Source organism: Salvelinus namaycush, chromosome 35 (assembly GCF_016432855.1).
Source record: "Salvelinus namaycush isolate Seneca chromosome 35, SaNama_1.0, whole genome shotgun sequence".
In the NCBI taxonomy this organism is placed as follows: Eukaryota; Metazoa; Chordata; class Actinopteri; order Salmoniformes; family Salmonidae; genus Salvelinus; species Salvelinus namaycush.
Genome location: NC_052341.1, coordinates 26,798,477 through 26,864,347, shown reverse-complemented (window position 1 = coordinate 26,864,347; position 65,871 = coordinate 26,798,477). Strand labels below are relative to the sequence as shown.

At 44.1% G+C, this 65,871-nt stretch overlaps 1 protein-coding gene across 1 annotated transcript; it reads left to right on the top strand.

Moving 5' to 3' along the window:
* The first annotated feature begins 8,341 nt into the window (after positions 1–8,341).
* Positions 8,342–64,984, top strand: nrxn1a (neurexin 1a). Its single transcript, XM_038975184.1, has 25 exons — positions 8,342–9,065; positions 14,575–14,604; positions 23,598–23,899; positions 24,527–24,571; positions 28,188–28,349; positions 29,862–29,933; positions 30,094–30,318; positions 30,482–30,629; positions 33,547–33,677; positions 33,760–33,944; positions 34,697–34,764; positions 36,213–36,416; positions 38,087–38,143; positions 40,147–40,269; positions 40,559–40,708; positions 47,067–47,298; positions 47,532–47,722; positions 47,900–48,073; positions 49,108–49,227; positions 49,327–49,508; positions 49,697–49,868; positions 50,842–50,931; positions 53,486–53,796; positions 57,882–57,960; positions 62,119–64,984. Exons 1-25 carry the CDS (start codon positions 8,342–8,344, stop codon positions 62,418–62,420), a joined length of 4,479 nt encoding a protein of 1,492 aa, XP_038831112.1. The 3' UTR covers positions 62,421–64,984.
* Positions 64,985–65,871: the final 887 nt, after the last annotated feature.

The window sequence follows — 65,871 nt, the reverse complement described above, 5'->3', positions numbered from 1 at the left end:
GGACAGCAGATATGAGTAATCAACGTATTTTACTCAAAAAGACAAATTTACAAAGTAACATCACGAGCCCACAAAGACAGACCGAATTACAATAAACAATCACTCACAAACACAACATGGGGAACAGAGGGTTAAATAATAAACAAGTAATTGGTTGAGTGAAACCAGGTGTGTAAGACAAAGACAGAACAAATGGAAAATGAAAAGTGGATCGGCGGTGGCTAGAAAGCCGGTGACGTCGACCGCCGAACGTCGCCTGAACAAGGGGAGGGACCGACTTCTGCAGAAGTCGTGACAGGTGCCTTATTGCAAATAGGATGCATGTTTTGGTATGTTTTTATTCTTCTTTTCACTCTGTCAATTAGGTTTGTATTGTGGAGTAACTACAAAATTGTTGATCCATCCACAGTTTTCTCCTATGACAGCCATTGAACTCTGTAACTGTTTTCAACTCACCATTGGCCACTGTTTCCTTTCTCTCCGTCAACTGAGTTAGGAAGGATACCTGTATCTTTGTAATGACTCGGTGTATTGATGCACCATCCAAAGTCTAATTAATAACTTCACCATGCTCATAGGTATGTTCAATGTCTGATATTCAATGTCTACCAATAGGTGCCCTTCTTTGCGAGGCATTGGAAAACCTCCCAGGTCTATGCGGTTTAATCTATGTTGGAAATTCACTGCTCCACTGAGGGACCTTACAGATAATTGTATATGTGGGGTTGTTATTCAAAAATCATGTTGAACACTATTATTGCACAGAGTGAGTCCATGCAATTTATTATGTGACTTGTTAAGCACATTTTTACTCCTGGACTTGTTTACGCTTGCCATAAGAAAAGGGTTGATATTTCAGCTTTTTATTTTTTATTAATTAGTAAACATTTCGAAAAACATCATTCCACTTTGAAATTATGAGATACTGTGTGTAAGTGAGTTGTAAAACAACACAATTTCTTATCCATTTTAAATTCAGGCTGTAACAGAACAAAATGTGGAAAAAGTCAAGGGGTGTGAATACTTTCTGAAGGCTCTGTATAGAGTATATATACAGTCAGGTCCAAAATTATTGGCACCCTTGATAAAGATAAGGAAAAAATACTATCAAATAAAAAATACAAATACTGAGCTATATTGTATGCAATTAACCATTAATGTGTGCTTGGGGTTATTGTCTAGTTGGAAGATCCACTTGTGGCCAAGTTTCAGCCTCTTGGCAGAGGCACCCAGGTTTTTGGCTAAAATGACCTGGTACTGGGTAATGTTCTAAAAGCTTGGCCTAAAATAGTGTATGAGATCATACAAAATATTTTTCTGTGACTCTTATGTGTATGCAACCAATATTTTTTGGTCTGATGTGATTAATAAGGAGCATCCAGATGCTGCACTTGACTTCCAATTATTAATAAACATGCACCTGTTAAGAAACGGACTGTTAGAACTGTTAAGGCTCCATGTATTGATGAGGAATTGAAAGAGATGGGGCAAAGGGAGTGGCTAATAAGTCCGTCTGCACATCTGACTGGCTGACTTACTGATATTGAGAAATGATGTGACTAAACTCAACAAAAAGAAGAAGAAACTGTATTATAAAGCCAAGATCAATAATACATAATTATACATTAATCTACTATGTTTGAGGCTATCAATATACACTATATATACAAAAGTATATAATTAGTGGATTCAGCTATTACAACCACACCTGTTGCTGACGTGTATAAAATCGAGCACACCGCCATGCAATCTCCATAGACAAACATTGGCAGTAGAATAGCCTTACTGAAGAGGTCAGTGACTTTCAACATGGCACCGTCATAGGATGCCACCTTTCCAACAAGTCAGTGTGTCAAATTTCTGCCCTGGTCAACTGTAAGTGCTGTTATTGTGAAGTGGAAACATCTAGGAGCAACAATGGCTCAGCCGTGAAGTGGTAGACCACACAAGCTCACAGAATGGTAACGACCAGTGCTGAAGCGCGTAGTGCGTTAAAAAAAAGTCTGTCCTCAGGTGCAACACTCACTACCGAGTTCTAAACTGCCTCTGGAAGCAACGTCAACACAATAACTGTTTCTCGGGAGCTTCATGAAATGAGTTACCATGGCTGAGCAGCCACACAAGCCTAAGATCACCATGCGCAATGCCAAGCGTTGGCCAGAGTGGTGTAGTGCTCTGGAGCAGTGAAAATGTGTTCTTTGGAGGGATGAACCACGCTTTACCATCTGGCAGTCCGACGGACAAATCTGGGTTTGGCCGATGCCAGGAGAACGCTACCTGCCCCAGTGCATAGTGCCAACTGTAAAGTTTGGTGGAGGAGGAATAATGGTCTGGGACTGTTTTTCATGGTTCGGGCTAGGCCCCTTAGTACCAGTGTAGGGAAATATTAACGCTACAGCATACAATGACACTCTAGACGATTCTGTGCTTCCAACTTTGTGGCAACAGTTTGGGGAAGGCCCTTTCCTGTTTCAGCATGACAAGGCCCCTGTGCACAAAGTGAGGTCCATACAGAAATGGTGTGTCGATTGGTGTGAAAGAACTTGAATGGCCTGCACAGAGCCCTGACCTCAACCCCATCGAAAACCTTTTGGATAAATTGGAACGTTGACTGCGAGCCAGGCCTAATCTCCCAACATCAGTGCCCGACCTCACTAATTCTCTTGTGGCTGAATGGAAGCAAGTCCCTGCAGCAATGTTCCAACATCTAGTGGAAAGCCTTCCCGGAAGAGTGGAGGCTGTTATAGCAGCAAACGGGGGACCAACTCCATATTAATGCTCATGATTTTGGAATGCGATGTTCGATGAGCAGGTGTCCACAAGTGTATAAAGAATGATGGCAAAAAAACGTATTTAAATTAAATTATGGGCAGAAAGACATTCAACTCCATCTTTCATCGAATCAGATGGTCTATTCATCACAAAACCATTTGATGTTGCCAATTATTTTAATTATTACTTCATAGGCAAATTAGGTACACTTAGGCAGGGAATGCCAACAACTAACAGTGAGCCATCGTATTCATGCATAGAAAAAACTAATAATGAAAGAAAAGCATTGGAAGTTTGAATTTTGTAAAGTTAGTGTAGCAGAGGTGTAATTTTTTTTATTATCGATCAATAATGACAAACCTCCTGGCATTGACAACTTAGATGGAAAGCTACTGAGGATGGTAGCTGACTCAATAGCCACTCCTATCTGTAATATCTTTAATCTGAGCCTAGAGGAAAGTCTTTGTCCTCAGGCCTGGAGGGAAGCCAAATTCATTCCACTACCCAAGAGTGGTAAAGCGGCATTTACTGGTTCCAACAGCAGAACTATCAGCTTGCTGCCAGCTCTTAGTAGAATGTTGGAAAAAATTGTGTTTGACCAAATACAATGCTATTTCTCTGATAACAAATTAACAACATACTTTCAGCATGCTTATAGAGAAGGGCACTCGACATGTACTACACTGACACAAATGACTGATGATTGGTTGAAATAAATTGATAATAAGAAGATAGTGGGAGCTGTACTGTTAGATTTCATTGCAGCCTTTGATATGATTGACCATAACCTGTTGTTGAGAACGTATGTGTTATGGCTTTTCAACCTTTGCCATATCGTGGATTCAGAGCTATCTATCTTATAGAACTCAAAGCGTTTTCTTTAATGGAAGCTTCTCTAACGTCAAGCATGTAAAGTGCTGTGTGCTGCAGGGTAGCTCTCTAGCCCATCTACTCGTTTCTATTTCTACCAATGAGCTGCCACTGGCATTAAACAAAGCATGTGTGTCGATGTATGCTGATGATTCAACCCTATACGTGTCAGCAACCACAGCTAATGAAGCCACTGAAACCCTTAACAAAGAGTTGCAGTCAGTTTTGGAATGGGTGGCCAGTAATAAACTGGGCCTGAACATTTCTAAAACTAAGAGCATTGTTTTTGGTACAAATCATTCCCTAAGTTCTAGACCTCAGCTGAATCTGGTAATGAATGGTGTGGCTGTTGAGGAGAATTAATGACTTGGCGTTACCTTAGATTGTAAACTGTCATGGTCAAAACATATAGATTCAATGATTGTAAAGATGGGGAGAGGTCTGTCAATAAAAAAGAGATGCTCTGCTTTTTTGACACCACACCCAAAAATACAACATGCCATGAAAAGGCATGGGGACGAAGCCCAAAACAAACACGTAAACAAAAACACAGGGATGTAACCCAAACAAAAGAGCGAGGATAAACCTCTAATAAATACAAGGGACGAGGCCCAACACTTGTTGTGTGTATGTACTGACATGTACTGTATGCGCAACTGATAGATGCACACACACACACACACACACACACACTACATGTTAATGTTTTTAAATGTATGTAAATAAAAAAATATGATGTTTTGTCTGTAATGTATTTTTCGTTATGTGTCGGACCCCAGGAAGACTAGCTGTCGTTGTTGGTGTCGGCTAATGGGGATCCTAATAAATCAAATCAAATTTACCTGCAGGCGCCTAAGTGGCCTGAGGAAGGTTATAATGAACTATAGATCTATAGTCTTTCCGTTAGGATACACCGACACACACGCACATACACAGGTCTCTCTGCTCTGCTGTCAGTCTCTATCTGTTGGTCAGGTGATCAATACTAATATCTGTAGAAGGTTGTAATGAACTATAGATCTATACCTAACATACTGTCTGTGTGTGTGTGTGTGTGTGTGTGTGTGTGTGTGTGTGTGTGTGTGTGTGTGTGTGTGTGTGTGTGTGTGTGTGTGTGTGTGTGTGTGTGTGTGGTTGCGCATGTAGGTGTACACGTTAATGTTATTTGCGTCTAGAACTTGCAGTCATTCGATAATGTCGCCGATAGTATCATTATAAATGAGAGTTTGGCAGAAGAAGGGTGACCTCCACTACCACACACACACACTCAACACACACAGGTGCACACATAGCTGTTTGCACTATTGGCAAGTGGAATGAGTGAATATATGAGCAACACAAAAACTCATTACAACACGATTAGAAGCAAACCTCAAATCTAATCTCATTTACAGAGGGCTGTTTGCCTGTCAGACACACACACACAGGGGCGGACTGGGATCAGAAATCGGCCCATTATTTTCCTTGAGGCCCCCATTATTAGCCAGATAAATATCTAAGTTAGGCCCACTGAGCTAAAAATGGGCCAGCTCATCTGGCATTTGCCCAAAATGCCAGATGGCCAGTCCACCCTTGCACAAACACACACACAACACACACCTCCCTCTCTGTCTCTCACTCTCTTTCTCTCTCGCTCTCTCTCCATCTCTTTGTGACCACCCATTGAGTCTCATTGAGAGTGGGTGTATCTGTCTGACCCATATAGACCTGTGCACCGCTAAACACCTGCATATGGCATTTACACACAGACACACACACACACACACACACACACATACTGGCACTCACTCTGTATGCTGACAGCTGAGGTTTTATTTTTGGCTGTATTTTCTCTCTGCCGGCAATTCACATAAACACACACACGCACATACACACAGACACACACACAATAACACATACACAAACAGTGTGCCCTGACCTTCTCTCTGCTGAGTGGGCAAAGAGTCAGGGGTCACTGCTCACTGTCAGCCTGTCAGAGAGAAGGAGGGAGGGAGGGGATGGAGGGAGAGGAAGAGGGGTGGAGGAAGGGAAGGAGGGAGCGGCAGGGCCAGGGAGAGAGGGGAAGGAGAGGTAGAGAATGTTAAGCCAGTGCAAAGCCAGTGTTGATGCTGAAATGTAGGAGCTTATAAAAGGCTGTGGCCACATAGACATTTAATTACCTGTCAAAAGCGCTTTTCCACTTCCTGTCCCACAAGCTTACCGGGAGTTCTCGTATCAAAATGGCCGTAGGGTGATGGCGTGCATACTGCATCAATAGGAACACATAATTAGATACTTCCAAGCACAATCAGTCATCGTGTGTGTGCAGCTGTGCATGCAGCTCAAAAGAGTGGGCAGCAGCTGGGGTATGGTACCCAGAGAGACCGTTCTGATGGACAAGATTCAGCTGGGACTCCCTCTCTGGAACAGATAGGCCTACACAGATTAATCCGAAATGCACACCTCACTGTAATAAACAAGTTGGAGATATAGTTGGAGGTGTGTGTGTGTGTGTGTGTGTGTGTGTGTGTGTGTGTGTGTGTGTGTGTGTGTGTGTGTGTGTGTGTGTGTGTGTGTGTGTGTGTGTGTGTGTGTGTGTGTGTGTGTGTGTGTGTGTGTGTGTGTGTGTGTGTGTGTGATGGGGAGAAAAATAAGAGAGAGCGAGATAATTGACGGCAGGAGCAGAAGGGAGAACGCCGCTTGAGCGTGACGTGCAAACACCACTGTTGTTTTTCTCCCGCAGTTTTCTGTCTCGAGCCATGAATGTTCTCTCTGTTCAGAAGTCTCTCTTGATCAATCAGTGATTACTTCATGACTGACGATTAATCACCTTAGATTCTCTGCAAATACTTTATCACACCGACAGTCATTATCATAGCAAATTGGGTAATGACTCGGATGTTGCCGCCGTATTCCGTGAGTCCTCTCCGGTATTCAGACAGTGAGCGCGCGCTGTCCAAGGTGCCGCAGCAGAGCGGCCCCGCCCATCCTCTCCTCCTCTTCTACCCCCTTCATCATCCACGTGATGCACGGAGCAGCAGACTGCACCTTCGCCTCCTCGGTAGAGAGAGAGAGAGAGAGATGCGTTTGGTTCCACTCGTCTGTTTGATCGAGAAGAGGCTGTGATTGTTTCGGTAGGCCTATCTAACAGGTATTTACCGGGAAAGATTTGGCTGCACTCAGCATCTCCCCTCACAACGCGGTGATTGTTATCAGATGACAAGGAGAAAATCGATGAGTAGCCACAACACCGACCAGAAGATGTGTGTAAGGTAGGCTGAGACGTTTTTATCTCGGTGTGTGTGTGTATTGTATTAGGTCTTTGCTGTAGGCTATATATACCTATTTTATTAGAGTGGCCTAATATGGGCGTTTTCTTGCAGCAGTGTTTTTGGTGTATGGATTCTTACGCACAGGTGAGGTAGATGGAAACTCGGAGTAGCGGGTGAGTTCGAGCTCACAGGAGGAGAGGAATAGCCTACGCACGCACACACACACACACACGGAGACTCTTAGGAGGGGGAGAGGAGTTAGGAATGGCCTTTGATCGATAATCGATATTTAAACCTGCTCTCATCTCACCGCGTCTTTCAATACTGTGATTTGGAACCCTAATCTCAACCACATCACTAGAGAGACAGACGCCGGAGAGGTGTGAGGCGCCTTTTTCCCATGGTGCGAAAAGGGGGATAATTCGATAAACAAGGTGCATTTGAGTCATCCTCCGCATCGCACGAGAAACCGTTCTTTGTGGCGCTTCCGAGTCCCTTGCGGAGGCACGAGGTGGGCATGTTGGAATGTCTTTTGCCGTCAGTGAGGTAAAACGTAAAGAACGTTGTAGACATTAAGGTAATGAGTCGAGCTAAAATTATACCCTTCTACCTGACTGACAATAAGTTCTATACAACACATGAAATGCATCTGAATATTCTGTATCTTTCTGAAAAGACTCACTGGTATATCACATGGTGGTGGTGATAGGAGAACTGTCTGGAAAGACTCTGTGTGTGTGAGAGAGAGAGAGAGAGAGAGAGAGAGAGAGATAGAGAGAGAGAGAGAGTGTGTGTGTGTGTTTCCATGTATGTATCTGACCCAGGGTGATAGTGCTGTCTCTTCCCTCTGTAGGTCACCGGAAAGAAAAGAGTGATGGCGCGACAGTGAGGGACACACTCACAGTGCTCAACCCACAAGCCCCGCTGATAGCGACAAGAAAGAGGGGGAGATGCTCTGATAGTCTCTCTCTGTTTACGGTGTGTGACAGTGTATGACCATATTCTCCCTCTCTCTCTGAGGGGAACAGGCACTAACGAAGACACCGATATGGTTCTCACACTACACCCCTCATTTCTCTAACACACACACACACACCATTGAAGGAAGACAGCGGAGGAGGAACGAGGAGAGACAGAGACGAGAAGATAGAAGACTAACATTGGGAACACTTGGACCTCTATAAGGAGCCAGTTCCCTCACTTGACTGGCAGACAGAGGAACACCTATGGAGGGTGTAGGGTGCTACTAACGGGGCTAAGAAGAAGACTGCAGGGTGCTAGGAAGGGCCCTAGGAAGACTGTAGGGTGCTACAAAGGGCCCTAAGAAGACTTAAGGGTGCTCTCAAGGATGTTTGCGCCATGAGCTGTAGAGTAGTTCGTGCTGCCCAGCTCTAGCCTTTGTGTCTGCGTGTGTGTGCGTTGTGTGTATGTGTTTGCGCGTGTGTGTGATGGCGGTGTGTGTGTGGGCCGCGGCCCCCCTGCTGTGTGTCTGGCTGTGCCTCTGTAGCCTTGGGGGATCCAGAGGGGAGGTGCTAGAGTTTGGGGGGGTGTCGGGACAGTGGGGGCGGTTCCCGGTGTGGAACGCGTGCTGCGAGAGCATCCTGTCGTTCAACGTTAGAACTCACAGTGAGGACGGACTGCTGCTTTACCTTGACGACGAAGGATTCTGCGACTTCCTGGAACTATTGTTGCTACGTGGGAAACTCCGCCTACGATTCTCCATCTTCTGCGCCGAGCCGGCTGAGGTGAGTTCCGGGGTCGCCGTGAGCGACGGAAACTGGCATGTAGTTCGTGTGAAACGGGACTGGAGGAACACAAGTCTTGAGGTGGATGGAAGGATGGAGGGATGGGCGGAGGTGAAGAGCAAACGGAGAGACATGACAGTGTTTAGCCACACCTTTATGGGCGGGGTTTCCCCAGAGCTCCACGCCTCCCCTCTCCGCCTCACTTCCCCTGGCGTCAGAGACCACGCCCCCTTTTCTGGCTGGCTCACTGCGGTGACCATCAATGGATCGGCAGTTGTAATGGAAGGATCGGATGGCGTTACCGTGGGGGGAGACGGGTGTGGGCCGGACCACGTGTGTCAGAATGGAGGGGTGTGTTCTGTCGTCGAGCGGAAGAACGTTTGCGACTGTACCGACACCGGCTACAAAGGCAACGACTGCAGCGAAGGTAAGGCCTTACCCAAACCCTACCTTGAAACATTGTGATTTCATCTCGCACACACATTTAAAAACACACACACAGGGCCGGCTCTAGCCTTTTGGGGGCCCTAAGCGATATTTGGTTGGGTGGTGCCCTACCAAGTGGAAAACAAAATAATTGTGTTCCCCCTCTTGATGCGAAAAATGTTGCAGTTTTAAAGCAAGTTTTCTGCAGTTCTACACATTTTATCATGGGACGGAGAGAACATTTAGCAATTCTATAACACATTTCATGCAATTCTGGTTATTTTGCCATGGGGCAGAGAGACATTTTTGCAGTTTGAAAGAGAATTTTCTGCAATTCTACACATTTTGCCATGACTTATGCCATGTAAATGATATCTGAGTGAGAGTGACTAACAAAATCAATGGGGGCCCCCTGGAGGTCAGGGTCCCTGGGCAAGTGCCTGACGTGCCTGATCGGTATTCAGACATGATTCCTACAAGTTCAGATAACTGGCTAGACTAACTTACCAATCTAAAAATTGTTAGCTGACATGGCTAAAAATTGCTGATGCACAACCAAATTTCCAACCTTGTGTATTCTACTATTCTAACTCTCAATATTAAGTTGAGACCCCGACGGAGGCCCTAAGCGACCGCTTATGTCGCTTATGCCATGAGCCAGCCCTGCGCACACATACACACAGACCTCCCCCACACACAGGTTTAAACTACTGGTGTCCTCTGTTATTTGTAGTATATAGTGTAGAACATTGAAACGAATATCTTTAATATGACTGTTACATAGTGAATCACAGCACCAGCCATTCTCCCTTTCCTATACAGTGGTGGTTAGTAGATCCTAGTGGTGGTCAGTAGATCCTAGTGGTGGTCAGTAGATCCTAGTGGTGGTCAGTAGATCCTAGTGGTGGTTAGTAGATCCTAGTGGTGGTCAGTAGATCCTAGTGGTGGTCAGTAGATCCTAGTGGTGGTTAGTAGATCCTAGTGGTGGTCAGTAGATCCTAGTGGTGGTCAGTAGATCCTAGTGGTGGTCAGTAGATCCTAGTGGTGGTTAGTAGATCCTAGTGGTGGTCAGTAGATCCTAGTGGTGGTCAGTAGATCCTAGTGGTGGTTATTAGATCCTAGTGGTGGTCAGTAGATCCTAGTGGTGGTTAGTAGATCCTAGTGGTGGTCAGTAGATCCTAGTGGTGGTTAGTAGATCCTAGTGGTGGTCAGTAGATCCTAGTGGTGGTCAGTAGATCCTAGTGGTGGTTAGTAGATCCTAGTGCTGGTTAGTAGATCCTAGTGGTGGTCAGTAGATCCTAGTGGTGGTCAGTAGATCCTAGTGGTGGTTAGTAGATCCTAGTGGTGGTCAGTAGATCCTAGTGGTGGTTAGTAGATCCTAGTGGTGGTCAGTAGATCCTGATGGTCAGAAGATCCTAGTGGTGGTCAGTAGATCCTAGTGGTGGTGGGTTGATCCCAGTGGTGGTTAGTAGATCCTAGTGGTGGTTAGTAGATCCTAGTGGTGGTTAGTAGATCCTAGTGGTGGTCAGTAGATCCGAGTGGTGGTTAGTAGATCCTAGTGGTGGTCAGTACATCCTAGTGGTGGTTAGTAGATCCTAGTGGTGGTCAGTAGATCCTAGTGGTGGTTAGTAGATCCTAGTCGTGGTCAGTAGATCCTAGTGGTGGTTAGTAGATCCTAGTGGTGGTCAGTAGATCCTAGTGGTGGTTAGTAGATCCTAGTGGTGGTCAGTAGATCCTGATGGTCAGAAGATCCTAGTGGTGGTCAGTAGATCCTAGTGGTGGTGGGTTGATCCTAGTGGTGATGGGTTGATCCTAGTGGTGGTCAGTAGATCCTAGTGGTGGTCAGTAGATCCTAGTGGTGGTGGGTTGATCCTTGTGGTGGTCAGTAGATCCTAGTGGTGGTTAGTAGATCCTAGTGGTGGTCAGTAGATCCTAGTGGTGATGGGTTGATCCTAGTGGTGGTCAGTAGATCCTAGTGGTGGTCAGTAGATCCTAGTGGTGGTGGGTTGATCCTTGTGGTGGTTAGTAGATCCTAGTGGTGGTTAGTAGATCCTAGTGGTGGTCAGTAGATTCTAGTGGTGGTTAGTAGATCCTAGTGGTGGTCAGTAGATCCTAGTGGTGGTTAGTAGATCCTAGTGGTGGTCAGTAGATCCTAGTGGTGGTCAGTAGATCCTAGTGGTGGTCAGTAGATCCTAGTGGTGGTTAGTAGATCCTAGTGGTGGTCAGTAGATCCTAGTGGTGGTCAGTAGATCCTTGTGGTGGTGAGTTGCGTTCAGAAACAAGCCTGTTTGTGTTCATCAGCTCCCTGTGTGTTTGTGTTTGTGTGTGTGTGTGTGTGTGTGCGCGCGCGTGCGTCTTTAGTCTGAGATCTAGGCCCCTCCTTTGTCTCCATAGCAACCCTGTCCCCTTTCTGCTGAACAAGTTACCATGGAGACAGCAGGGCTCTGAAAGAGAGACTCAGTTACATATGCTGCCCTATGCCTCCATCCCTCTACCTATTTACCTATCACACCCTCGATGTATCCCTCTTTACAGTTGAATCCTTCTCTAATAGGGTGGTCAATCGATCAAAAAATTGTTGATTCATTTGGATTAATTGGTTGGTAAATCTCGGTTGGAAACGTAGTATGTTGTCATAAGAACGTGAAATATGTGGCGAGTGTAGTGTGTTGATTAGTGTGTTGGGTGTTGGAAAGAAGGCAAGTGACATATGTTGGCGCGACAATTGTTTTGACAATACTGCAGCGCGGAGCACATTTTCGAACACCGGGACTGAAGGTGAAATTGATGTCACATTGCTTAAACCTATCCAATTATTTCAGATCGACGGGTAGGGACTGTACCAGGCCTTTAATTAGTCCAACTATTAGCTTTCCCTTTCACTAATTAAAGGCACAGTGCAGTCAAAAACGTTTTTTTTTCCTGTGATATCTATATTTCCACAGTATGAGGTTGGAATAATATTGTGAAAGTGTGAAAATGATGATCTTTGAAAAGACCACCTGAAATTTCATCTCGTTGTGGTGGGATGGAGTTTTGACCTGCCTGGTGACATCACCAGTTAATAGTTCTAAACCCCTCTGCCAATAACAGCTAGTTTTCAGTTTTCCCTTCCCCCCACTCCCAGACAGTCCGAGCAAAATTATTGCTTGAGAAAATACGCTTTACTAAGAAGCTATTTCTTTTCTTTTTGACCATATTAATTGAAAACAATCACAGTAAGGTACTTAAATGTTACCCTGAAATGATTCAATTTTGAGATAAAAAGGGCTGCATTGGACCGTTAATAAGGGACAGAGGAAAGGGACATTTGGTTCCGAAGACACACACACACTCCAGTACTGACCCCAGCATGTTTCCCCCCTGCACTGCTGTTTTCTATCATCAGTTACCCGTTATCCATTGATCTATTCATTTACTGCAATGGTCAATGTGTGTGTGTGTCTGAGTGTGAGCGTGAGTGTGAGTATGTGTGTGTGTGTGTGTGTGTGTGTGTGTGTGTGTGTGTGTGTGTGTGTGTGTGTGTGTGTGTGTGTGTGTGTGTGTGTGTGTGTGTGTGTGTGTGTGTGTGTGTGTGTGTGTGTGTGTGTGTGTGTGTGTGTGAGAGAGAACATGTGCGTGTATTCTATGCTCTGGTACAGGAGGCTGTAAGGTAAGTTCTGGGTGAATAAATGTTCCAGATTCCAAACACACAGGTAGGAGCGTCCGCTTTCATCCACCCTAGCCACTGTGTGTGTGCGCGTGCCTGTGTGCGTGCGTGCGCTTGGTTTGGGGCAATTCAGTCGATTCAGTGTATTGAAATTCAAGTAATGTATTGAAAATCGACTATTGTGGAAGATTTTTCAATTAACTGAATTTCGATTAACTTCCCGAATTGAATAAATTGGCCGCAACCCTGACGTGTGTGTGTGTGTGTGTGTGTGTGTGTGTGTGTGTGTTGTGGGGAAGAATGTAAGGCTATCAGTGCCACATGGTATCATGGTGATGTCTGGGTGGATCTGCATGTGTGTAACCAAGGTAATGGTGTGGGTGTGCATCTGTGTACCCGTGGTAACAGACGGCTGTGCATGGCGTGTTAATGAATGTCTGTCTCTCTCTCTCCTTCGTCTGGACGCTCCCAGAACACTACAACCCAGGTGGGTCTCTCTCACTCGCTTTCTCTCATCCCCCTCTCTTCTTCTTTACACCTATCCCATTCCTTCTTCCATGTCTGATTTGGGCACCGAAAGGTGTGTGGGTTTGTGTGTGTGGGAGTGGTGTGTGTGTAGGTTGTGTGTGTGCTGTATGTGGGTTGCAGTCAGACGGTAAGTAGACTCCCTTCATGGACAAATAAGTAGATCCATTCATGGACATATACCGGAGGTTTCAAGTGGCTCTCCACTCAAAGATAGAAACGGGCAGTGTAATAATAAGGTTTGATAAGAGGTTAGAGACTGACAGAGTAATAATAATAATACATTTGATTTGATACCCTAGGACAATTACAAGATACCCCAGGACAATTACAATATACCTAGGACAATTACAAGATACCCTAGGACAATTACAAAGTATAAATGTGATAAAATAGCAAATATAAACATGATATTACTAATGTCAAAGTGCAAAAAAGCAGCATGGCACCAAAGAATAAACAAACAATTCAGGGGATAAAAAGAAAGGTCATCGGAAGGCAGTTGAAATAACGAGGCTGACTAACTCAGCACCCCCTTCGCGAATGATAGATACAATATTTTTGTTTTTTAAACGGATAACAGAGCAAGACCAGTGTACATAGTGTGTGTGTGTGTGTGTGTGTGTGTGTGTGTGTGTGTGTGTGTGTGTGTGCGTGCGTGCGTGCGTGCGTGCGTGCGTGCGTGCGTGCGTGCGTGCGTGCGTGCGTGCGTGCGTGTGTGTATGATTCCGCAGTTATTTGATATATGTAGAAGCTACACACACATATACACCAACATGAGCAGACAACAAGTTTAAACATGGTGTGTGTCTTAGACGTGTGGGTGGTAGGGTTTGTTGTAGAACCCCCTCTACCAGCTGTTGGTGCTCCACACAGATCAAGAGTGCGTTCAAAAAGACTTTCATTTGCAGTGAACTCTCAGCTTGTAACAGTTACAGTTGAACGATTTGAATGAACGTACCCACATTTTACAGGAATGCGTCACTAGGTAAGGATAACTCTGGTAGTGTCTGCAATTTATTTGTCTACAATTTCCAAATTGTAATTTATGTCTACAATTTAAGTATCTACAAACTGAGAATCACTGTGCTATTCTAACTATATACAGTATTTAATAGAAAGACTACATTTTAATCTTATGTTCACTGCACACTAGCATCACTGTGAGCAAATGTTAGCAACGGTCGCTATCATGATTGTGTGTGAGTGTGTGTCTACGTGTGTATGTTTGAGCGGGTGTGTGTGGGCACATGTGTGTGTGTATGTATGTGTGTGTGTGGACAAAATCACGTCATGCTCCTCTGCTGTGCTGACTGTGCTCTTGTCTTCCTTTAAGGTCTGGCTCACCTGATGATCGGCGACCAAGGTACGACCTATTACATCACTATGACATCACTTCCCGTTCCTGCTGCTCCCCATCACCTCCCCACCCCCACCACACCCCTCACCCCAAACCTCATCATTGCCGGACCCTAGACGCTGATCCAAGGTCAGGTTTGATTTTTTGTCTATATTGGGTTATTTTGGGTATATTAGGATATGGAGAGGCTTAACTGATCCCAGATGTGTGGTTAAGGTGAGGATATGGGTTTAGTGTTAGGATATGAACTGATCCTAGATCAAGGTCGGGTTCCGTGGATGGTTTGTTGTGTGTGCGTGTGCGCATGTGTGTGTGTTAGTGATGCGTGGGTTGACTCATAACCCACAGTCCCCCTGGTTATATCTGCGGGTTTAGGGTCTTGAAATATTGTATGGATGAAGGGCGGGTTGAATAAAGAGAAAATAATACATTGAAATGTCATAAATGTATAAATCTTGTCCAGTTCATATCTATAGGCTACATTGAGGTTTTTATTTCATTATTTTGATTTGCCTTTAGTGCGTAACCTAAGCCTAAGCTTTAGGGCCTAACAGTACGCTCGCCAAATACACAGCAATTGCCAAATGGTTTCTGGAACTTGGGCAGAAAAAGTTAACGTCGATCCACTGAGGCAAATAGGACAATGTCTGAGTTGAATTCAATAAGAGAAAAGCTGCGAAATGTAGAGTTGAAAATAAATAGAAGGAGGGTCAGAACAGTAGCATGATGTCTGGGGAAGATTTGGTGAAGTGGTGAAAGAGGATGATTGCAGTGGGTTAAATGGAATAGTAACTGAAATCTGGACACTGACTGTAGTTCTATAACCTCTCACATAGCCTAATGTAATATTAACTCCTGCAGAATTATGCATTTCTTGCAGTAAAATGATACACCAAATGTACATTTTGACTCGGGAACAGGAGTGGAGAAATATGATTTCTTTCAGCATCTTGAGAGAATGACTGCACGGTTAGGGACCGTCTGTAAAAGTGCTATTGTTATCAGCATCATAAAAGCTGGTAGTATTTCAACCATAAAATATGCATCCAAACCGAACTGAATTCTTATTAGGAACATGTTGGGTAGTTTTCACAGCTTTTAATTTCCTTAAAACCGGTCAAAGGGAAAATCGTTCAATTTTCTTTGTTATTGAATTTTCTCCCCGGTCTCTAAATGTCTTTGCTGCATGAGAGAAGCAGAGATGAAAGAAAAAATGTTACCGATGTCAACTAGATTCAAGGCTTCATTCTATCGATTTATGACATTATTCTGGTGAGCGAAGGTTTATTTTGTATTCTAGGGCAACAAGTAATGACAGAAGAAAAGCTGCATGTATTTAATTACAAACAAGTTGACTAACAAATAGCAAATAAAATGTCTTAAATTAAAAGCAGGAACATAGCTTATCTAAAAGGCCTGTCAGAGAATTGCTCCGCCATCTCTGTACAGCGCATTTTCTATTTTTTTGCGGCTTAGGGTCGGGTTCGGACCTCAGATTTTCACTCTGTCACATATAGTCGGGCGGTTGCGGATGGGTTATTAGCAATTGCGGGAGGGTGTGAATGAACAAACAGCTTACCCGCGCATCACTAGTGTGTGTGTGTTGTTGTGCCTTGTATGTCTGTTGCAGGTTTTTGGTGCCTCATCCTAACCCCTCCCTGCAGCAATCCCTTCCCCTCCCATTGCCTGCCTCCTGCACATGGGAACTCCCCTCTTATTGGCCAGTTCTCTGTTCATGTCATTTTTAACAGTGTACTAAAATAAACAAAAGTGTATAAAAGCAGTGCTGTCAAACACACCACTGTAGCTCCTCCCTATCTGTAAAGGCACATGACAACTACACAAACACACCACTACTACTTTTATTACTTATACTACTATTACCACTGCTCACTTTAGTGGTACTGTACTGTACTGCAACACACCACTTCAGACTCAGAGGTAAATCAACCACAGTTTGGAATGCATCGGTGACAGAATTGAGTAGTTTGTCTCTTACATTCTAAACCTTCATACAGCATACTGTAGTTGGTGGTGGGAGTGCTACTTACCACTGCTACGTGCAGTGTGGTACGCATAGAGATATATATAATACAATACGGTGTAATAGTGTTCTTAAAAACTCGTATTCTGCTCCGTTGGGAGTATTTTGGTCTTGTTTGACGCCAGTGCTGCTTTTCTATCTTTTCAAAATGGTTCCCCTTTGCTTTCTTAGTTTCACACAAACAACTTACTCTCTCCCTCCTTCCCTCTTCCCTCTTTCCCTTTCTCTCTTCAATATCTGACTGTAGGAAAGATCAGAGGTATACGATTCCTTCTTGCTTATGGCTATGTATGGCTATGAGCTCGAATGTATGGCGGTGAGCTATACTGAATGGCTACACACTGTAATAATGTAAGATGCTGTATGTGTGTAGAATTGGAATGTTTCTTTGTCCATGTAGCTGCTGTACATGCAGGTGGCGTGTGTGTGTGTGTGTGTGTGTGTGTGTGTGTGTGTGTGTGTGTGTGTGTGTGTGTGTGTGTGTGTGTGTGTGTGTGTGTGTGTGCGTGCGTGCGTGCGTGCGTGCGTGCGTGCGTGCGTGCGTGCGTGCGTGCGTGCGTGCGTGCACGCAGAAATGTAAAAGCAGTCAGAGGGGGCTGAAGTGGTCGTCGGCTCAGAGTAAAGAAGCTTTCAGAAGCTGACTATCTGAAATGTGTTTCTCTGAAGAAGCGGGGAAGGGGGGGGTTGTCTGTGGGTGTGAGAGAGGGGAGGGCTAGATAAAGAGCGAGAGAAGAAGTGAGAGAGGAAGGGAGAGAGAGAGAGAGAGAGAGAGAGAGAGAGAGAGAGAGAGAGAAATGTTAAGTCCTTAGATGTCTAGGGTCTGTATCTCCAAAGTGCCAGTCAGTCAGTCCTGCTCCAGTCAAACTCACTCTGACATCAGTGTGTGCGTGCATGCATTCGGGCATGTGACTGGTGTCTGTCTCATCGGTCCCAAGGAAATGAAGTGTTTTGGATGTTGTTTAGAAGACTACTCTCGTGTCATGATGCACAACTCAAGTGTGTAATTACATTCAGCTATCTAGACAGCATATCAAACACAAGCAAGACACAAACACACAGTCTAATTAGCGATTTGATGTTATTTTTGAATAAACATTGCGAACATTGGCTAAGCAGGAGGCAGACATGCAGTCAAAGTAGTAGTGGCTAGTAGCTACGATACGGCAGCAACTCCAACGATTAGCTGACATCATCACACGAAATGCAATGTGTAAGGGCTGTGAAATATCCGTTACAACAGACAGAGAAGGTTTATTTCAGCTGTATGAGACAGAAATACAAACCCCATCTCCCCTCAATGAATTTCATTCCTTCATTCATTCATTACGATTACAGGAACATTGACTTTTTACAGTATGTACAGCCAATTTTATGGTATTGTACTGTTTCCTTGCACAGTACTTGCTTTGATACTGTGTTTAGATTACAGTAGGTGTACTGCAATATGTTATAGAGTAACTTACCACTAGCTGCCTGTAAGTTACTCTATTTCATGGCAACCCCTTTACAGTGTGGCTGTGGTTAGCTAGTATAGGTGTGTGTGTGTGTGTGTGTGTGCTACAGAGAGGACAAACCAAACCATATCATCACACAACAAGCGTTCTCTAAACATGACCTTTGAGACACACACACACACATGCTCACAGACACACACACAAATAACCTTTATCGAGTGCCTTCTTTCTGTGTGTGTTGTGTGTAAATATGAGTAAGGCTGCCTGCGCATTCTCCTCACGGTATGTGTGTGCATGCATACATGCATATGTGTGTGTGTATGTGTGTGTGTGGGGGGGAGGGGTGGGGGGTGGGGGTTATGCACTGCAGGCGCGTGAGTCGGTATGTGTTAAGAGGGAGGTGGATTGTGACTCATCACTTTTGACTCATAAAGCGTTGGCAATCAAAGGAACTCATTTTACACACACACACTCACTCACTCACACACACACACTACTAACCCTCACAACTACCTAGACCATACACACACCAGACCGACAGAGAGAGGGCAATGGAGAAAGGGGAAAAGGAAAGAGGGGGGGATGTATAGGGAAGTGTTTCAGAGGAGTAGAAAGAAAAAATAATGCAATTGGGAGATGAGAGGGAGAGGGAAGGTCAGAGATAGAAAATAAATGGGCAGAGCCCTGATGTACCTGAGAAAGACAGAACAGACTTCTGATACGGGGGGGGGGGAGAGAGAGAGAGAGAGAGAGAGAGAGGGGATAGACAAGGTACAGTATTTATCTGGGCAGAGATAGTCTACACCAGTCTATACACCATAGAATAACAGGCTTGGCTGTCCTATTTGGCTGTCCTCCCAAACACACACAGACACAAACACAAACATGCACTGCACTTATGCTGCATCCACATAGGCAATTCATGGCGGCAAGACGAAACTGGATGTCATTGTTTTCAATTAAACATCGACAGCGAATTCAACCGAGGCAGGTGGAAACAATAAAACAATAAACGTGTGACTGATGTTTTACTGTCAGGTTAAGTTTAGTAGAGCTTTCAGGTTGATAACACAACAGGTTTTCTTATCTTTTCCCAGTCAATGAATCTGTGCATGGAATTTAGAAATACTGTGTTATACCATTCATCTGTCATCTGGCTATAGTTACTACCTACTGGCAGCTTCATCTTCCATGTGGTTTCCCTTACTTCCTTTGTGCTAGCTAAATAGCTAGTTACTGGGCATAATCAGCCACCAAAGGTAAAGTTCTGTTTCATGGCTGACATAGCTAGCCCCCAACTAACTCACAACTTTATTGTAATCTAGAATATTAGCAAGGTTCAATTTGGGCCAAGTGCCTAACCAATAGACCTTATTCAAACAGGGGATTGCATTTTTGAAAACAACAACATTGTTGCCTATGCGGGTGCACCATCCTTCATTGCACTTGTCAGTTGTAACTAGGCCAGCTGAAGTAGCCAGACCATTAATTATAAACCCATTCTGTTATTGATGCCCATTCCGAAGCTGTTTCTGACTTTATCATCATTTCTTAATGACCTGCGTTAAGGGGTTTGTGTGTGTGTGTGTGTGTGTGTGTGTGTGTGTGTGTGTGTGTGTGTGTGTGTGTGTGTGTGTGTGTGTGTGTGTGTGTGTGTGTGTGTGTGTGTGTGTGTGTGTGTGTGTGTGAGTCTTGGGATAAAACTGATCTTATCTAGCTTAAGACAAAATACTGGGCTCTAACTGGAGAGATTGTCATGGCAACAGAGAGAGAGAGAGAGAGAGAGAGGTAGGGGGGGTTTGAGACTAGGGGTAAAGAGAAAGGCTATAGGTAACAGAGACCAGTCTGTAGGTGTTAAATAGTGCTAGAAACTAGTGTGCACTATATATTTGAAGGGTTTTAGTTTCAGGGTGGCAGGTAGCCTAGCGGTTAGAGTGTTGGGCCAGTAACTGAAAGGTCGCTGGTTTGAATAACCGAGCCGACAAGGTGAAAAATCTTTTGATGTGCCCTTGAGCAAGGCATTTAACCCTAATTTGCTCCAGGGACGCCGTACTACTATGGCTGACTCTGTAAAACAACAAATTTCATTGCACACCGGTCATTTGTTTTTCAACAGGACAATGACCCAACACACCTCCAGGCTGTGTAAGGGCTATTTTACCAAGAAGGAGAGTCATGGAGTGCTGCATCAGATGACCTGGCCTCCACAATCACCCGACCTCAACCAAATTGAGATGGTTTGGGAAGAGTCAGGCCACAGAGTGAAGGAAAAGCAGCCAACAAGTGCTCAGCATATGTGGGAACTCCTTCAAGACTGTTGGAAAAGCATTGCAGTTGAAGATGGTTGAGAGAATGCTAAGAGTGTGCAAAGCTGTCATTAAGGCAAAGGGTGGCTATTTGAAGAATCTCAAATATATTTTGATTAACACTTTTTTGGTTACTACATGATTCCATATGTGTTATTTCATAGTTTTGATGTCTTCACTATTATTCTACAATGTAGAAAATAGTAAAAATAAAGAAAACTCCTTGAATGAGTAGGTGTTCTAAAACTTTTGACTGGTAGTGTATATATTTTTTTTTAAGAGGCGATTTGCCTGGCTACCCATCCACATCGCTCCGGCTAACTGATGTTTCGTCCCCACGATGAGTCTGGATTTGCCGCCCTCTCTAACGATTTCTAGAATATGAACACAGTTTTACCATTCTGATTGGTCCCAGAAACCGATGGGTTGGACCTGCCTTCATGATGATGCCATCAACTTTGATACTCTGATTAGTTATATACTGTATATTAGAGACCATCCAATCGCTGATGAATTTGTTTTACACAATGCCCCTCATTTTGAAGTCAAACAAACGACTTCTAGGATGACTGTTTCAGACTGAATGTATGTAGCTATCGATAGAGCAGTGGAAATAAATTCAGGGTGATTCGTCAGGCAACTAGGCCCTATGGTGTACGTGTTAAGGGGATAGGATATAAGTGTAAAGGGTTTAAGGTGTAACTGGGCTGTATGTACCAGACTGAAGGTTAATATCTGGAGTCTGCATGTATTAGCATACATTAGCATCACAGGCGGCTGGTGGCACATTATTAATTGGGGAGGACAGGCTCATTGTAATGGCTGGAATGGAATAAATGGAATGGTATCGAACACATGGTTTCCTTGTGTTTGATACCATTCCATTCAGTCATTATTATGAGCCGTCCTCCCCTCACTAGCCTCCTGTGGTTAACATACATTCTAGAGCTGGACATCCATTTGTATGTGTGGGCGAGTGTCTCAACAAATGCGTGTGCTAGTATGTACACATGGTGTATGTACGACGTGTGGACTTGTATGTGTGTGTGCAGGCTGGAAGGAGCTGAATATAATAAGTGCATGGTTAGCTGAAATGAGGTGCAGGGTGTTATCTCCACGGCTACAGGACTACTACTGTGGATTTAGATACACCAGCATATGTCTCTCTCTCTCGCTCTCTCAGGTAGTGTTGTCAGCCTGCTGTTTCTCTATCCGCCATTTTGATTCAGTACAGCTGTCCCTGATAATGTACTGTTCACTCAATCACCCTCTCTCACAAACCCACGCACGCACGCACGCACGCACGCACGCACGCACGCACGCACGCACGCACGCACGCACGCACGCACGCACGCACGCACGCACGCAGGCACGCACGCACGCACGCACACACACACACACACACACAGCTGTAGCCCTATTGCACAGGGTTACCATGGAAATGGCAAATGACTATGTGAGAGGCTGAGAAGGAGAGAAGAGCCACTACATCAACTGCAGTGGGTGTGTGTGTTTGTGTATGTGTGTGTACGTGTGTGATAGAATAGTGAACTGGCCCACAGATCGATGTAGAGATGTTTTATGTCCTGCTGTCTGATCTAATGACATGACTGTAAATAAGAGCCAAAATGGCAGAATGGTTGCCTGAAATCGAATGGCATGACTGTAAATTAGATCTAGAATGGTGGTGGAAGGGTCTGTGTTTTCTTCATTGTGAGAAGTTGTCTCCTCTCACACTCAGCCCTGTCATGTGTGTGTGCGTACGTGTGTTTCCTGCTCACTCTCGCTCTCCCTCCACGGTAAAGACTCGCTGCAGGCTCTGAGTTGGTAATAGCTTTCCTGACTCAAATACACCAATATTTATACACACACACACACACACACACACTCTGGGAGGGAGGTAATTATACCCAGAACACGGTCACACCCATGATGACATGCTGGCAAAGACATTTCTGTTCCCACTTACATCCTGGCACACAGACTGGCATACAATTGATTTCATTATGCTAAATTATAATCTATATAAGAATGTTCAATTATATTCGATATAAGAATGTTCAATTATATTCGATATAAGAATGTTCAATTATATTCTTATCGCTACATTTTATTGTATTGTATTACATTGTAGATCGTTACATTCTATTGTAGTCAGTGGTGACGTGTAGAGGATGCTGCCAGTGCCAGAGGCTCAGGGGGTTGCCTTAGATACTGCTGGAAGGAGGACAGGAGAGGAGGGAGGTGTGAGAGATAACAGAGAGAGTGATGGAGGAAGCGGGGAAGGATGACTCGGAGAGGGGAATTGGTGTGAAAGGAAGATAGATAATGTTGCCTCACTCATCTCTTCCCGGTGTGTCTGTGTGTGGTTGTGTGGGATGTGTGTCTGCCTGCATGAGTGTGTATGCAATGAGATAGTCTAGTGTCCTTGAGGGTCAGTAAAGGTGGACATGGTAAGTAGCTATATTGGCTTGAAGCTGTCTGAGCTGTGGTTGGCTGTTCTGGCTGTCTGCGCTACTGGGCTGGCATGGCTAGTTGCTGATAGGTGCTTAAGAACACATCACTTCACAGCATTCCTCTGTTAACAAGATGACAGATTTCATTTTTTATTTATATATATTTTTAGTTAACCTTTATTTAACTAGGAAAGTCTGTTAAGAACAAATTCTTATTTTCAATGACCCCGGCCAAACCCTCCCCTAACCCGGAAGACGCTGGGCCAATTGTGCGCCGCCCTATGGGACTCCCGAACACGGCCGGTATACAGCCTGGGATCGAACCAGGGTCTGCAGTGATGCCTCTAGCACTGTGATGCAGTGCCTTAGACCGCTGCGCCACTCGGGAGGCCAAATGACTGTTGAATGCATAATGACTGCTGAATTCATCAGAAAGTGAAGTATCACGACAGATCCATATGGTTCAATGTCAACTCACTCATGAACGATGCAGTCAACTCATTCCAGACTACTGGATGAGCAACCAAAAAGTTAGATGTAGAAATGCCTCCGGTTATTACGTTTCCGTTTGTCACTAACATTGCTGTTCACACATTCAAAATGGGGCTCTTGATATTATATTATAAATATTATTACACATTAAAAACAAACATGGAATGTTTTCTGTTTCTCTTTCTCTCCACTTCTCTCCCAATCCCTCCCTCCCTCCCTCCCTCCCTCCCTCCCTCCCTCCCTCCAGCCCGTGAGGACTTCTTAGCAACATTTAAGGGATCAGAGTATTTCTGCTATGACCTGTCTCCCAGCCCCATCCAGTCCTCCAGCGATGAGATCACCCTGAGCTTTAAGACCCTGCAGAGGAACGGCCTGATGCTCCATACAGGAAAGTCGGCTGACTACGTCAACCTGGCCTTAAAGAACGGAGCCGTGTCACTGGTCATCAACCTGGGGTCCGGGGCTTTCGAGGCCCTGGTGGAGCCGGTTAACGGGAAGTTTAACGATAACGCATGGCACGATGTCAAGGTCACGCGCAACCTGAGACAGGTAACCTGGCAACAGCAGGGGAGGGGGATGTGGGAAGGAAGCGGGAGAGGGGAAGGGAGAGGGGGTTATAGAGAAAGGGAGGAAGAGAAAGGGATAAAGAGGGTGAGAGGGAAAGACAGGCTGAGAGAAAGAGGGTGTGTGTGTGTGAGAGATCGAGAGAGAGAGAGAGAGAGAGAAAGAGTGAAAGAGGGCATATCTTCGCTAAACTCACTGTATGTATGTACAGTATGCATGCATGTGTGTGTGTGTGTGTGTGTGTGTGTGTGTGTGTGTGTGTGTGTGTGTGTGTGTGTGTGTGTGTGTGTGTGTGTGTGTGTGTGTGTGTGTGTGTGTGTGTGTGTGTGTGTGCACTTGCGTGTGTCTTTAGCGCCAAGGCTGGGGGTACTATGGTGCTGCTAACTGTAGTCTTCTGCTGTTTGCCTGTGTGTGTGTACCAACTACTAACTACTAACTGTACTTACTAACCTGCTAGTAATACTAACTAACCTCCATTCATGGAATGTGTCATACTACTAACCTGTTGCCTTCTCCACTCCTCTCTAACCTCCACTGGCCTTCTACCTTTTCTTTTCTGGAAGTTGTTCTGTTCACACTTTTTGCTTTCCTTTCTCCCCGTCTCCCACAAAGCACTCAGGCATTGGACACGCTATGGTAAACAAACTCCATTGTTCGGTAGATACCATTCTAATCGTTTCTTCGTTTGGGTTTGTCTATTTTCTTTTTCTGAGCCGTAGAACAACTAAAACTATACTAGAACAGGATGACGGCGGTTGGTACTCTACGCTTATCACTCCCCTCCTAGCCACACAATTTTTTTATACCTTTCCTTTGACCTTTTTCCAACATTCACCCCATCTCCCTGTGGTTGATATGTAGGCGTGTCCTGATTGGCTCATCCCTCACTTGCACGCGACTGGCCGCTTCCCATGCATGGTACAACTTCATGGTGCCTCTCTGATTGGTCCATTAGACACAGAGAAAGGCCAACCCCCCCCCCTTTTTTTTTTTTTCCTAATCTCTCTCCATTCCTCCTCTGTATGCTGTCCATCCTGCTGCTGAGCCCAGGCCCTTCTGTTGTCATTCGTTTTCTCGTTCCTGTCTTCCTCCTGCTGTTGACTGCATGCAGAGAGAGGAGGCTGCATGTGTGTGGAATGACATGACTAACCCATCTAACGCTCTGCGTGTCCGTGTGTGAGTCAGTATGTGTGTCACATCATTCAGACCTGCTGATCTGACTAACTCCCCACTCCACACACTCACATACGCACCCACAATCTAACCCATCACCCCTACCCGCTCACACACTGTAACCCCCAACACCATCATCACTACTAACATCTTGTTTCTCACTAAACTCAACACAACTAACCCCAATGACACCATTTACTAACACACTACAAACTACTATTCTACTAACCTGGAACTGACTACTAACTACTAGCTAACACACTAACAGCTGCACGCTAACTAACACACTAACTGACTGTGGCTGCTGAGCCTCTGTTGAGGCCTTACGAACACTTGCCTGATTTACCTGGTTAGCTACTGATGCTAATGCTATTTAGTCAGGGTAATCATTGTTAGTTACTGATGCTAGTGCTATATAGCCAGGGTAGTCCTGGTTAGCTACTGATGCTAATGCTACCTATAGCCATGGTAATCCTGGTTAGATACTAATGCTAATGCTCGCTATAGCCTGAGCTAGCTACAGTACACATGTTACTCTAAACTACCCGGTGGGTTAGCCGTTGTTGCTAATCAACAACAAGCTTGTTTGCGTTTTATAGAACCAATGTTCATCATTTGGTTGTACTCACGGCAGATCGATTACAATTGGTTGTGGCAAAAAGGTCAAGAGGTGTTGTGGAATCACTGACAAAGAAGACTGAGTGCTGCTTTTCTTTAGCATCAACGTTGCCATAAGAAGTTAAAACTCGCCACATATCTTATTACTGCTTGAACTGGAGCCTGAAAATGATTGAAAATAGCATTTATTGGGTGACTAGATTCCCTAATGCACAATAGGGGACATTGATTTGGGGCAAATTCCGCCATCCCGTTGAGCTCAATCCACCCACTAGGGTTGGGTGGTATCCAGATTTTCATACCGTCATTCAGTTTCTGTATCATATCGGAGTATTTGCTATTACCGTAAGTGCACACACTATACACACTTTTTTATTTACAATTTAGTGCAACGGGGATCTTGATCCAGGAGTGGATTGAATGCTTCTAATCTGGGTACCAGTCTTTTTAGCTAACATTCCACTCCTTGCCACTCCATGTCATTGCCAAAGATACTGGCCTTTCGGCAATCTCAACGTTCAATATGTAGCTGGATTAACGGCGGAGTTGCTCATTGGTTGTTTGAAATAACATGAATATTTTCCATGACAACATGCCGAGCCTCAAAAATCGAAATAAAAATTATAACAAAATCAAAAACAAACATTTAGCTGTTAGCTAGGCAAGTTGTTGTATTTTGAGGCTTAAAATCAAAGCAAATAGGTTTTGTGGTTGGAATTTCAGTAGCCTATATATTTAGTTTGAGGATTTAGACTACTTTTGACAGACTAGTTTCATCTGGACAAACAGAAAATGGTTGCTTAGCAACCGTATACCAACGTGTTCCATGGAGAATAAAGTGACCAATATTTGGATAATCATTGTGATTGGAGGATAGCTGTGAGAGCTATCAATTAGGATCAGGATCAACTCCTCTATTCTCCTTGAGCTCATTAATGATAGAATGTTCATATTTGAGAATTGCAGAAAGGCCAGTCTCTTTGGCAATGGCAAGGAGTGGAATGTTAGCTAAAGAGACTGGTAGTCAGGCTAGAATGTCCTGCTGTGACCAAGAAGCTTGTTCTTGACATCTAGCCACTTAGCTAGCAAGTTAGCAAACCAAATGCAAAGCTGGATACCTGAGCTGAACATAATTTATTTGACACATCTTAGTTTTCTTAAAGGTATACTTATAGTTTTACGCACCGGTGTAGCACACACTCCCGCTGGGGTACCTCCAACTGTATTGAAAATCGTACCGTCGATATTTCGAATTACCCCGGTATATGGTATAAAGGGTTATTGCTTAAGCCTAACACCTACTCTCTTGCCTTGTGCTCGTGGTGATATTTAGGCAGAACAGCGGAGAAGTCATGCTTTTTGCGTTATTCAGAGTGGAGATACAGAATTGAGGCAATGAATCTACAAGAAACACTTCCCCCAATTCGTCAACCCACCATTGTCTGTGGATGAAATGGGGAGTTCCCCATTTCCTCCATGCAATGCTCCACGCAAGAAGTATAAATTGCCTATTAGTCAGCTAATTTTAACTAGGGGGCAAGCAATGCTAAGCTAATACCATAGCTGGCAAAATAATGAACATAGATAGCTAGCATGTACCTAAATATTGGAACTGACTGTTAAGATGCATATTGCCATGAGGAACTAAATGTATGGGTGAAGGTCACCCCCAGGGCAGAATTGATATGCATAGCATCTTGTCCATGATGCCCTGAGGGCAAATGACTTCAAGCACAAATTAGTAAAATGCTTTTAGGGCAGTTTTATGTAATAATCGAGTCCAGGACTCTACGATTTCCATGACTTGGAGCTTCACTCAGACTTGGCCATTGTTGACTTGAACTTGGACTCTGACTCAAAGACTTGTGACTTTGTCAGGTAAAGTCCCTCCCTATCATTACATGTATATCCAGTACAACATCTTAGCTACAACAGCAAATGTTAGGTAGCTACAGTATTAGCAAAATATTTAAAATGATAAACTTCTCTTGAAAGTTTTTTGGACCACAGCCTGTAGCACTAACAAGGGAATTGTAACTCGACTACAGCTTGAGTATAAAGGACACAGACTTGGACTCAGATTTGCATTTGTTCTACCTCCATGACAGATCTGCCCTGAGAACGGAATTGGTTCCATAATACTCTAACGAGCCCAAACCACCTCATGACACAGACAGGAAACATGTCCCTTCACTGCTAAACCAATGACATCACAGAATAAACACAGTTAGACCAATCAAATCACACAAACCAAACACAGCTAGACCAATGAAATCACAGACCAGTCCCAAACAACTGACCAACCAATCCAATCCAGCTGACCAACCAATCCACTGACCAACCAACCACAGCCAAGACCAGACCAGACCACCTCCCCAGACCCTACCAAGCCAGAAAGGGGCAGACTAATTCGGCTGGCTAGCGCGTAGCGCTGCATTTGGTGTGAGTATAGCGTGTCCTTTCCCTGTGCTTTGTTGCATAGGTGACCATCTCTGTGGACGGCATTCTGACCACTACGGGCTACACCCAGGAAGACTACACCATGTTGGGCTCAGACGATTTCTTCTATGTGGGAGGAAGTCCCAGTACTGCCGACCTCCCTGGATCTCCTGTTAGCAACAACTTCATGGGCTGCCTCAAAGAGGTGGGGAGCACACACGTACACACTAACACACTTGTACACATCTACACATCATACACATGAATACACACATCTACATATGCAAATATCATTCATATACAGAGCTAGGCCTACAGGCTAATCTACACACTCATGATCTCATACTGTATACAGTAGTAAGGGACAGCGAGATACACACACATTTGGCTGCGACACACAAACACACACACACACACACACACACACACATTTGGCAGAGGCACACACACCCACCCTCCCTTGTGCAGGCTGCAGCATCAGAGAGAATCAGAGATGAGTGTTGCTGAGGGAGCAGATGCAGCGCTAAGCGCTAACATGCTAATTAGCTCTGCCACCGAGACCCTCTATCCATCCGCTCTGCTCCAAAAAAGGGCCAACAGCACACACACACGTACACACATAAACACGGACATATGCACAAAAATGCATGTGCACACACACAAGTAAACAGACATATAAAAACTCACAAACAAACTGACAGATGATGTGCCAACAGAGTGGCATCAGTATTATTAGCGTGTGGGGGGGGGGGGGACACACCTAAAATCCCCACAGTTCACCACAACGATAGTAAAACAAGGAAAATGCTCCCTAGTGAGGACATTTCCCACATCCTCACGAGGAAAAAGGATATTTTTAGGGTTAGCATTAGGGTTATGGTTAGAATTAGGGTTAAGGTAAGGGTAAGGGGTTAGGAGTTAAGGTTAGGGTTAAGGTTAGGGAAAATAAGATTTTGAATGGAAATCGTAGGTCCCCACGAGGATAGAAGAACATAACGTGTGCATGTGGTTGATTGGAACTGATGTGTTGTAGGCAGGCTGCTGTCAGAGACACATTTACATATCTAATGTGATCATATGCTAATCCATGGGAAATAATTAAGATGTACGACTGAACACACTCGCATGACTGATCATCAGCCCTGTACAACATTTCATGCACACCAACACCAACACCCAAACCCATGCACATACACACACGTATATACACACAAACACATTCTTTCTCTCCCTCACACACACACACACACACACACACACACACATAAAAGGGTATTTCAGTGATGCGTTTAGCTGAGTTCTGCACAGTTCACAGACAAAGGTCTGATGTATGAAAGCAGAATGTGTGTGTGTGTGAGTGACATTGCAGCCATGAAAATGCTGCTCACACACTTGGAGACAAAGATGGAGAGAGAAAGCGGTTCTATATTGAACCCTAATGAACTGAAGCCTTTTGCACTGCACCTCATAAGTTCTTCCTCTCCTCGTCTCCTCTCCTCGTCTCCTCTCTTTTATCTAGACTGGTATGACAACACAAGTTTGGAGGAAGCAACATGAGAGGGCTACCTGAGGTTTCGCTTCTTCTGTCCAACTAGCTCTGAACATTGTGACTGAAGGAGAAGAGACAAGGAGAGGGATATACCAGACTATTGATTGCTCTCTTCCCTTAACGTCTTACCCATGACCCTTGCCCTGACCCCTCAACCCTGACCTCTAGGTGGTGTATAAGAACAATGATGTACGGTTGGAGCTGTCTCGGCTGGCTAAGCAGGGAGATGCTAAGATGAAGGTAAGACACCATAGTTCCTTATTCACTGGTCTCAAATCACATCCTAAACCTTCAGGAGTCTATTGCCGCACAGCTCTATTCCTCGCTGTTTCACTTTATTTTGTTGCGTCTATTTGATGTAAAATTTGTTGCATTTTAAATGCACTTCCCCATCCATCAGGTGAGCGGTATGGTGGCGTTTAAGTGTGAGAGTGTGGCGACCCTCGATCCTGTGACCTTTGACACCCCGGAGTCGTTTGTGGCATTAAGCAAGTGGAGCGCCAAGAAGGCGGGGTCAATCTCCTTTGACTTCAGAACGACAGAACCCAACGGACTGATGCTCTTCAGCCACGGGAAACCACGGCAGCAGCAGCGCAAAGACCCCCGCACACCCCCCACCCTAAAGGTAAGGACACACACACATTAACCACACACCGACCCTCGCACCTAACGCACCGTAAAGGTAATGACACACACACACATTCATATCATATTGATCTTTATACTGTTGTTGGTGTTGATGTTTATATTGTACTGTTTTTTTTCTATTGTTGCCGTTACTGTTGCAGGTGGATTTCTTTGCCATCGAGATGCTGGATGGTCACCTGTACTTGCTGCTGGACATGGGCTCAGGAACCACCAAGACCAAGGCCATCGACAGGAAGGTCAATGATGGGGAGTGGTACCATGTCGACTTCCAGAGGGACGGGCGCTCAGGTATCTGATTTATTTATTTTATGTAACCAGGTCTAGGTGCCGTTTATCATGTTTTGTGTTATGTTTATTTCATCCCTATATCTACCTATACTTACATTATATATAGAAAAGTATGTGGACACCCTTTTCAAAATGTGTTGTTTCGGGCTATTTCAGCCACACCCGTTGCTGACAGGTGTATAAAAATCGAGCACACAGCCATGCAATTTCCATAGACAAACATGGGCAAACTGTGACTTTCAACGTGGATCACAAGATGCAACCTTTCCAACAAGACAGTTTGTCAAATTTCTGCCCTGCTAGAGCTGCCCCGGTCAAGTGCTGTTATTGTGAAGTGGAAACATCTAGGAGCAACAGCGGCTCAACTGCGAAGTGGTAGGCCGCACAAGCTAACAGAATGGGACCGGCGAGTGCTGAAACGCGCCGCGCTTAAGAAAATTCTGTCCTCAGTTGCAACACTCACTACCGAGTTCCAAACTGCCTCTGGAAGCAACATCAGCACAATAACTGTTCTTCGGGAGCTTCATGAAATAGGTTTCCATTGCCTAGCAGCCGCACACAAGCCTAAGATCACCATGCACAATACCAAACGTCGGCTGGAGTGGTGTAAAGCTCGCCGCCATTGGACTCTGGAGCAGTGGAAAAGCGTTCTCTGGAGTGATGAATCACACTTCACCATCTGGCAGTCCGACGGACGAATCTGGGTTTGGTGGATGCCAGGAGAACGCTACCTGCCACAATGCATAGTGCCAACTGTCAAGTTTGGTGGAAGAGGAATAATGGTCTGGGGCTGTTTTTCATGTTTCGGGCTAGGACCCTTAGTTCCAGTGAAGGGAAATCTTAACGCTACAGCATACAATGACATTCTAGATGATTCTGTGCTTCCAACTTTGTGGCAACAGTTTAGGGAAGGCCCTTTCCTGTTTCAGCATGACAATGCCTCCGTGCACAAATCGAGGTCCATACAGCAATGGTTTGTCGAGATCGGTGTGTAGAAGAACTTGACTGGCCTGCACAGAGCCCTGACCTCAACCCCACCGAACACATTTGGGATTAATTGGAACGCCGACTGTGAGCCAGGTCTAATCGCCCAACATCAGTGCCGACCTCACTAATGCTCTTGTGGCTGAATGGAAGCAAGTCTCAGCAGCAATGTTCCAACATCTAGTGGAAAGCCTTCCCAGAAGAGTGGAGGCTGTTATAGCAGCAAATGGGGGCCCAACTCCATTTTAATACCCGTGATTTTGGAATGAGATGTTCATGTAGTGTACCTGTTTAGCATCTGATTTGTCCTCATTGATTATATCTTGCTGCCAAGTGATTGTGTGGGTGGGAATTAGTCTGCCTGGGAACATAGACCATTTTTAACCGTATCTTACTCTTTTTGTTTATGACAATGACAGAAAAAGAGAAGGGAAATAAATGGACTAAACTTATTCTTGGATTTCTCTCTTGTATTCGATTGTGTGTTGGAATTATCCCCAGGTCACTACCCAGCAAGCACATTTCATGGGTGTTGTGGGAACATACGTTTTTTGTGTCTGATTTGTTCTGGGAACGAATGCATACGTTTCCTGATCGGTAAATCCGTTTTTTAAACGTTCTGAGAACAGAAGTGAACATTTAGCCTGTTCTGGGAACATTCATTTTTAGGTTGCAGGGAGGTTCTGAGAACGTTTTACTCTGGTTCCTTGAAAGTTTTCCTGGGAGGTTTTATTAACTCCCTGAGAATGGAAATTATAGGCTAGTTGGAGGTTTTTGAATAACTTCCTTAAAACTTTCACTGAATGTTTCAATAAGATTTTTAATAAAACTGCTAACTCCAAGCACAGATAGGACACATGGAAATTCCTTTCCTTAGGCATTAATCATGTAAACACATTTATTTTTTATTTTGATACGGCATCAGTGAGATTCAAACCAATAATCTTCTGTTCTTTATAGATGGAATTAGTTCATTGCGCCACCAGGATGGAGCTAGCATGCCATGTTTTTTCACGCATACAAAACTTTTCATGTTATTCTATTCAAACAGACCCCATTTCAAAGGAAACAAGCACTCATTAAGATCAGTTGTGGACAATTCTCTGAAATAATTTTCTTGTGGTTTTTATGGAATGTTTTCTTAACCTTCTCAGAACAATTTGAGAACGTGACATTTAAAAGAACCACGAGGAAACCTGTAGGAAACATGCTGACGTACTGAAATTCCCACAAAAGAACATTGTTTCTTAACGTTCTCGGAACTATTTGAGAACATTCCCAATGTCTAACCAGTCCAACATTTTAAATTAAATGTATCCATGTTTGAACTTTTAGGAAACATTAAAGTGCCTCGTCACTTTAACCCTACCTATATGTACATCGCTACCTCATTTATCGACTGGGATGTAATGCAATACTCATTATTGTTATTCGTTATTCACTGTGTATTTATTCCTTGTGTCACTATTTCTGTTATTTTACTTAAATTATCTTTAACTCTGCATTGTTGAAAAAGGACCCGTAAGTAAGCATTTCACTGTTAGTCTACATCTGTTCCCAGAAAGTTGTGGGAAGGTTGTATGCAAAATAATCATTGGACAACCACGCTCTCACCAAGCTCTAAGAAACATATGGTTCTCAGAATGTTATGTGCTAGCTGGGTAGTAAGTGGCATCATAACCTTTTTGGTATTTGCCATTACACAAGGCAAGTAAATTTAAGAACAATTCTTTATTTACAATGACGGTCTGGCAAGTGGCGAGGGGCAGAGGGGAAAGGTCTCTTAACATTTACATTTGAGCCATTTACCAGACTCACAACTTACAGTCAGTGCACCCTAATCATTGACCTCCCTTCACCCTAACCTGCGTGTGTGTGTGTGTGTGTGTGTGTGTGTGTGTGTGTGTGTGTGTGTGTGTGTGTGTGTGTGTAGGTACTATCTCTGTGAACTCACAGCGTACAGCGTACACGGCTCCAGGGGACAGTGAGATTCTAGACCTGGATGATACTCTGTACCTAGGAGGATTACCAGAGGATCGCCAAGGACTCATCTTCCCTACTGAGGTGTGTATGTGTGTGTGTTCGCACACTTGAGTGTATCGTGTGTGTGTGTGTGTAATCTGTCTGTCTCTCCTCCTCTATGTAGGTGTGGACAGCGTTATTGAACTACGGCTATGTCGGCTGCGTGAGAGACCTGTTTGTGGACGGTCAGAGTAAGGACATCCGTCGTCTGGCTGAGGTTCAGAGGGCTGTAGGGGTTAAACCCTCTTGCTCCAGAGAGCCTCCTAAACAGTGTCTGTCCAACCCCTGCCAACACAGCGCCACCTGCAGGTACTACTGTACTACTTCATCGCCACTTACTCAAGTCAAGTCTACTGTCTACTGTACTATTTTGCCGTCTGCCTGACTGTTTCTAAAGGACTGCCTGCACGTTTAACTGAGTTTTAGGCAGAAAGAACACATTATCTAGACATATTTACCGAATGTATAAAAAAAAATTATAACAAAAATGTTTTATTGTCACATACACCGGATAGGTGCAGTGAAATGTGTTGTTTTACATGGTAGTATGCGACCCTGGAGCAAATGAGGGTAATTAGGGTTAAGTGCCCTGCTCGACAGATTTTACACCTTGTCGACTCAAGTATTCGAACCAGCGACCTTTCGCTTACTGGCCCAACCGCTAGGCTACCTGCTGCCCCGTTGTCAATAAAGCACCTTGAATTTATATATTTAATTTAGCAGACAGTTTTATCCATATCGACTTACAGTCATGTGTGCATATATTTTACGTATGGATGGCCCTGGAAATCAAAACAACCGTGGCGGTGAAAGTGCCATGCTCGACCAACTCGACCAACAGGACCCTTCGCTACACCCCCGCCCCAGAACTTTGGCCAACCAATCACAGCGCTCCATTGGATAACAACTGTCGCTAACCAAGCTCGAGTACGGCGCCTAAGACAAGCTTTAGTGAAGGGTGAATTGAGGAATTCCAGTGTATGTAGTCTGTAGACTGATCTACTCTGGCATGACCCTTGACTTGACCCTTGACCTTTAACCCTAACCTCTGATCTCTGCAGGGAGGGCTGGAACAGATACGTGTGTGACTGCTCTGGGACCGGATACCTGGGACGGGCCTGTGAGAGAGGTGAGCGGATGGGGAGAGACGGAGAGAGGGGGTAGGAGGTGGTGTTGTTTAGTCTCTGGTTTATTAAAGCATTGTCTACTGTATAGTTACTTCCCCTGAACAGCCATACTGAACCAATAAAACATATACAAAGAGACAGACCGAGAGAGATGGAAGAAGGTAGAGTGAGTGAGTGATGGATGAAGTGAATCCCTTAGAGACTTATTGGAAAGATGAAGTGAGAGACAGATGGAGAAAAGAAAGATGAGTCAGAGAGGGAGGAGAGCGAGCATGTTGTCATGGTGAAGCAGCTGATTCTGTTACCATGGTAATTCATTTTCTTGCCAATGTCTAACAAACACACACACCTCAGATCTGTCCATAATAGGGAGATTAAATTGAAAAGAGAGAGAGAGAGAGAGAGAGAGAGAGAGGGAGAGAGAGAGAGAGAGAGAGAGAGAGAGAGAGAGAGAGAGAGAGACTCAGTAACTGGTGGTTCTGTGGATTAAAGGATGGACAGATGGAGAAACAGATGGAGAGAGTGATTTGCCATGTTTACTCCTACCTGCGGTTCTACCTCTTTCTTTCTCTCTATCCCTCTCGCTCACTCTCTCCATTTCCCTCACTCTCTCTCATCTCTCTCTCTCTCTCTGTTCCCAATATTCTCACAGATCTGTTTGTTTCTTCAGTTTTATTCCAGAGCAGTCGTCACAAGGACTCGTTCAGACATACTGCCTTCATTATCATCCCTCCTTCTCCATCTCCCTCTTTCTACCCCCCTCCTCAGTCAGGTGCTCTGCTGAAGTGCCATTTTAGCGTTTCAATTAGTCAGCTGTTTAGAAATTACTCAGGTGTGTGTGTATGTGCACTTGTATGTGTTAGTTAGTTATGTTTTCGTGATGTAACAGGCTAACCTCCAGTTAATGAGGATTCATTTGCATTTTAGCCAAAAGCTTTTCTCCCGCTCTTCCACTCTCTTCCTCTCTCGCCTTCTCCCTATCGCTCCTTTGCTCTATCCTTCCTCGCTTTACTGAACACTCCTCTGTTCCCTCTGAAATTCACTCCCTTATTCACATTCACACACACACAAACACACACTGAGCTCATTAGTATTCATGAGGCCTCTCTCTTCCTGTTCTCTTGTTTTCGCCTCCAACGGTCTTCCACGGAAACAGAGATAGGAGGAGTGAGAGAGAGAGATGAACGAAGGATCAGAGAGAGGTAGAAACAGAGAAAAAGGATAGAACCATCTCTCTCAGCCGTCTCACGGAAAATAAGCAGCTTTCAATTTGATTTATTTTCTGGCATTTAAATCAAACTGGAGACACTGGTTTGATTTGGTCTCATCTGGACTGGTCTGGACTAGTCTGGACTTGTCTTTTCTTGTCACTGGCAGATATTCATGTCTTCTTCTGGTTCCCTCCTTTCTTCCCTCTTTTCTTCCCTCCCTCCCTCCCTCCCTCCTCTAGATGCGACCATCCTGTCCTATGATGGTAGTAAGTTTATGAAGGTCCAGTTGCCCGTAGCGATGCACACCGAGGCGGAGGACGTGTCGCTACGGTTTCGCTCCCAGCGGGCCTACGGTGTTCTCATGGCAACAACATCCCGGAACTCAGCCGACACGCTCCGACTGGAGCTGGATGGGGGCCGTGTCCGTCTCACTGTCAACCTAGGTACAAACACACATACACTGTCAACCTAGGTACACACACACACCTACACTGTCAACCTAGGTACACACACATACACTGTCAACCTAGGTACAAACACACACATACACTGTCAACCTAGGTACAAACACACACATATACTGTCAACCTAAGTACACACACACATACTGTCAACCTAGGTAAACACACACATACTGTCAACCTAGGTACAAACACACATACACTGTCAACCTAGGTACACACACACATACACTGTCAACCTAGGTACAAACACACATACACTGTCAACCTAGGTACACACACACATACTGTCAACCTAGGTACAAACACACCTACACTGTCAACCTAGGTACAAACACACCTACACTGTCAACCTAGGTACAAACACACACATACACTGTCAACCTAGGTACAAACACACACTGTCAACCTAGGTACACACACATATACTGTCAACCTAGGTACAAACACACATACACTGTCAACCTAGGTACACACACACATACACTGTCAACCTAGGTACACACACACATACACTGTCAACCTAGGTACAAACACACATACACTGTCAACCTAGGTACACACACATACACTGTCAACCTAGGTACAAACACACATACACTGTCAACCTAGGTACACACACACATACTGTCAACCTAGGTACAAACACACATACACTGTCAACCTAGGTACAAACACACATACACTGTCAACCTAGGTACAAACACACATACACTGTCAACCTAGGTACACACACACATACACTGTCAACCTAGGTACACACACACATTCACTGTCAACCTAGGTACACACACATATACTGTCAACCTAGGTACACACACACATACTGTTAACCTCAGTATACACATACACACACTTTTAATCAAAGCACATACACACATATTGTTAGCCTAGATGCACACAGACACTGTCAACCTAAGTACACACACATAATCTGAGAACAGGGTGCACATATACATTTACACCAAAATCTGATATTACACAAACACTCACATCCACACTATTGTGCTGTACTGTACTGTCTGTCTGTCTGTCTGTGTATTGTTGAACAGAGGGTTGGTCCTCACGGTCCGAGGCTGCGTTCCCTGCTTACTCCCAGATGACCACTGCACCCCTAAGATCACACACACACACATGCAGGGGTGTGTGTTGGTCTCTGGCTGTAGCATCTGCGTCTCTGCTGTGGTTGACGACACCCGACACACTGAGGTATTAGGGGAACCATGACCTCTGACCTCCCATTAGCCTCTGCTCCACCAGGGGCGGGATTTGGTACTCTGTTGCTAGGTGATGGAAATATGGGGCCACGCCGACCTCAGTGTCCTGATGTTATGGATGTCATGGTCACTGAGGCCATCACTCTGACCAGAGTAGCCAATGACACACTGTTTATACTGAAACCTCTCACTCTCCCTCAGCCAATTACAGAGCAAGCCAATTCAGAGATCAACTAATCTTATCTGCTGGATTCACTGTGCTGTTATGCCATTTGCTCAGAGCAGATTGCAGAACGCCATATCCTCTGCTCTGATTGGCCCATAACCCCCTCCCAGCTTGCCCCCAGGAGGTGGGGAGAGTGTGTGTTCTCAGTGAGGTGTGTAGCGTGTGTTGGTGTGTTGGTCCCCAGCGCGTGGTATTGTGTGTTTGTGCAGCGTTAACCCTCTGCTCTGCTCTCCCTCCAGACTGTATCAGGATTAACTGTACCGCCAGTAAGTCACACCCCATCTCACACTACCTCTCAGTACGGGTGTGTTTGTGAGCGCGTGTGTGTTAGTGAGCGCGTGTGTTTGAATGCGTGTGTGTGTTCGTGGATGTGGGACTGTATGCTTCTTCTAGAATCCAGGGTTACTAAGGCAGCCATTTTAGAGAAAAGGCAAGAGAGAAGAGCGAGAGAGGAAAGAGGGGGGTGGGGGGTGTTAGTGAAGGAGGCAAGGGGGGAACAGGAAAAAGAGGTACAGAGGGAAGACAGATGAGCCAAGGGAAAAGAGTGCGTGAGAGAGAGATGTACAGAGGAGTGTGAAGGTGTGGAGTTCCATCACGGGGATTGACTGGAAGCTTCTTAGGGCTTCTGGGTAATTATGTCTCCTTCACGCTGGAAACAAAAGACTCTATCCCTCCATCCCTTTACATCCCTCCATCCATCCCTTCCTCTCTCCCTCTGTCTGAGGGCTTGGTTTGTCTGGATGTTGTTTTCGTGACTTGAGCTCTATGTGTGCGTGTGTGTGTGTGTGTGTGTGTGTGTGTGTGTGTGTGTGTGTGTGTGTGTGTGTGTGTGTGTGTGTGTGTGTGTGTGTGTGTGTGTGTGTGTGTGTGTGTCCTTTCACCACGGAAGACGACTCTATGACGGTATCCTGGTACTCTCAAAGGGAGAAGGTGTTGCCATAGGAACAATACTAGCCGACTTTCTTATCTCCATCTGCAGTATGTAACATAATGCTTTTTATAAGCATATAAACCTTCAAATGGATTATGATTTTCTAATGATCCTGAGTTATCAGCCATTTTGAGTCTAAAATACTGCCATAGAAAGAACTTAATATTCTGAGTTGATTATAAAACATAACAAGAGTTCATACCATTCAATAACTCAATGATAATGTCACCATTGAGTCTATGGGCGTGCAAAAGGACAATCAATTATATTACATACATTTGATTTGTATAAGTTCCATAGACATTGGTTCCGCAATTAGCCTCTCTTCCATGACCATATTTCATGGTCCTGTGAGTGTGTGTGAGTGAGTGTGTGTCCTGGCTGTTCTCGAGTTGACATGGATCACTGCCTCATACTCACATAAGCCCATTCACCCCATCTCATACACACACGCACACACACACACACACACACACACACACACACACACACACACACACACACACACACACACACACACACACACACACACACACACACACACACACACACACACACACACACACTCAGGCAGTGATCCATGGTAACAGGATGAGATGCTCATGCCCAGAGCACAGCTGAGACTCCTCAGGGGAGCCCTCTGTCCTCTCCTGAAAACTAATCACACCTAACACACCTCACACACACACTCACACATGCATGTACACACAGAGAGAGACCTCACACATGCAGCAATATGCTATGTGTATGTGTGTGTGTTTGTGTCTGTGTGTGTCATGGTGCTGACATTTCCCACAGCAGAATCTGTCAGGCTGTTTACCTCTCGCCTTATCATCACTCCTATATGTCAGACCCCCCAACCCCCCCCCCCCCCCCACACACACACACACACTGACATGCTGGTCTAGCCTGGCGAGTTTTCACTATTTGAGAGAGAGAGAGAGAGAGAAGAAAGACTGACAGGGGGAGACAGAAAATGAGGAGAGATGTACAGAGACGGAGAATGAGAGGGGGGATGAAAGGACTGACAGAGAGAGAGAGAGAAACAGAGAGAGAGATGGACAGTGAGACAAAGAGGGAGAGAAGAGGGGAGGGAAAAAGAGAGCGATGGATGGAGAATTTTCCTCCTGCTGTATGCCAGCTCTCCATCAAGCCCTTCTAGCTACAGGGCTGAATATCTAGTGCCACCATGTGGCTGAAACAGTAGGACTCAATGGCAGGAGACATGGGTGTGTGTGCCTACCTACCTGTGTGCCTGTGTGTGTGTGTGAAAGTATGTCTAAGGTGTTTGTCTGTGTACAGGTATGTGTGTGTATTAACTAACTGGAATGTGTGTAGGTAAGGGTCCAGAGACCATCTTTGCGGGGGTGGGGCTGAATGATAATGAGTGGCACACGGTCAGAGTGGTGCGTCGTGGGAAAAGCCTCAAACTCACCGTCGACGACCTGCAACCTGTAGAAGGTAACCATAGCATCCCCCCAACACTGTCAACCCTGACTTTTCAGCCCTAACCTTAACCACTGTCCTCAAACCCATAACCTGCAGACCTGGCTCAAATACATACAAACACTTGAAGTGCCTTGTATTTAGCTTACCTGGTCCAATGTAACCAATGGAATATTCCCAAAAGTGCAAACTCCACTCACCAGAGACTCTGTTCAAGCTTAATCAAGCGCACCTCAAGTGTTTGAATGTATTTGACCCCGGTCTGCTAATCTCTCCCCTGACCCCTGACCTCTAACCCCTCCAGGTCAGATGGCAGGCGACCACACCCAGCTGGAGTTCCACAACGTGGAGACAGGCATTGTGACGGAGAAGCGCTTCATGCCCGCTGTGCCCTCCAACTTCATAGGGCACCTGCAGGGCCTCACCCTCAACGGGATGCCTTACATAGACCTCTGTAAGGACAGAGTACACACCTACACACGCCTTACACCAGGGGTGTCAAACATACAGCCCGCAGGCCGGTGGTTTGAGTAAGAAATAATAATAAATATATATGTGTACAAATACAAAACATTAAGGACACCTGGTCTTTCCATGACATAAACTGACCAGGTGAATCCAGGTGAAAGATGAAAGCTATGATTGCGTATTGATGTCACTTGTTAAATCCACTTCAATCCATGTAGATGAAGGGTAGGAGACAGGTTAAAGAAGGATTTTTAAACCTAAAGACAATTAAGACGTGGATTGTGTATGTGTGCCATTCAGGGGGTGAATGGGCAAGACAAAAAATGTAAGTACATTTGAACAGGGTATGGTAGTAGGTGCCAGGAGCACCAGTTTGGGTCAAGGACTGCAACGCTGTAGAGTTTTTCACACTCAACAGTTTCCCTTAATGGCCATATGGTATTAAGTATTCACCCCCTTGGCATTTTTCCTATTTTGTTGCCTTACAACCTGTAATTAAAATGTATTTTGGGGGGGGTTGTATCATTTGATTTACACAACATCCCTACCACTTTGAAGATGCAAAATATTTTTTAGAGTGAAACAAGAAATAAGACAAAAAAACAGAAAACTTGAGCGTGCATAACTATTCACCCCCCCCCCCCCCTTCCCCCCAAAGTCAATACTTTGTAGAGCCACCTTTTGCAGCAATTACAGCTGAAAGTCTCTTGGGGTATGTCTCTATAAGCTTGGCACATCTAGCCACTGGGTTTTTGCTCATTCTTCAAGGTAAAACTGTTCCAGCTCCTTCCAGTTGGATGGGTTCCGCTGGTGTACAGCAATCTTTAAGTCATACCACAGATTCTCAATTGGATTGAGGTCTGGGCTTTGACTAGGCCATTCCAAGACATTTAAATGTTTCCCCTTAAACCACTCGAGTGTTGCTTTAGCAGTATGCTTAGGGTCATTGTCCTGCTGGTAGGTGAACCTCCGTCCCAGTCTCAAATCTCTGGAAGACAGAAACAGTTTTTCCTCTAGAATTTCCCTGTATTTAGCGCCATCCATCATTCCTTCAAATCTGACCAGTTTCCCAGTCCCTGCTGATGAAAAACATCCTCACAGTGAAACATGGTGGTGGCAGCATCATGCTGTGAGGATGGTGTCCTCGGGTGATGAGAGGGGTTGGGTTTGCGCCAGACATAGCATTTTCCTTGATGGCCAAAAAGCGCAATTTTAGTCTCATCTGACCGGAGTACCTTCTTCCATATGTTTGGGGAGTCTCCCACATGCCTTTTGGCGAACACCAAACATGTTTGCTTATTTTTTTCTTTAAGCAATGGCTTTTTTTTCTGGACGCTCTTCCGTAAAGCCCAGCTCTGTGGAGTGTACAGCTTAAAGTGGCCCTATGGACAGATACGGCAATCTCCGCTGTGGAGCTTTGCAGCTCCTTCAGGGTTATCTTTGGTCTCTTTGTTGCCTCTCTGATTAATGCCCTCCTTGCCTTGTCCGTGAGTTTTGGTGGGCGGCCCTCTCTTGGCAGGTTTGTTAGGGTGCCATATTCTTTCCATTTTTTAATAATGGATTTAATGGTGCTCCGTGGGATGTTCAAAGTTCCGTATATTTTTTTATAACCCAACCCTGATCTGTACTTCTCCACAACTTTGTCCCTGACCTGTTTGGGGAGCTCCTTGGTGTTCATGGTGCCACTTGCTTGGTGATGCCTCTTGCTTAGTGGTGTTGCAGTCTCTGGGGCCTTTCAGAGCAGATGTGTATATATATATATATATATATATATATATATATATATATATATATATATATATATATATATACTGAGATCATGTGACAGATCATGTGACACTTAGATTGCACACAGGTGGACTTTGTTTAATTAATTATGTGACTTCAGAAGGTAATTGGTTGCACCAGATCTTATTTAGGGACTTCATAGCAAAGGGGTTGAATACATATGTACACACCGCTTTTCAGTTTTAAATCTTTTAAAGAAAAATGTAACAAGTTATTTTTTTCATTTCACTTCACCAATTTGGACTATTTTGTGTATGTCCATTACATGAAATCCAAATAAAAATCCATTTAAATCACAGGTTGTAATGCAACAAAATAGGAGAAATGCCAAGGGGGATGAATACTTTTGCAAGGCACTGTATAATCTCCACCAGCACAGCCAGAAGAGGACTGGCCACCCCTCAGAGCCTGGTTCATCTCTATGTTTCATCCTAGGTTCCTGCCTTTCTAGGGAGTTTTTCCTAGCCACTGTACTTCTACATCTGCATTGCTCTTTGGGGTTTTAGGCTGGGTTTCTATATAAGCACTTTGTGACATCTGCTGATGTAAAAAGGGCTTTATAAATACATTTGATTGATTGATTGATATCCCATGTGTATCAAGAATGGTCCAACCCCAAAGGACATCCAGCCAACTTGAGTCAACATGGGCCAGCATCCCTGTAGAACGCTTTCAACACCTTGTAGAGTTCATGCCCCGACAAATTGAGGCTGTTCTGAAGGCAAAAGGGGGGAGGGTTGCAACTGAATATTAGGAAGGTGTTCTTAATGTTTTATACACTCAGTGGGGGAAAACAACTCAAATACTTTACAATGACTAAAACCAAATCGAAACTGTGTAGGAAGGATAATGGACCTATTATATATTCATACTGTTTATTGACTGCGTCCAGCTTGCTAATAATCACCTAAATGAAAGCTAGACAGTCAGGGAGCATCGGAAATTCCCTAAACGATGGATAGAGGACTATTTTCTGAAAATGTTCACAGCGAGGAAATATAGCCAATTTTTTGTGCAGCCCTCCGGACCTTGTTGAAGGCTGAATGCGGCCCCCGGGTCAAAATGAGTTTGACACCCCTGCTTTACACACACCTCACCCTCAACGGCATGCCCCAGACCTCTGTAAGAACAGAGTATTCAACTACCAACACTACTTATACCCACACACCTTCAACATACACAACTGCACTTACGCTGAATGACACGCCATACATAGGCCGCTGTAAAACCAGAGTACAGACACACCTTACATGCACCTCAAGCTGGTAAGCATTCCCTATAGACCTCTGTAAGGATAGAGAACACACGCCTACACACACCTTACACACACATACAGGGCCATCGGAAAGTATTCAGACCCCTTGACTTTTTCCACATTTTGTTATGTTACAGCCTTATTCTAAAATGGATTAAACTCATTGCTTTCCTCATCAATCTACACACAATACCCCACAATGACAAAGAAAACTGTTTTTTATCAATTTTAACAGATGTATTAATATAAAAAAACAGAAATACCTTATTTACATAAGTATTCAGACCCTTTGCTAGTATACTCAAAATTAAGCTCAGGTGCATCCTGTTTCCATTGATCATCCTTGAGATGTTTCTACAACTTCACTGGAGTCCGCCTGTGGTAAATTCAATTGATTCGACATGATTTGGAAAGGCACACACCTGTCTATATAAGGTCCCAGAGTTGACAGTGCATGTCAGAGCAAAAACCAAGCCATGAGGTCAAAGGAATTGTCCGTAGAGCTCCGAGACAGGATTGTGTCGAGGCATAGATCTGGGGAAGGCTACCAAAACATGTCTGCAGCATTGAAGGTCCCCAAGAACACAGTGGCCTCCATCATTCTTAAATGGAAGAAGTTTGGAACCACCAAGACTCTTCCTAGAGCTGGCCACCCGGCCAAACTGAGCAATCGGGCGAGATAGGGCTTATTTAGGGAGGTGACCAAGAACCTGATGGTCACTCTGACAGCGCTCCAGAGTTCCTCTGTGGAGATGGGAGAACCTTCCAGAAGGACAACCATCTCTGCAGCACTCCACCAATCAGGTCTTTATGGTAGAGTGTCCAGACGGAGGCCACTCCTCAGTAAAAGCACATGATAGCCCGCTTGGAGTTTGCCAAAAGGCACCTAAAGGACTTTCAGACCATGAGAAACAAGATTCTCTGGACTGATGAAACCAAGATTGAACTCTTTGACCTGAATGCCAAGTGTCACATCTGGAGGAAACCCTCCACGATCCCTACGGTGAAGGATGGTGGTGGCAGCATCATGCGGTGGGGATGATTTTCAGCGGCAGGGACTGAGAGACTAGTAAGGATAAATAAATGATAAATGGAGCAAAGTACAGAGAGATCCTTGATGAAAACTTGCTCCAGAGAACTCCAGAGTGGCTTCAGGACACATCTCTGAATATCCTTGAGTGGCCCAGCCAGAGCCCGGACTTGAACCTTATCTAACATCTCTGGAGAGACCTAAAAATAGCTGTGCAGCGACGCTCCCCATCCAACCTGACAGAGCTTGAGTGGATCTGCAGAAAATAATGGGAGACACTCTCCAAATACAGGTGTGCCAAGCTTGTAGCGTCATACCCAAGAAGACTCGAGGCTGTAATCGCTGCCAAAGGTGCTACAACAAAGTACTCACTAAAGTTTTGCAAAAATTTCTAAAAACCTGTTTTTACTTTGTCATTATGGGGTATTGAGGGTAGATTTATAAGGGGGGGAAACGATGTAATCAATTTTAGAATAAAGCTTTAACGTAACAAAATGTGGGAAAAGTCAAGGGGTCTGATTACTTTCCGAATGCACTATACTTGAATCAATGTGTAGACATACCTACACAGACCTCACCCTCAACGGCATCCCCTACGTAGACCTCTGGAAGGACAGAGCACACACCTACACACACAACTTATGCCCACACACAAACCTTACACATACAGTGCCTTCAGAAAGTATTCACACCCCTTGACTTTTTCCACATTTTGTTGTGTTAGGAAGTGGGATTACAATGGATTTAATTATCAACAATTTACTCAAAATACTCTGTAATGTCAAAGTGTATAAAAAATGTGAACATTAGTAAAAAATATGTATATAAAAAAAAAGAAAACACAAAGATATCTTGATTAGATAAGTATTCAACCCCTCGAGTCAATACAGAATGACCTTTGGCGATTACAGAGTCTTTCTGGGCAAGTCTGGATTGTACAACATTTGCACATTATTATTTTCTAAATTCTTCAAGCTCTGTCAAATTGTTGTTGATCATTGCTAGACAACCATTTGTAGATCTTGCCATAGATTTTCAAGGCCATTTAAGTCAAAACTGTAACTCGGCCACTCAGGAACATTCACTGTCTTTTTGGTAAGCGACTCCAGTGTAGATTTGGCCTTGTGTTTTAGGTTACTGTCCTGCTGAAAGGTGATTTAATCTCCCAGTATCTGACTGAACCAGGTTTTCCTCTAGGATATTACCTGGGCTTAGCTCCATTCCTTTTTTATCCTGAAAAACTCCCCAGTCCTTAATGATTACAACCATACCCATAACATGATGCAGCCACCACTATGCTTGAAAATATGGAGAGTGGTACTCAGTATTGTGTTGTATTGGATTTGCCCCAAACATAAGACTTTGTATTCAGGACAAAAAGTTAATTTCTTTGCCACATTTTTTGCAACATTACTTTAGTGCCTTGTTGCAAACAGGATGCATGTTTTGGAATATTTGTATTCTGTACAGGCTTCATTCTTTACACTCTGTCAGTTAAGTTAGTATTGATCCATCCTCAGTTTTCTCCTATCACAGCCATTAAACTCTGTATCTGTATTAAACTCACCATTAGCCTCATGGTGAAATCCCTGATTGGTTTCTTTCCTATCTGGCAAATGAGGTAGGAAGGACGTCTGTATCTTTGTAGTGACTGGGTAATTAATAACTTCACCATGCCCAAAGGGATAGTTAATGTCTGCTTTTTTCCCCCTATCTAACCATAGGTTCCCTTCTTTGCAAGGCATTGGAAAACCTCCCTGGGGTTGAATCTGTTTGAAATTCACTGCTCGACTGAGGGACCTTACAATTATCTGTATGTGTAGGGTACAGAGATGAGATAGTCATTCAAAAGTCATGTTAAACACTGTTATTGCTCATTGAGTGAGTCCATGCAACTTATTATGTGACTTGGTAAGCACATTTTTACTTTAACTTATTTATTTACTACTTACATATTTAGGATTACCATATCAAAGTAGTTGAATACTTCAGGTTTTCCTTTTCTATTCATTTATAAACATTTCAAAAACATAATTGTACTTTAACATTATGGGGTATTGTGTGTGGGCCAGTGACAACAAAAATCTAAATTTGATCCATTTTAAATTCAGGCTGTAACAACAAAATGTGGAAAAAGTCAAGGGGTGTGAATACTTTCTGAATGCACTGTACACAACTCCACACAACTCATGCTGAATGACACGCCTTATATAGACCACTGTAAGACCAGAGTACACGCACACATCTCATCCTTGGTCATCTTGATCCTAGGTAAGAATGGTGACATCGACTATTGCGAACTGAACGCTGTGATTGGTTATAAGAGCATTGTGGCGGACCCGGTGACGTTCAGGTCGCGGTCGAGCTACGTGACCCTGCCCACGCTCCAGGCCTACTACTCCATGCACCTGTTCCTCCAGTTCAAAACCACCTCACCTGACGGACTCGTACTCTACAACAGAGGAGACGGAAACGACTTTATAGTGGTGGAGCTGGTCAAAGGGTACGGCATAATTACTTACTTAACTACCTATTGATACTGTAGTCTGTCTACTACTGATACCGTACAACAGAGGATAGCTAACTACCTATAGCTACTATTTACATTGCTGATACTGTACAACAGAGGAGATTGAAATCGTTTGGTGAAGGGACATGTCAGAGTGGGACAATTATCGACTACTCATGGATATACAGTTCATATTCTAATATTCTAATCCTAATCACCCTCCCCAGCTACCTCCACTATGTGTCTGACCTGGGGAACGGGGCACACCTGATCAAAGGGAACTCCAACTCTCCTCTGAATGACAACCACTGGCACAATGTGCTCATATCCAGAGACACCAACAACCTGCACACTGTTAAGATAGATACCAAGGTCACTACACAGACCACTATGGGGGCCAAGAACCTGGATCTCAAAGGTAACACACACACACCGCACACACACACACTGTACATACCATACTACCCTTCTACTACTATGGAATCTCTCTGCCTCAGCCCTTGTTCCCTAACAGCAGAGGCCAGTACTGTCAGCTAAGAGAGAGACAGATATTGTTGCACGGAGCTGTCACTCAAGTTATGCTGTGCTCCTATAGGTGACCTGTACGTAGGGGGGGTGGCTAAGGAGATGTATAGGGACCTTCCCAAGCTCGTCCACTCCCGGGAAGGCTTCCAGGGTTGCTTAGCAACCGTTGACCTTAACGGCCGACTACCCGACCTGCTGGCTGATGCTCTAGCTACCACCGGACAAGTGGAGAGGGGCTGTGAAGGTACACACACACACACAGGTACACACACACACACACACAAAACATGAGTACCTACACAACAAAAAGTATAGAGAGACACACACATACCAGGGCTTTCTCCTTACCATTGCATATCATAGCATTTTTTTTTAAACTCATTCCTTCACTATTGTTCCAGCTAACAGCTGTTTTTATTACGTTGGAGATTATCCCCCTTGTTTTGGCATCTGGCTTTCTCTTCCCTCTTTCTCTCTCTCTTTTGCTCTCTCCGTTTTTTGTTAGTTTTTTTTTTACAGGCATTTCTATGCTTTGTTTTTACTAACCATCTAACATATTTTGCTTGTCGTTGTTTTGTTTTTGTTTTCGGCTGACGAAAGTTGCATTGATGAAAGCTGACTTGCAAGGTAGATCGCTCTGTGTGTGCGTGTATGTGTCTGTGTGCGCTTGTGAGCGACTGGGTTCGAACCTGGGGTCTCCTGCGCACCACACGTCTGTGTTAGCCTACTAAGCTAAAGTTTAGGCATTAGCTCAGCTAACGTATGTGCTCAGGTCTCAGGCAAGGGTACTCATTACGCAAGCCACCTCGGTTACACTTGTGGGTGCATGTGTGTGGTGTGTTCTGGCGTAACCTGTCCAGGTCACCATAGTGACATCATCCCCTCAGTGACACCATTACTGTTTCATTTAGACCACACACCCTGCACCTCCTTCACTTGGAAGCATGATTCTAACCCCGCCCCCTGCTTCTAACCCCACCCTCTTCTGTTTGACCTCTCCCTCCCTGTATCTAACCTAGGGCTGGTCAACCTCATGGACAGCTACAGGATGTCCAGTGAATTGGATTTCCAATTCAACAATCCAAAAGTGCTATTCATTTTCAATGAGGATCAACTCTTAATGGAATGATTCACAAAAATTTTGGAATTAATATATTTTTTCTTGTCGATTTAACCAGAGCATTTTTAAGGGCTTATTCTGATTATTTTCTTACTTTCAGCAGCCTCTGGTTGACATTAGCCTTCATCGTTTAGAAGTTAAAGGATTTGTCTTTCCAGGTCCCAGTACTACCTGTCAGGAAGACTCTTGCGCCAATCAGGGCGTGTGTTTGCAGCAGTGGGAGGGATTTAGCTGTGATTGCAGTATGACATCATTCGGAGGACCGCTCTGCAATGACGGTGAGTCACTTTTTTTTCTATTCCTATGACCTATTTCCTGTTTACTACATCCTGTTTCTGCTCATTTGACAACAAGTCATGTAAATCTGTTGTCCACAGCGGGGACCACGTATATCTTTGGTCGTGATGGGGGTGTGATTGTGTACACCTGGCCTCCTAACGAGCGCCCCAGTACACGGGCTGACCGGCTCGCGCTGGGCTTCAGCACACAGCAGAAACACGCTACCCTGCTACGGGTCGACAGCGCCTCGGGACTTGGGGACTACCTACAGCTACAGATAGTAAGGATTACATTGTTTAACACTGGCCTCTACAAAATCCCTGTGGAACTGCGCTCTATCTTCCTCAAATCAGCACTCTGCTACACTACCAACTATAAATCCCTTTCTCCCTTCCTATCCTATCCTCTTTCTCTATCCCTTTCTATCCCTCGATCTCTCTCTCTCTGTGCCTATTTTTCACTCCTTAGGATAAAGGAAATATTAGGGTAGTGTTTAACGTGGGAACAGATGACATCAACATTGAAGAGACTGCTAAATCCGTTAATGATGGGAAATACCACATAGTTCGGTTTACCCGCAGCGGAGGCAACGCAACCCTGCAGCTGGACGACCTGCCAATCATAGAGCGTTACCCCTCAGGTAAGGACCGACCACAGCCTACACCCGCTTGTCACAGCCAATCACACTAAAGGGCTTCGCTTTACTTCCTGAATAAAAGGAAGTGACTATATACCGTAACTATTTCTTTCAGTTTTAATATAAGGATGTTGTAATGTTGCTGTTACTGATGTTATTACTACATCATAGCTACGTTACTATTAGGACTTTTGTACTGACTTGCTGAAGATCAAATGTCTATGTTATGATGTAATTTTCCTGTTAAAACATTAAAAAAAGAAATAGGTAGTAACTTCCCCTGTTGCCTTGACTCCAGGGAGTCTGTACTGACATGACTGGTAATTTATGTTGCTATGTTAAATAGTGTGATACGTAAATGAACCATGTAAACATTTAATACAGGTAGTAGTTGTGTTTTATTAAAAAAATTAATAATAGCCATTGGGGCATTTGGCCAAACAGCAACACAATAAACATTTCATTTTCTGAGTAAACTAGACTGAGAAAAAAAAACAAAGAGAAAAAATGATTGTATTTTTTTTTTTTTTTGCATTGGGTTTTTAAACATTTGTTGTTGTTTTTATATAAAAGTAGTAATCATATTTCCGAGAGTCATTTAGTTAGATGTTAGCTAAACGGCTAAACACTAGACAGAGAGGGGTATGAGGGTTGATCTGTTAGCTTTAACAATGATTATCGTTATTATTCTGTTGTTTTATCAAACTCTCTAAACTCCTGTCTGTCAGATGATAATTAACTGTTTAAATGTCTCTTTAAATCAAAGCCCATGAACAGAAAGTCAATGTCCGCTCGCTGGTTGCTGCCCCTGATCGTAACTCTTATTGAAATTAAGACACAGCAACAATGTTCGGACCGACTAACAGGACCTTGGTCAGGACTTTGACTTTCTCTTCATGGCTGTTCATTTTGTTGTCCAGCTCCTGTGCCAGGTGTTGATGTGCGTAATTACTGTGTTTTCATCTTTAAATTAAAGGCAACATTGATAACGAGCGCCTGGCCATCGCTAGACAGAGAATCCCCTATCGACTCGGTCGAGTAGTTGATGATTGGCTATTCGACAAAGGTAAAAACATCATTAAAATTACTTAAAACTTTTAGCTTAAAAGTCAACCTGAAGCAAGTTGAAACTGTGACCATCAACTAACATCTAAAATTATAAATTCATAACTAAGTTTAAACATTATAGAAGCTGTTAGAGTGTAATATTGTCAGACTGTGTAAACTGTAGTGTAACTGTACTGTTCTGTAATACACTACTTCACTGTAAACTGTAGCTAGAGAGAAAAGTTGATAATACCAGGTTAAAGGGACAATGGGAAGATTAATCTGAATAAATGTGAAACTAGTACAGATAAAAAGGGCTTTATTAAGATTCTGTCACAATGCTGTTTCTCCAATTGTAAACATTTAAAGGCTTCACTTTCGAGTAACTCCTCGTAATAAAGCATTTATAATGGATTAGTAAATAGTTTATTCATCATTTATTAATCATTACTCCATTCATAAGATGTTTAATATAGGTCCTTATAAACCATTAGATAATCATTAGATTAGACTTGTTGCTTGGCCTGATGAAAAGTGTAGAATATTTGTACTTTCTAAATAGTTTATAAATGTTTTGAGGGACCAGTGTAATTTCTCACAAAAAGAGGGACATGCCATTGGTAGACATTCCAACAGTACCTGATGCTCCTTAAAGGTCCAATGCAGTCATTTTTATCTCAATATAAAATCATTTCTGGTTAACAATTAAGTACCTTACTATGATTGTTTTCAATTAAAATGGTCAAAAATAAACAAAAATAGCTTTTCAGCAAAGAGCAATTTCTCAAACAAGAATTTAGCTACGACTGTCTGGGAGTGGTCTGAGTGGGGAGGGGAAAACTGATAACAGTAAGGTACATTGTTACCCAGAAATGATTTTAGGCTGTATTGAGATACAAAATGTCTGCATTGGACCTGTAAATGCTTCCAGTGCTTCAGTCTTTTAACCACAGACTATGTTAACAGATGGCTTTGTTTGGCTGCACCTTAACTGGGCTTTTAAAGGTAGTAACTCTTTAAATGTAATTGAATAGTTCAGCACAATAATGTATTCAGATATTTGTTTCCTTACCTCGTAAGCAGTCTATGGACTGCTCTTTATCTTTCATGGAATCATTCTGCCGTTTAACCGGAATCTACTGCGACGGCATGGAATGTGTAGGATAACGAGCAGCGGTAGTTCTGGTGTTTGGGTTTTCGTCACTGGTTATTTGGCCGTACCAGGATTGGGTGAAAGCGGTGCTTACAATTTGACTGCGTCATGCATGTGGGGGAATTAGCGGGTGGGCCGTTGGCTGAGGGTTTCCTTTTGCGAGGGTGGCGATTTGTAACATGTATGGACCCACGCAGCTGACCAAATTATAAGATTACACTGCTCTAAGGAGTGACTGCAATCCACTTTGGTTTTGGTAGAAAAGTCACTGCCAAGAAATGCTTATGTTACCATTTTCGGGAGACAAAAAACATTATGTTACTCAACATAGGGTGTGTCTGAAGTTACACATTACAATTGTGTGACTTTTGGAATAAAATGTTCTATATATCTTCTTGAACATCCTCTTTATTTAATGCTTGTTGTTTAACCACTGATATGTCCCGGGGGCCATTTTGAGACCTTCAGGAGCATCAAGCACTGCTGGAACCAATAGCATGTCCATCTTTTTGTGAGAAAGTACACTGGCCACTCAAAACGTTTATAAAGTATCTATAAAGTATAAATAGCCCACACTTAAGACGAGGCCATGCAAAGAGTTAACTAACGATTAGTTGATTAACGAAGAGTTAACTAACGAAGGGTTTATAAGGACATATATTAAACATCTTCCGAATGATCTTATGAATCATTATTAAATACTTTAAAAGTTGTTTAGAAATGTGTGAATAACTAGGTTACTAAAATGTGCAAATGTGGGAGTAATGATCAATAAATGATGAATAAACGATTTACTAATCCGTTATAAATGCTTTGTTACGAGGAGTTATTCTAAAGTGATACCACATATCAATGTTGAACATCATGTAGTCAAAGTAAAGTTCATAATCAGATATTACTTGTAAGACTTGAGATGTTAAATGCACTGTTTTTTTATTAACCTCTTAAACTTCAGCAGAGCTCCTTTAAATACCTGAAGTCCCTTTAACAGTGACCAGAGACAGAGCTATGACCTGTGCATGCTTCATATAGCTTCATATGGCTTTATAATGCTTCATCCGGCTTCTTAGGGCTTCATAAGGCTGTAATAACCATATTTGAGGGAAATCAATCGATATGTCCGATCAACATGACTTGCTCCTGATGCGTCTCCAAGAGCAACCATCTCTCAGCTCATCTCATGTCCTCTCTCTTCATCCTACTCTTCCTTTCATCCTCCTTCATCGTCTTCTTTTCCTCCTCCTCTCTTCCTCCAGCCCCCCATTTCCACAGTACATCTCAGCCTTTGGTCATGTCCCACATCATACTTAGAACACGCTAACATTACGATTAACGTGTATATTATCATCCCACCGACGACTCATATGTATGCGCGTGTGTGTCTGTGTGTTTGTGTGTGTGTGTGTGTGTGTGTCCCCAGGCCGCCAGCTGACCATCTTCAACAGCCAGACGACGGTGATGGTGGGAAGAGGAAAGGAAGCAGGTCAGTTCCAGGGTCAGATGGCCGGTCTCTACTACAACGGACTGAAGATACTCAACATGGCCGCCGAAGGACACGCCCACATCCGCCTGGAGGGCAGCACGCGATTGGTTGGGGACATGCCCTCCTCCATCACGCCCCAATCCAGCGCTGCCGCCGGGGCAAACCGATCAGACCCCGCCGCCAATGCCGGCGACATCACCACGACAACTGCCACAAACAGGAAGCAAGGAGGAGGAACTACGCAGCAGGTAGGAAACTAACTATGACACTAAGGCATAAACAGGCTAATTGAGCAATTCATAACCTCACAGATATAGATACTATAAACTGTATCTGCTATCACCAGTCAGGAGGTTATGGTGAACAGGCTCTCTTTGTTTGTGTGTGGAGAGGGATTCTGGGTTATGAAATAGTCTGTCGCACTCTGAAAAATAATCATTTCCAATGATGCGAGTTGCCATGGAGATAGTGAACCGTCTTAGGTATTCTCTCTCTCTCTCTTTCTCTCACTCTCTCGTGCTCCACAGTGTATAGCTCCTATGTGTATACCTCAGACATAAATAATGGAATGCAGAGCTGTGAGCAGAGCCTCAGGCATCAATAATAGATCTAGATGGATGGAGGGTTTGAGTGATGGAGTGAGACACAGTGTTCCTTTTTACACCTCACGTGTGTGTGTGTGTAGTTGGTGGTGTAACTGGTTTGCAGAGAGCATTGCAAATGAGTCAGTATCCCAAGATGGGAACTAGGTCAGACAGAATGTATGCTCGAAATGCTGCAGTGTGTGTGTGCATGCGTGTGTGTGTGTGTGTGTGTTGCAGTGAGTGTGTGTTTAATAAGAAACACTGATCTCCTGCTGGGGTTACCTAGCAACCAAGCTGTATTCAACAAGTGTCCATGGACACACACAAACATATAGAGATAACATGTAGGCTGTACTTAGTTACAGTCGGTTGCAGCAGAGGGAGGAGCAGTGAAACCACTTAATGGTGGATCAGAGCAAGCAATCGATTCTGTGACTGTGCGCGTGACGTGTGTGTACATGTGACGTGTGTGTGTGTGTGTGCGCGTGTGTGAGTTTGAGTGTGTTTGATGTGTTTCTTCCTGCTGCCCTGAGTTTAATGAGACTCTCTCCTAGGAAGTCAGTGTTATTAATAATGTAAAAGAGTGTGTGTGCTTCAGGGCTCTGTGTTTTGCTACAGTCTGCTCTGACTCACTTTGCTCAGTTTAGTTTGGGTGTTATCGGTGTGAGTGTGTGTGTGTGTGTGTGTGTTTTTGTGTGTGTGCGTGCGTGTGTCTGTGTGTCCATGTGTGTTATATGGGTAGAAGCAACTGTAGCAATCTGTCCCTCCCTCCCTCCCTCCCTCCCTCCCTCCCTCCCTCCCTCCCTCCCTCCCTCCCTCCCTCCCTCCCTCCCTCCATCCCTCCATCTCTCTCTCAGCAGTGGTAGGTAGTTAGTGTATCAGTACATATGCAGAATAGCTCCTCTTCTCTCCTCTTCTCTCCGTGCTGACAGAGCTGCAGCCAACAGAGTGTGTGTGTGTTGAAGTAGAACAATGGCTGCACGGTGGAAGCAGTAGAGCAGTGTGTGTACACCGTGTGTGTGTGTGAGTGTGTGTGTGTGTTATGTGTGAGCTAGGCAGTCAGGCAGGCATGGACGCTCGCTGGCATTGTTCGGCTGCTCAGGTACTGATTTTACTACTTCAGCATGATACCATCTTCGCCTTCATCTCTCCATCTCTCCCCTTTCTCTCTCCCGCTTTCTTTCGTTATCTGTCTCGTTCCTTTTCGATGTTCTCTTCCCCTCTTTCTTTATCTCTCGCTCGCTACCTTTCTTCATCTGTGCTGGAAGGTGGCATGCATCGCTGCTAGACAAAGAGAGGGAGAGATAAGGCTGTAGAGGAGAGATGGAAGACGGAGAGAAAAAGAGATGAGGCTATAGGAAGAGGTTGGCATGCATTGTTCAGGAGTGTGTGTGCATCAGTGGAACAGACTTGGCTCACTTTTAATTGGCAACTTAAAGGGCTGTGGTTTGATTGGCAGGTCTGTAGTTTGATTGACATGTGAGTAGATGTCAGCTGAGGAGACAGTTCCGTTTGGAGTCTAGAATGAGTTGGAGTCATTAGAATCCGTCTGGAATAGAATTTGGAGGGGTTACAGTTAAAGGTGTTGAAAAGGCATTCATCTAAAGATACACATCTGCTTACAGTCGCTCTCGACCAATCACGCTCAGGCAATTGGGATCATGGGCACCGTATAAGCAGACAGCGTAATGTTTACTTTTCTCCCGGGATTTTTAATTGTCTAATTAGCAAAAGTGAAATCTATCACATCGTTGCAAGAAGTACCTGGCTGATGTAGTCATTAATGAGAGGTTAGCTTCTATAGTGCCTTTTACAATATTCTATAGTGCCTTTTACTAGACTTCTATAGTGCCTTTTACTAGACTTCTATAGTGCCTTTTACTAGACTTCTATAGTGCCTTTTACTAGACTTCTATAGTGCCTTTTACTAGACTTCTATAGTGCCTTTTACTAGACTTCTATAGTGCCTTTTACTAGACTTCTATGGTGCCTTTTACTAGACTTCTATGGTGCCTTTTACTAGACTTCTATGGTGCCTTTTACTAGACTTCTATAGTGTCTTTTACTAGACTTCTATGGTGCCTTTTACTAGACTTCTATGGTGCCTTTTACTAGACTTCTATGGTGCCTTTTACTAGACTTCTATGGTGCCTTTTACTAGACTTCTATGGTGCCTTTTACTAGACTTCTATGGTGTCTTTTACTAGACTTCTATAGTGTCTTTTACTAGACTTCTATGGTGCTGCATTTCTGTTATCTTGGGATGCATTACGCTAAATGTATTTGTATAGATTTTTTGTGAGGGTGTTTGTGGGTTCTAGTCCCGTTCTATGTTGGGTTCTAGACCGGTTCTAGATTTGGTTCTGCTGTTCTCGCCAGTCCCCATACTGAGGTTAGTTATGACTACTGCAATGCATCACTCTCCCATTTTAATACACCGCGGACTCTCAGTGTGGGTTTAAAACACGCACTCACACTCTCGCTCCCACACAAACACACACGCTTATGCACACACACATTTCTCAGCTGTAAAGTCGAAGCAGGCGATGTTTAACAAACTCATGAATATGCACACTCGATTAGCATGATGTTAGCTTAAGCTGCAACACTTTGATGTCTCCTTCCTTCGCTCCTCGTGCTTTTCCTTGTCCTACCCTTTGTCCCTCTCTCCCTCCATGACTCTTTCTCCATCTCTTTCTCTTCTTCCATCTGTCTCTCTCCCAACACAGCTCTTTCTTTTTCTCTCCCTACCTCCATTACTTACATCTCTCTCTCTCTCTCTCTCTCTCTCTCTCTCTCTCTCTCTCTCTCTCTCTTCCTCTCTCTCACTTTCTCTCTCTCTCTGGGAAAGAACACAGAACGCTAGTCTTCTGTCATATACAGAGTCCAGATTAACGCCCTGATAATCTCTCTCTTTCTGTCTGGTGGTGAGTGCCAGTGTTTCAGGTCTCTCAGTGAAACACGCCCTTCATTTTAACGGCCTGAACTTAGAGTTGCCATGGCAACAGGCGGGAGAGTAGGAGAAGAGAGAGGGCGCTGCCAAAGAGAGAAAGGGTGGAGGAGGAGAGGAAGTGGAGAGGCATTGTTCGGCTGAGAGAGAGTGAGGAAGGAGGGGGGTTGGCCAAAGGAGCATCTTCCCAACTTGTGTTGCTCAGAGAGCAGGGCATGGACATGAAGGGTTCATAGCATGAAGGGTTACTGTACACTGTTGGTTAGTTACTTTATTATAGTTAACTTGTGTGTACACACAGTCCTCAGAGATCAGCAATCAGCACATTGGTGGACCACTATACATAGAGGGAAGAGGAAGGAGAGAGGGGAGGAAGAAAGTGGGAAGGAATGTGGGAGAAGATAGAGATAAGGAGGAAGGGGAGAGCCAGAGAAGGAGAGAGGAGGAGGATATGTGATCCCTTGTGATTAGATCCCAGCTCGTAACCAACACCTCTCTCCTCCTCTTCTCTCTCTCACTCTCTATCTCACTTCCGTTCTCTCGCTTTCTCTCCGCCTCTCTATTCACAATTTGGCAGTTTGGAAGTTTGCCAGGACTCAGGGAAAAAAACATAGATTTCTGAAAATCAAAAATGTGTTTGACTTCAAGTTGAGAGTTTTATTGTGTTCTGTTTGCAGAATGAGAGGAGCTCTCTGAAAATACTTCACATGTCAATAACATGTACATGAAAGGCTCCAGTGATCCATAAGTATTACAAAAAACAATAGCGTGTGTTTAATGATATATTGTCTCTCTCCAGTCGACAGACGACCTGCTGGTGGCATCAGCTGAGTGTCCCAGTGATGACGAAGACATTGACCCATGTGACCCCAGCTCTGGTAATACATACCATATACAGTACATACGACTACTGTACTACCACACTACTACCCTCACACACTAACAGTATGGCTAGTGGACCGGAGAAACATTTACTACCCTCATACATAGTATGGCTAGGAGACTTGATAAGAAAATGTACCCTCACACACTAACAGTATGGCTAGTAGACTGGATAAACATTTACTACCCTCACACACTAACAGTATGGCTAGTAGACTGGAGTAACATTTACTACCCTCATACACAGTATGGCTAGTAGACTGGAGAAACATTTACTACCCTCACACACTAACAGTATGGCTAGTAGACTGGAGAAACATTTACTACCCTCACACACTAACAGTATGGCTAGTAGACCGGAGAAACATTTACTACCCTCACACACTAACAGTATGGCTAGTAGACTGGAGAAACATTTACTACCCTCACACACTAACAGTATGGCTAGTAGACTGGAGTAACATTTACTACCCTCACACACTAACAGTATGGCTAGTAGACTGGAGAAACATTTACTACCCTCACACACTAACAGTATGGCTAGTAGACTGGAGAAACATTTACTACCCTCACACACTAACAGTATGGCTAGTAGACTGGAGAAACATTTACTACCCTCACACACTAACAGTATGGCTAGTAGACTGGAGAAACATTTACTACCCTCACACACTAACAGTATGGCTAGTAGACTGGAGAAACATTTACTACCCTCACACACTAACAGTATGGCTAGTAGACTGGAGAAACATTTACTACCCTCACACACTAACAGTATGGCTAGTAGACTGGAGAAACATTTACTACCCTCATACACTAACAGTATGGCTAGTAGACTGGAGAAACATTTACTACCCTCACACACTAACAGTATGGCTAGTAGACTGGAGAAACATTTACTACCCTCATACACTAACAGTATGGCTAGTAGACTGGAGAAACATTTACTACCCTCACACACTAACAGTATGGCTAGTAGACTGGAGAAACATTTACTACCCTCACACACTAACAGTATGGCTAGTAGACTGGAGAAACATTTACTACCCTCATACACTAACGGTATGACTAGTAGACTGGAGAAACATTTACTACCCTCACACACTAACAGTATGGCTAGTAGACTGGAGAAACATTTACTACCCTCACACACTAACAGTATGGCTAGTAGACTGGAGAAACATTTACTACCCTCACACACTAACAGTATGGCTAGTAGACTGGAGAAACATTTACTACCCTCATACACAGTATGGCTAGTAGACTGGAGAAACATTTACTACCCTCATACACTAACAGTATGGCTAGTAGACTGGAGAAACATTTACTACCCTCACACACTAACAGTATGGCTAGTAGACTGGAGAAACATTTCCTACCCTCATACACAGTATGGCTAGTAGACTGGAGAAACATTTACTACCCTCACACACTAACAGTATGGCTAGTAGACTGGAGAAACATTTACTACCCTCACACACTAACAGTATGGCTAGTAGACTGGAGAAACATTTCCTACCCTCACACACTAACAGTATGGCTAGTAGACTGGAGAAACATTTACTACCCTCATACACAGTATGGCTAGTAGACTGGAGAAACATTTACTACCCTCACACACTAACAGTATGGCTAGTAGACTGGAGAAACATTTACTACCCTCACACACTAACAGTATGGCTAGTAGACTGGAGAAACATTTCCTACCCTCACACACTAACAGTATGGCTAGTAGACTGGAGAAACATTTACTACCCTCATACACAGTATGGCTAGTAGACTGGAGAAACATTTACTACCCTCACACACTAACAGTATGGCTAGTAGACTGGAGAAACATTTACTACCCTCACACACTAACAGTATGGCTAGTAGACTGGAGAAACATTTACTACCCTCACACACTAACAGTATGGCTAGTAGACTGGAGAAACATTTACTACCCTTACACACTAACAGTATGGCTAGTAGACTGGAGAAACATTTACTACCCTCACACACTAACAGTATGGCTAGTAGACTGGAGAAACATTCACTACCCTCACACACTAACAGTATGGCTAGTAGACTGGAGAAACATTTACTACCCTCACACACTAACAGTATGGCTAGTAGACTGGAGAAACATTTACTACCCTCATACACAGTATGGCTAGTAGACTGGAGAAACATTTCCTACCCTCACACACTAACAGTATGGCTAGTAGACTAGAGAAACATTTCCTACCCTCACACACTAACAGTATGGCTAGTAGACTGGAGAAACATTTACTACCCTCACACACTAACAGTATGGCTAGTAGACTGGAGAAACATTTACTACCCTCACACACTAACGGTATGGCTAGTAGACTGGAGAAACATTCACTACCTTCACACACTAACAGTATGGCTAGTAGACTGGAGAAACATTTACTACCCTCACACACTAACAGTATGGCTAGTAGACTGGAGAAACATTTACTACCCTCACACACTAACAGTATGGCTAGTAGACTGGAGAAACATTCACTACCTTCACACACTAACAGTATGGCTAGTAGACTGGAGAAACATTTACTACCCTCACACACTAATGGTATGCTTAGTAGACTGGAGAAACATTCACTACCTTCACACACTAACAGTATGGCTAGTAGACTGGAGAAACATTTACTACCCTCACACACTAACAGCATGGCTAGTAGACTGGAGAAACATTTACTACCCTCACACACTAACAGTATGGCTAGTAGACTGGAGAAACATTCACTACCTTCACACACTAACAGTATGGCTAGTAGACTGGAGAAACATTTACTACCCTCACACACTAACAGTATGGCTAGTAGACTGGAGAAACATTTACTACCCTCACACACTAACAGTATGGCTAGTAGACTGGAGAAACATTTCCTACCCTCACACACTAACAGTATGGCTAGTAGACTGGAGAAACATTTACTACCCTCATACACAGTATGGCTAGTAGACTGGAGAAACATTTACTACCCTCACACACTAACAGTATGGCTAGTAGACTGGAGAAACATTTTCTACCCTCATACACAGTATGGCTAGTAGACTGGAGAAACATTTACTACCCTCACACACTAACAGTATGGCTAGTAGACTGGAGAAACATTTACTACCCTCACACACTAACAGTATGGCTAGTAGACTGGAGAAACATTTACTACCCTCACACACTAACAGTATGGCTAGTAGACTGGAGAAACATTTACTACCCTCACACACTAACAGTATGGCTAGTAGACTGGAGAAACATTTACTACCCTCACACACTAACAGTATGGCTAGTAGACTGGAGAAACATTTACTACCCTCACACACTAACAGTATGGCTAGTAGACTGGAGAAACATTTACTACCCTCATACACAGTATGGCTAGTAGACTGGATAAACATTTACTACCCTCACACACTAACAGTATGGCTAGTAGACTGGAGAAACATTTACTACCCTCACACACTAACAGTATGGCTAGTAGACTGGAGAAACATTTCCTACCCTCACACACTAACAGTATGGCTAGTAGACTGGAGAAACATGTACTACCCTCACACACTAACAGTATGGCTAGTAGACTGGAGAAACATTTACTACCCTCACACACTAACAGTATGGCTAGTAGACTGGAGAAACATTTACTACCCTCACACACTAACAGTATGGCTTGTAGACTGGAGAAACATTCACTACCCTCACACACTAACAGTATGGCTAGTAGACTGGAGAAACATTCACTACCCTCACACACAGTATGGCTAGTAGACTGGAGAAACATTCACTACCCTCACACACAGTATGGCTAGTAAACTGGAGAAACATTTACTACCCTCACACACTAACAGTATGGCTAGTAGACTGGAGAAACATTTAGGTTTAATGTGCAGCAGGTTTATCCTGAGAACACACACTTGCATAATTGCTGCAAGTGAAACTATAGAGCACTGTTCTGTATCATTTTCCATGAATAATACTAATAATACATGGAATTTATGTAGCGCTTTTCAAGAATCCAAAGCAAAAACAACTTCAGACTAAACAGAAAGATGGACAATGATGGCAACTAACATAGAGAAAAATTTTGGACTTTACAGACAACTCTCACTGTCCCCCTCTCCCTCTCCCGTCATCCTCCCTCCAGCAGCACACCCCCCTCTCCCGGAGGTCAAGCCGTTCCCGGGGACATCAGAGGTAGTGAGGGAGTCCAGCAGCACCACGGGCATGGTGGTGGGCATCGTGGCGGCCGCCGCCCTCTGCATCCTCATCCTGCTCTACGCCATGTACAAGTACCGCAACCGCGACGAGGGCTCGTACCACGTGGACGAGAGCCGCAACTACATCAGTAACTCTGCCACACAGCCTAACGGCAGCACCAAGGACAAGCCGCTGGGCATCGCCAAGATCTCCAAGAACAAGAAGAACAAAGACAAGGAGTACTACGTGTGAGGAGGGGAGGGACACCCTTATGACATTTACATATACACATCTACTCTTATACAGACATATGCACACATACAGGAGGACATGCCCTGAGACGCACACATACACACACACACACACACACACACACACACACACACACACACACACACACACACACACACACACACACACAGAAAAGAAACACACAGAGACAAAGAGACTGCCATGAGGGCAGAGACCCATACTGTACAGTAATAGTAACCACTAACCACAGCCTCTCTGTGTGAGGCCTGTGTTCGACCAGAATAACCGTAATGACAAGCAGAGTAATCGCCAGGTAGACTCCTAGTACAGGACCAGTAAAGAGAAGTTATTTTCAAGGACCAACCCCCTGTCTCTCCCTGCTATAAACTGTCCTGTAGACTCAGAGAGAGAGGGGGGGGGGGCAGACTGGGAAAGAACACCAAAAAACAAACGCTAGTGTTCTGTCGTACGGAGTCAAAATCAGTATATCCAGATTAACACCCTGATAAACTCCCAGTTTCAGTTTTGTGTAAGGCTGGTGTTGTCCAATGGGGGGGGGACCAGATTACCTGAACCCTGCCCCTAACCCTAGCCCACCAGTCAGCAGAATGGACGTTACCACGCCAATAAGCCCGGAAGAGTCACACCCACCAGGGTTGCCATGGTTGCTCTGTTTGCCCGACTCGCTGGGGAGGGACGGAGTAGGGCGTGTACGTGGACTAAGGAGCTGTGTGTTTGAAATGTTGCTGGGACATTTATTTTCCAACGTTATACAACGTACGTCACAACGTTGTATCAACCCATCCAGACTATGAAAACGAGAGACTTTGACTCTGGAGAGGAGACCAGAGACACCAGAACTACCTACCTACCTACACAAAACACACAACACACACACACTCACACACACCTCCTACAACACCACAAGAGCTTCATTACCAGAGCTTCATCCCTGACCGGTGGCAACGATATCTGCGATAATGATGATATTATTATGACAATGCTGAAGTCGACGATGAAGAAAAAGAAGAATGATGATGAACATGTGGGCAGTTTAGACTCTTTGGGGAAATTGTTGCACGTTGAATTATCTTACTCCATGTGTTTCTAACAGAGCAGAGACGACAGGGGTTACTCCTAAACCCAGCACAGCCATAACCTACCACCTGGCTCACCGAAGCCTACCACATGATCCACCACCTGGGCTTATAATAACCTACCACCTGGCTCACCGAAGCCTACCACATGATCCACCACCCGGGGGCCAATTATTACAGGGCTTAATAGTGACAGACAGACAACACATAACAGGATAAGCTAACTTCAGAACTAACATCATATAGCAATCATCAATAAGAAGACAGGACAAATGCTGTACACACAACAACGTTCCATCGTCTCCAACACACAGCAGATACAACTGACTAAAAGAGTGTGACCAGGCTCCAGGGTCTCTGAGAGCCAGGGTGGTGTGTTTGTTTTGGGTTGTGGTTTAGTGAGTAACCCTGGTGTAAAGGCTGGGTATGTCCTCCTGCCACAGGCCCAGCCCTGTTTTAAAGCCTGTCCTATAGACAACTATACGTGCTCTGATGATCGTTTTATATTACAAAAAAAAATGTCTGTAAAATAATCAAAAACAGAATACTAAGTGTTATCATGTGTTTCTATAATGATAGAGCTGTTCATGATGCCATTGGCTAATAGAATTTCAGTTGCTTTACTTTCATTGGCCCTCCCTCTCCGAGCATCCTGTGTGTTCACATTGGTTGATTGTCCCTCTCGTTGTCCATGTGATCAATTCCAGCCAGGCAGGAGTGGGGGGGGTGGGGGCGGGCTCTGTGGAGAAGGTTAAAGGTGTGACTATGATGTCATTCAGTGCATGTAAGACTGTGTATGTCTCAAATGGCAGATGTTTAAAGTAGTGCCCTATTAGTGCTAACCCTAAACCTACATGGCTCTGATCAAAAGTAGTGCACAGGAAATAGGGTGCCATTTGAGACACATAGCCACTGCAAGAACAGAGTAGATAGAAATTCACTGTCCAGAACAGCCAGTAGTCTCCATTGTGACTAATCTGGACATTGTATTTCTAGCTTTTGTCGGCAAGCACGCTCCCCAGGTCATCCAAGCAATATTGCCAACCAATCACATGCATGGGAATCAGACTGGGGGCGGGACATAAAGCATTAAAGACATAGTAGTAATAAAACCTAAAAATTAGACAGAAAAATGTAACTAATTGATTCCTTCTCTTTATCTATCCCTTTATCCCTATTTCTCTCTGTTCCTCTCTCCCTCTAGTCGACGCCTCTCTCCCTCGCTCTCTCTTTCTCCCTTTCTCCTCTCTCTGTTTCTATCTGAAGTGAAGGAGGAGCATTGAACTGTGGTATTCTTCATCTAAGTGTTCATTTAGCCTTTTGATTTTATATATATACAATTTTTCTACAGTATTTTACTTTTATTTTTATTGTTACAGTTCTTTGAAGAACATAAAGTGGAACTTTATTATGAAAAATAGTTTTGAAGATCAAACGAGTCAATAAAATATTACCCAAGTGAAGTTACCTTGACTTTTATTCTATTCTATTCTCTTCTATTCAAAAAATATGACATAAGTGAAGTTATTTAGCAAATTTCCTACACAACAATATTCCTTTATCCCTCCCTCTATCCCATTCTCTCTCCCTCTTTTTGGTTCCAGGTAGAACCCTTTTGGGTTCCATGTAAAAACCCTTTACACAGAGGGTTCTACATGGAACCCAAAATAGTACTCCCTGGAACCAAAAAGGGTTACTACCGAATAACCATTTTAAGAGTGTTGTGTTAGAGAACGTTATGTCCACATTGTTCCCCTCAGACACACACATACAAACAAACAGACTAAACACACTCCCTGGTCGCAGTAGATATCCACAAGATCCTCTGGAGTTAGGGGAAGGGGACAAAGGTCAGGGGTTAGGGATCCAGGGGATTGGTGGATAAGTGAACAGTTTATCCAACCCCATCTCCCAAGGTCTATATTACACTGTGGCCACCATCACACACACACACACACCACTACAGGAAGAAACAGCAGCCTCTTTCAATCTCTCTGTCTCTCTTTAACACACTCTCTCGCACACTGTCTCTCTTACTCTCAAACTCATGCACACACACTGCTGACCAGAGAGAGACGGAGAAAGGAAAGGAGAGATGAGTTTCTGGGAAGAGAGGAGTGAGGGCACTGCTGAAGCACCTGTGTGCATGTGAACATTGGTGGAGGAGATGTGTTGCTGATTGAACATGGAGATCAGGGCAGGGACATGACGGGTTCAAAGTTACCACACTGTAGTGACTGTTGGTTAGTTACTGTGTTATAGTTTATAATATTTTCCACATTTCTGTTATGCTACAGCCTTATTCTAAAATGGATTACATTTATTTGTATTTATTGTTATTGTTATTTATTTAT

Bases quoted from the DNA above. Each gene is read 5' to 3' on its own strand.
- nrxn1a (XM_038975184.1), top strand. From the start codon at position 8,342: ATGGCGGTGTGTGTGTGGGCCGCGGCCCCCCTGCTGTGTGTCTGGCTG. The intron at 14,605-23,597 runs GTACGACCTATT...CCCTCCCTCCAG, and splicing joins CCTGATGATCGGCGACCAAG to CCCGTGAGGACTTCTTAGCA. The intron at 38,144-40,146 runs GTAAGTCACACC...GAATGTGTGTAG, and splicing joins CAGGATTAACTGTACCGCCA to GTAAGGGTCCAGAGACCATC.